Source organism: Somniosus microcephalus, chromosome 14, assembly GCF_052327205.1.
Source record: "Somniosus microcephalus isolate GS21.2 chromosome 14, FLI_Smic_1.0, whole genome shotgun sequence".
Classification (NCBI taxonomy): domain Eukaryota; kingdom Metazoa; phylum Chordata; class Chondrichthyes; order Squaliformes; family Somniosidae; genus Somniosus; species Somniosus microcephalus.
The window spans coordinates 92338419-92410507 of record NC_141000.1 but is presented as its reverse complement, the minus strand read 5'-3'; the positions used below and the strand labels follow the sequence as shown (position 1 = coordinate 92410507).

General features: G+C 44.7%; 1 protein-coding gene and 1 long non-coding RNA gene across 3 annotated transcripts; one reads left to right on the top strand and one right to left on the bottom strand.

Moving 5' to 3' along the window:
• The first annotated feature begins 20393 nt into the window (after nt 1-20393).
• On the top strand, nt 20394-28725 carry nfkbiz (nuclear factor of kappa light polypeptide gene enhancer in B-cells inhibitor, zeta). The gene is made up of 12 exons (XM_086006925.1): nt 20394-20871; nt 21490-21611; nt 21878-21911; nt 22009-22112; nt 22445-23157; nt 23953-24058; nt 24538-24684; nt 25402-25465; nt 25797-25972; nt 26144-26254; nt 26593-26760; nt 26966-28725. Exons 1-12 carry the CDS (start codon nt 20661-20663, stop codon nt 27017-27019), a joined length of 2010 nt encoding a protein of 669 aa, XP_085863051.1. The 5' UTR covers nt 20394-20660; the 3' UTR covers nt 27020-28725.
• Nucleotides 25629-70458, bottom strand: LOC147107698 (uncharacterized). Of its 2 annotated transcripts, XR_015080850.1 has the most exons (6): nt 70384-70458; nt 57902-58072; nt 53692-53796; nt 48413-48523; nt 32018-32128; nt 25629-26730 (listed from the first exon to the last, which is right to left on the bottom strand). It is a non-coding gene; the product is annotated as an uncharacterized LOC147107698 (long non-coding RNA). The 2 variants fall into 2 exon arrangements; XR_015080851.1 differs by lacking the exon at nt 32018-32128.
• Between the last annotated feature and the right edge of the window lie 1631 nt (nt 70459-72089).

Sequence of the window (72089 nt, the reverse complement as noted above, 5' to 3'; positions counted from 1 at the left end):
CCTGGTTAACCTCTCCTGCCCATATTCACAGGAACCCCCTCGAAATTCCCATCTCATGTGGCCTCTTTACTTCCATTGTCTTGATCACAGACAAGGCCATCTCTGACCATTTCCCTGTATCCCACATCCCACACTACTTCCTTCGAACCCCGCTTCCTTCTGCAACTCTACCGCAAGTCACTCCCAACTGTCTAGTATTTGGCCTTGCATTCACCATGATACTTCTTTAGCACTCGATCTGTTCAACCACTCCCTTCTCTCCACCACTTCCGTCGGCAGCAAGATTTTGTTCCCAGTAAAATCTCTACACTCTCCCATGCTAGTCACTCCCCCTGGTATGGCCATCATCTTCGCTCCCTCAAGTCTAAGGGGTGCAGACTTGAGCGTATCTGATGTATAACTGGTTGAGCCATTCATCACCGAATCTGGCTGGACCACATCAAGCATTATCAAATCTTGCCCAAACCATTTCAAATCTGCTGTCATCACCCCCCTCTTCAAAAGCCCTACCCTCGCCCTCCTCTGTCCTTGCAAACTACCACGCTATCTCCAACTTCCCTTTTCTCTCCAAAGTTCTTTATTGTGTTGTCCCCTCCAAACCTGTGCCCATCTTTCCCGTAACTCCATATTTGAATATCTCCAATCAGGTTGCCATCCCTGCCACAACACTGAAATGGCCCCAATCAAAGTATAAATGACATCCTCTGTGACTGTGACCAGGATGCACTATCCCTCCTCATTCATCTCAACTTATCTGCAGCCTTTGACACAGTTAACCACATCACTCTCTTCTAATGCCTCTCCTCCATTGTCCAGTCAAATCGGATTGCCCTCGCTTGGCAACATTCTAATCTATCCAATCTTAGCTAGAGCGTCTCCAGCAATGTCTTCTCTTCCTGTCCCTGGATCATTACCTGTGTAGTCCAAAAACACCTATCCTTGGACCCCTCCTCTTTATCTACATGTTGTCTCTTGGCAGCATCATTCAAAGACCTGGGGTCAGCTTCCACATATACGCTGACGACACCCAGCTATACGTCTCCACCAGCACCTCTCTCGACCTGTCCACTGTTTCTGTGTTGTCAGATTGTTTACCCAAAATCCAGTCCTGGATGAGCCATAATTTCCCCCCATTAAACATTGGGAAGACCAAAGCCATCGTCTTCAGCCTCTGCCACAAACTCCGTACCCTCGCCATCGATTCCTTCCCTCACCCCGGCCATTGCATCAGGTTGAACCAGACTGTTTGCAACCTCAGCGTCCTATTTGACCCCCAAGCTGGCTTCCAATCCCCCTCCATTAGAAAGACCACCTACTTCCATCTTTGTAACTTTGCTTGTATTCCCTTTTCCCTCAGCCCCATCTGCTGCTGAAATCTTCATTCATGCCTTTGTCACCTCCAGATTTGACTACTCCAGTGCTCTACAGGTCAGCCTCCCATTCTGCACCCTCCACAGACTTCAGCTCATCCAAAATTTTGCGGCCTGTATCCTATTCCTCACTTCCACCACTTCCTTCACTCCACCATTAGTGGCCGTGCCTTCAGCTGTCTAGCCCGTAAGCTCTGGAGTTCCTTCTTCTTCTTCTTAGGCAGTCCCTCAGAACCGAAGATGACTTGCTTCCACATTAAAAATGAGTTTGCAGGTGACTGATGAGTCCAATGCGGGACCTACAGTCTCCGTCACAGGTGGGGCAGACGGTAGTTTAAGGGGTGGGTGGGTGGGGTGCTTGGGTTGACGTGCGCTCCTTGCGTTGCCTGTGCTTGGCTTCCGCTTGCTCCCGGCGAAGAGACTCGAGGTGTTCGGCGCCTTCCCGGATGCTTCTCCTCCACTTTGTGCGGTCTTGGGCCAGGGATTCCCAGGTGTCAGTGGGGATGTTACACTTTTTCAAGGAGGCTTTGAGGGTGTACTTGAAGCGTTTCCTCTGCCCACCTGGGGCTCTCTTGCCGTGCCGGAGCTCCAAGTAGAGTGCTTGTTTTGGGAGTCTCGTATCGGGCATGCGGACAATGTGACCCATCCATCGGAGCTGATTGAGCGTGGTCAAAGCTTCGATGCTGGGGATGTTGGCCTAAGCAAGAACACTGACGTTGGTGCGCCTATCCTGCCAATGGATTTGCAGGATCTTGCGGAGGCAACGTTGCTGGTACCTCTCCAGTGCTTTGAGGTGCCTGCTGTACATGGTCCATGTCTCTGAGGCATACAGCAGGGCGGGTATCACTGCTGCTCTGTAGACCATGAGCTTAGTGCCGGGTTTGAGGTCCTGGTCTTCAAACATTCTCTTCCTCAGGCGACCGAAGGTTGCACTGGCACACTGAAGGCGGTGTTGGACTTCGTCGTTGACGTCTGCCCTTGTTGACAGTAGGCTCCCGAGGTATGGAAAGTGGTCCACGTTGTCCAAGGCCCTGTCATGGATTTTGATAATCGAGGGGCAGTACTGTGTGGTGGGGGCAGGTTGGTAGAGGACCTTTGTCTTACGGATGTTTAGTGTAAGGCCCTTGCTCTCATATGCTTTGGTGAAGGTGTTGACGAAGGTTTGGAGTTCGACCTCCGAGTGAGCGCAGCCGCAAGCATCTGCATTCTGTAATTCGACAACAGAGGATGGGACGACCTTGGATCTAGACTGAAGGCGACGGAGGTTGAACAGTTTCCCGTTTGTTCTGTAAATTTGCTCCACTCCAGTGGGGAGCTTACTGAGCGTGAGATGGAGCATTGCAGCAAGGAAGATCGAGAAGAGCGTTGGTGCGATGACACAGCCTTGCTTGACCCCGGTTCGTACGTGAATTGGGTCTGTGGTGGAACCGTTGGTCAGGATCACGGCTTGCATGTCGTCGTGAAGCAGGCGGAGGATAGTGACAAACTTTTGAGGGCAGCCGAATTTGAGGAGGACACTCCATAATCCCTCACGGTTGACAGTGTCGAAGGCCTTTGTGAGATCAAAGAGGGCCATGTACAGCGGTTGGTGCTGTTCCCTGCATTTCTCTTGTAATTGACGTGCGGTGAAGATCATGTCCATTGTGCCCCTTAGTGGGTGGAATCCGCATTGCGACTCTGGGAGGAGCTCCTTGGCCACTGGGAGAAGGCGATTGAGGAGAATTCTTGCGATGACTTTCCCTGTGGCAGACAGCAGGAAAACTCCTCTAATTACCACAATCGGTAATTGGAGTTCACTCCTTAGACATCTCCACTTGCCTCTCATCCTTTAAGAATCTCCTTAAAACTCACTTCTTTGACCAAGCTTTTAGTCACCCCATCTAATATTTCTAACTTTGGCTCACTGTCGTGTTTTGTCTGATTAATGCTTCTGCGAAGCAGCTTGGGCTGTTTTTCTACATTGCAGGTGCTAAATAAAAGTAAGTTGTTGTTGTTGAAATCACTCCTGCAATAGTGTAATGTATTGTAGGTTTTAAAGTGGCTTAAAGTTTTAAGAATGTGCTAACAATTACATTTGTCATGGTCAGTTGTTACTAGATATTGCTCAGGGTGATCCTCTTAGCTGTGCACCACTTTCAGTTATCTGTATCAGACTAATTTATAGGCTAAGGTCAGACTGTAAACAAAAGAAGTGAATAAAGTAGTAAAATTGCTACAGAAAGTATAAACACTTTGGAGAAATTCGGTTGGTTGCGCCTCCAATTAGCGCCTAAAGAAGCCAAGAAGTGGGGCGTTAGCCAATTTTCATCCGGGCGCAGTGAACCCAGTGCCTCGCCCCATATTGAGCATGCATTTAGCGCCGGCACTAAATCTTAGCGCCCGCTCACGGGCACAGGCAGATCATGACGTCATTTGAGTGTGCAACGCCTTTTGGGCGCCCCGGACCGGAAATTCAGTGGCGCCCCCCTCCGTAGCGCCTGGCGCTAATAAGGACAGCTTACCTCGAGCCTTCCCCAGTCGCTCTTGGGCTGGAGGGGCGTTATTTAAAGGGCACTGGTGTGGTTTAAAAGCGGCAGCCGTTTTGGCTCACAACTTCTTCGAGAGTTACAGAGAGCTGCTGGGCTGCACACTGCGAGCCATTTCACCACTGAACCAGCGCTGGCAGAGGAAATTCAGCCTTCTGACCATCACCTTGCTGTTGGTGAGCATTTCCAACGGCAAAACTTTCTTTGCGCACTTATTATGGGGGCTGCATTGGAGGGGAATGTCCTGCTGCTGAATCATCTGGAAAGGGCACAGAGATGCAGGGAGAGAGGGGCAGGCATGGCCAGACGGAGGAGGACCAACAGACGTCGCCACACCAGACCTTACGCTGCCAGGGTTTTCCAACAGCAGTTTTCCTACATGAACATGTCGGAGGAGTAGTGTATCAGAAGGCTGCGCTTTAGAAAGGAGGTGATGATTGAGCTGTGCCACCTGCTTCAGCCAGATTTGCAGCCTCCGATAAGGTGCAGGACATCTCTGTCGGCGACTGTGAGGATGACTGTTGCCCTAAACTTCTACGCAAGTGGCTCCTTTCAGGCCGCAATTGGGGACATAGCCAACATCTCGCAGTTTGCGGTGCATTGCTGCATCCGTCAAGTGACTGATGCCCTGTTTAAAAGGAGGCGGCAGTACATCTCCTTCCCAATGACCCCGGACAAGCAGCGGGAGCGCGCAGAGGGCTTCGCCAGGGTGCCATTGACTGCATGCACGTGGCTTTGCGGGCGCCTGTAGAGAATCCGGAGGAGTCCCGCAACTGCAAGGGGTTCCATTCCTTGAATGTCCAGCTGGTCTGTGACCACCGACAGCTGATCCTCGCAGTGAATGCGCAGTTCCCAGGCAGCAGCCACGACGCCTTCATCCTGCGCCAGACTTCTGATGCAGACCTTTTCGAGGCCCCGGTTCACCCAGGAGGCTGGCTTCTCGGGGACAAGGGCTATCCTCTGTGCCCGTGGCTGATGACCCGCCCCTTTAAGAGCTGGCCGGCGCCAGTGTGTCTCAGGGAAAGTGATTATTGACAGCACCTGCGCTGCGCCCCGCCGCCGCAAAATTGGGTTGCGCCGCCGGGTTAGCGCCTTAAGAGTATCGTGCAGCGCCTGATTTAGCGCCGCAATCACCTTCAGGGGCGCTGCAACCCAATATCGCGCCAGGACTAGCGCCCCAAACGGGGCTATACCCAATTTCTCCCCCTTTATATTTGAAGTAATGTTTAAAGGATATGGGGAAAGGGCAAATGAATGGGACTCGGTGAATTGATCTCTGACAGCCTGAGAACATAACATAAGAAATAGGAGCAGGAGTAGGCCATTCGTCCCCTCGAGCCAGCTCCGCCATTCAAATAAGATCATGGCTAATCTGATCTTGGCCTAAACTCCACTTTCCCACCCGCTCCCCATAACCCTTGACTCCCCTGTAGCTCAAATATCTGTCTATCTCCACCTTGAATATATTCAATGACACTGCCTCCGAATTCCAAAGATTCATCATCTCCATTTTAAATGGACGACCCCTTATTCTGAAACTAATCCCCCTAGTTCTAGATTCCCCCACGAGGGGAAACATCCTCTCGGCATCTACCCTGTCAAGCCCCCTCAGAATCTTGTATATTTCAATAAGATCACCTCTCATTCTTCTAAACTCCAGTGAGTATAGGCTCAACCTTTCTTCGTAAGACAACCCCTTCATCTCCGGAATCAACCTAGTGAACCTTCTCTGAACTGCCTCCAATGCAAGTATATCCCTCCTTAAATAAGGAGACCAAAACTGCACGCAGTACTCCGGATGTGGTCTCACCAGCGCCCTGTACAGTTGTAGCAAGGCTTCCCTACTTTTATACTCCATCCCCCTTGCAATAAGGGCCAACATTCATTTGCCTTCCAAATTACTTGCTGTACCTGCATGCTAACTTTTTGTGTTTCGTGTATGAGGACCCCCAGATCCCTCTGTACTGCAGCATTTTGTAGTCTCTCTCCATTTAAATAATTTGATTTTTTATTCTTCCTACCAAAGTGAATAACCTCACATTTTCCCACATTATACTCCATCTGCCACATTTTTGCCCACTCACTTAACCTATCTATATCCCTTTGCAGACTATTTGTTTACTCCTCACAACTTGCTTTCCCACCTATCTTTGTATCATCAGCAAATTTGGCTACAGTACACTCGGTCCCTTCATCCAAGTCATTAATATAGATTGTAAATAGTTGAGGCCCCAGCACTGATTCCTGTGGCACGCCACTAGTTACAGTTTGCCAACCTGAAAATGACCCATTTATCCTGACTCTCTGTTTTCTCTTAGTTAGCCAATCCTCTATCCATGCTAATATATTACCCCCAACCACATAGAAACATAGAAGATAGGAGCAGGAGTAGGCCATTCGGCCCTTCGAGCCTGCTCCGCCATTCAATGAGATCATGGCTGATCATCCAAATTCAGTACCCTGTCCCTGCCTTCTCCCCATATCCCTTGATCCCTTTAGCCTCAAGAAATATATCCAACTCTTTTTTGAATATATTTAATGAACTGGCCTCCACCGCCCTCTGTGGCAGAGAATTCCACAGGTTCACCACTCTCTGGGTAAAGAAGTTCCTCCTCATTTCAGTCCTAAGTGGCTTACCCCTGGTTCTGGACTCCCCGGCCATCCGAAACATCCTTCCTGCATCTAGTCTGTCCAGACCTGACAGAATTTTATAGGTTTCGATGAGATCCCCTCTCAATCTTCTAAACTCCAGTGAGTACAAGCCCAATCGACACAATCTCTCCTCATACGTCATTCCTGCCATCCCAGGTATCAGCCTGGTGAATCTTCGCTGCACTCCCTCCATGGCAAGAACATCCTTCCTCAGGTAAGGTGACCAAACCTGCACACAATACTCAAGGTGCAGTTTCACCAAGGCCCTGTACAACTGTAGCAAGACATCCTTGTTCCTGTACTCGAACCCTCTTGCTATGAAGGCCAGCATACCATTTGCCTTCTTAACCGCCTGCTGCACCTGCATGCTTACCTTCAGCGACTGGTGCACAATAACACCCAGGTCTCTTTGCACTTCCCCTTCTCCCAATCTATTGCCATTCAAATAATAATCTGCCTTCCTGTTTTTGCCACCAAAGTGGATAACCTCACATTTATCCACATTCTAGTGCATTTGCCATGTTTCTGCCCAATCACCCAACCTGTCCAAATCGTACTGGAGTTTTACGACATCCTCCTCACAGCTTACCCTCCCACCCAGCTTTGTGTTGTCTGCAAATTTGGAGATATTATATCCAATTCCCTCGTCCAGATCATTAATATATATTGTGAACAGCTGGGGTCCTAGGACCGATCCTTGCGGTACCCAACTAGTCACTGCCTGCCACTCGGAAAACGACCCGTTTATTCCAACTCTTTGCTTTCTGTCCGCCAACCAGTTCTCTATCCAAGTCAATACCTTGCCCCCAATCCCATGTGCCTTAATTTTGCACGCTAATCTCTTATGTGGGACCTTATCGAAAGCCTTCTGAAAGTCCAAATACACCACATCCACTGGTTCTCCCTTATCTATTTTACCAGTTACATCCTCAAAAAATTCCAGTAGGTTAGTCAAGCATGATTTACCTTTTGTAAATCCATGTTGACTTTGTCCGATCCTGTCACTGCTTTCCAAGTGCTCTGCTATTACATCTTTTATAATGGACTCCAGCATTTTCCCCACTTTTTGAATAGTGGGGTAACATTAGCTACCCTCCAATCCATGGGTACCGTTCCAGAGTCTATCGAGTTCTGGAAGACGACCAGCAATGCATCTACTGTCTCTAGGGCCACTTCCTTAAGTACCCTGGGATGTAGACCATCAGGCCCTGGGGATTTATCAGCCTTCAGTCCCATCAATTTTCCTAACATCATTTCCCTACAAGTACTGATTTCTTGCAGTTCCTCCCTTTCATCAGACCCTATGTTCCCCGACATCTCTGGTAGGTTATTTGTGTCCTCCTTTGTGAAGACAGAACCAAAGTATGTATTTAGTTGGTCTGCCATTTCCTGGTTTCCCATTTTAAATTCCCCTGATTCTGACTGTAAGGGACCTACGCTTGACTTCACCAATCTTTTTCTCTTCACATATCTATAAAAGCTTTTACAGTCAGTTTTTATGTTCCTTGCTAGCTTACTCTCATATTCTATTTTCCCTTTTGTAATTAATCCCTTGGTTCTCCTTTGTTGACTCCTAAACTGCTCCCAATCCACAGGATTATTGCTTTTTCTAGCCAATTTATATGTCCTCTCCTTGGATCTTATGCTATCCCTAATTTCCCTTGTTAGCCACGGTTGAGTCACCTTTTTTGTTTTATTTTTATGCCAAACTGGGATGAACAAATTCTGTAGCTCATCCATTCGGTCTTTGAATGTTTGCCATTGCCTATCCACTGTCAACCCTTTGAGTGCCATTCCCCAATCAATCCTACCCAACTCGCTCCTCAGACCATCGTAGTTTCCTTTATTTAAATTGAGGACCCTTGTCTCCGAGTCAACTACTTCATTCTCCATCTTAATGAAGAATTCGATCATATTATGATCGCTCCGACCAAAGGGGCCTCGTACAACAAGATTGCTAATTAATCCTTTCTCGTTAGATAATACCCAGTCTAAGATGGCTTGATCTCTGGTTGGTTCCTCGACATATTGGTCCAGGAAACCATCCCGTAAACACTCCAGGAATTCCTCCTCCACAGTATTGTTACTAATTTGGTTGGCCCAATCTATATGTAGATTAAAGTCACCCATGATGACTGCTGTGACCTTATTGCACGCTTCTTTAATTTCCCTTTTAATGCCATCCCCAACCTCCGACTTACTGTTTGGAGGTCTATATACCACTCCCACTAATGTTTTTTTCCCCTTTAGTATTTCTCAATTCTCAACATGAGCTCTTATCTTGTGTCGTAACCTTTTATGTGGCACCTTATCGAATGACTTCTGGAAATCCAAATACACTACATCTACTGGTTCCCCTTTATCCTCCCTGCTCGTTATATCCTCAAAGAACTGTAGTAAATTTGTCAAACACTATTTCCCTTTTATAAAACCATGTCATCTCTGTTTGATTGTATTATGATTTTCTAAATGTCCTGCTATTACTTCCTTAATAATGGATTCCAGCATTTTCCCAATGACAGATGTTAGGCTAACTGGCCTATAGATTCCTGCTTTCTGTCTCCCTCCTTTCTTGAATAGGAGCGTTACATTTGCAGTTTTCCAATCCGCTGGGACCTCTCCAGAATCCAAGGAATTTTGGTAGATTACAACCAATGCATCCATTATCTCTGCAATCACTTGTTTTTAAGACCCTAGGATGCAGGCTATCGGGTCCAGGGGACTTGTCAGCCTTTAGTCCCATTAGTTTGCCTAGTCCTTTTTCTCTAGTGATAGTCATTGTTTTAAGTTCCTCCCTCCCTATAGCCCCTTGATTATCAATTATTATTGGGATGCTTTTAGTGTCTTCTGCCGTGAAGACCAATACAAAATATTTGTTCAAAGTCTCTGCCATTTTCCTGTTTCCCATTATTAATTCCCCAGTCTCATCCTCCAAGGGACCAACATTTACTTTAGCTACTCTCTTCCTTTTTATATACCTGTAGAAGCTCTTACTGTCTGTTTTTATATTTTTTGCTATTTTACTCTCATGATCTATCTTCTCCCTCTTGATGATTTTTTTAGTCATCCTTTGCTGGTTTCTAAATATTTTCCAATCCTCTGGCCAACCACTAATCTTTGCAACATTGTATGCCTTTTCTTTCAATTTGATACCATCCTTAACTTCCTTAGTTAGCCACAGATGGTTCATTCTTCTCATAGAGTCTTTCTTTCTCACTGGAATAAACCTTTGCTGAGTGTTATGAAATATCTCCTTAAATGTCTGTTACTGCTTATCTACCATCTTACCCTTTAATCTATTTTCCCAGTCCACTTTTGCCAATTCTTTCTTCATACCTTTGTAATTGCCTTTATTTATGTTTAGGACACTAGTTTCAGACCCAAGTTTTTCACCCTCAGAATTTCAAATTCAATTTATCATGCTATGATCACTCTTCCCTAGAGGATCCTTTACAATGAAATCATTATTTAATCCTGTCTCATTACACATTACCAGATCTAAAATAGCCTGCTCCCTGGTTGGTTCCACAACGTATTGTTCTAAGAAACCATCCCGAATACACTCTATGAACTCATCCTCAAGTCTACCCTTGCCAATTTGATTTGTCCAATCTATATGCAGATTAAAATCACCCATGATTATTGCAGTACCATTCTTACAAGCCCCCATTATTTCTTGATTTATACTCTGTCCTACAGTGTAGCTACTGTTAGGGGGTCTACAGACTAATCCCACCAGTGACTTCTTACCCTTGCTATTTCTTATCTCCACACAAACTTATTCTACATCTTGATCTTCTGAGCCAATATAATTTCTCACTATTGCACTGATCTCATCCTTTATTAACAGAGCTACCCCACCTCCTTTTCCTTTCTGCCTATCCTTCCGAAATGTCAAATACCCCTGAATATTCAGTACCCAGCTTTGGTCACCTTGCAACCATGTCTCTATAATGGCTATCAGATCATACCCATTTATTTCTATTTGTGGCGTCAACTCATCTATCTTGTTACAAATGCTGCGTGCATTCAGACAGAGCCTTTAATTTTGTCTATTTACCATTTTTCTCTACTCTAACTCTCTTTGCTGGTGCACTCTTAAGTTTGTACGCTCTGTCTCTTCCTATCACACTCTGGTTATCATTGCTCCTATCGCTACCCTGCACTATTGCCTTCTCCTTTCTCTTTGACTTTCTAAATTCCCCTTCACCTGAACACCCCCCCCCCCCACCCACCCCACTATTTAGTTTAAAGCCCTACCTACAGCCCTAGTTATTCGATTCACCAGGACACTGGCCCCAGCATGGTTCAAGTGAAGCCCGTCCCAATGGAACAACTCCCTCTTTCCCCAGTATTGATGCTAGTGCCCCATGAATCAAAACCCATTTCTCCCACACCAATCTTTGAGCCACGCATTCAACTCTCTGATCTTATTGACCCTATGCCAATTTGCTCGTGGTTCAGGTAGTAATCCAGAGATTATTATCTTTTGTGGTTCAGCTTTTTAATTTGGATCCCAGCTCCTCAAACTCCCTCAGCAGAACTTCTTTCTTAGTCCTATCTATGTCATTGGTTCCTACATGATCCTCCCCCTCCCACTCCAAGTTCCTCTCCAGCCCCAATGAGATGTCCTTAACCCTGGTACCGAGCAGGCAACACAGCCTTTGGGACTCACGCTCTTGGCTGCAGAGAACAGTATCTATCCCCCTAACTATACTGTCCCCTACCACTACTACATTTCTTTTTACTCCCCCAACTTGAATGGCCTCCTGAACCACGGTGCTGTGGTCAGTTTGTCCATCCTCCTTGCAGTCCCTGCTCTCGTCCACACAGGCTGCACGAACCTCGTACCTGTTGGACATGTGCAAGGGCTGAGGCTCCTCCAATGCTACCTTCTGGATCCCCATACCTGCCTCACTCGTCGTCACACCCTTCTGTCCCTGACCATGGACCAAATTTGAACTATTTATCCTAAGGGGTGTGACTGCTCTCGGCTCTTTTTAAATCAGCCTCTCCCGCTCTCGGCTCTGTTTAAATCAGCCTCTCCCGCTCTCGGCTCTGTTTAAATCAGCCTCTCCCGCTCTCGGCTCTTAAATCAGCCTCTCCCGCTCTCGGCTCTTCTTAAATCAGCCTCTCCCGCTCTCGGCTCTTCTTAAATCAGCCTCTCCCGCTCTCGGCTCTGCTTAAATCAGCCTCTCCCGCTCTCGGCTCTGCTTAAATCAACCACTCCCGCTCTCGGCTCTTAAATCAGCCTCTCCCGCTCTCGGCTCTTAAATCAGCCTCTCCCGCTCTCGGCTCTTAAATCAGCCTCTCCCGCTCTCGGCTCTTCTTAAATCAGCCTCTCCCGCTCTCGGCTCTTTTTAAATCAGCCTCTCCCGCTCTCAGCTCTTAAATCAGCCTCTCCTGCTCTCGGCTCTTAAATCAGCCTCTCCCGCTCTCGGCTCTTAAATCAGCCTCTCCCGCTCCCGGCGCTCTGTTTAAATCAGCCTCTCCCGCTCTCGGCTCTTTTTAAATCAGCCTCTCCCGCTCCCGGCGCTCTGTTTAAATCAGCCTCTCCCGCTCCCGGCGCTCTGTTTAAATCAGCCTCTCCCGCTCTCGGCTCTTGTTAAATCAGCCTCTCCCGCTCTCGGCTCTTAAATCAGCCTCTCCCGCTCCCGGCGCTCTGTTTAAATCAGCCTCTCCCGCTCTCGGCTCTGTTTAAATCAGCCTCTCCCGCTCTCGGCTCTGTTTAAATCAGCCTCTCCCGCTCTCGGCTCTGTTTAAATCAGCCTCTCCCGCTCTCGGCTCTTTTAAAATCAGCCTCTCCCGCTCTCGGCTCTTTTAAAATCAGCCTCTCCCGCTCTCGGCTCTGTTTAAATCAGCCTCTCCCGCTCTCGGCTCTGTTTAAATCAGCCTCTCCCGCTCTCGGCTCTGTTTAAATCAGCCTCTCCCGCTCTCGGCTCTGTTTAAATCAGCCTCTCCCGCTCTCGGCTCTGTTTAAATCAGCCTCTCCCGCTCTCGGCTCTGTTTAATTCAGTCTCCCCCGCTCTCGGCTCTTAAATCAGCCTCTCCCGCTCTCGGCTCTTCTTAAATCAGCCTCTCCCGCTCTCGGCTCTTCTTAAATCAGCCTCTCCCGCTCTCGGCTCTGTTTAATTCAGTCTCCCCCGCTCTCGGCTCTGTTTAATTCAGTCTCCCCCGCTCTCGGCTCTGTTTAAATCAGCCTCTCCCGCTCTCGGCTCTTTTAAAATCAGCTGCTCCCGCATTCCTCCTCACTGCTTTCCTGTGACGTCACACTTTGATGCTTTTCTTTTTCCCTTCACAAGTCTGTTCGCACTCTGGGTGCAAAGAGCTGAATAAACTCCTGTGCATTATTACATGTACAATAAATATAGGGATTTATTGGGTTTTTGAAACATCTTGTCTGGATTTAATCAGGTAAATTAAAACACCCACTTAAGATCAACAGCATTTATATAGCACCTTCAATGTACAAATGATCCCAAGCTGACCGATATGTTGGTCAGAGAGGTGGACCTCTCCTTCTTTAAGACCCTCCTTAAAACCTACTTTGTTGACCAAGGTTTTGGCCACCTCTCCTGATGTCGTTGTCTTTGTCTTGGTGTCAATTCTTTTTGTCTGATTACACTCCTGTGAAGCATCTTTGGAATGTTTTACTATGTTAAAAGTGTTATATAAATGTATGTTGTTGTTTTAAGAGAGACCTTAAAGGAGCAGAGAGAGTTGGATTGGCAGAGTAGCGTAGGATGGTAATCTCTGAATCCCAAAGAGAGGGATCTAGGCAGCTGAATAATCCATAAAGCATCACAACCCTGTGATCTGATTTGCCTACCAGTATGTAACTAGATAGTGTTTCTTAGGAAAAAAAGGAAAGATTAAACTATATAAAATATCTCTCAAAAATAAACAATGTTACGAATAGAAAACCACACAAGCCACTGTGATCATACAGTAGGCCCTATGTGGAGCCTTCAGACATTCCAATTTTAAAACCAAGTCAACATTCTATTAATTAATTGTTGTATACCTTTTTAACAAAAAATACATTAGTTGGCTGATTATTTTAATAAAGCTGTAATTGTGTTTGTATAACAGATAGTGATGCAGCAATAGTTTCTACAAACAAACATCATAGGGAAAGATTTGCTTGCGATATCCATGAAAGGTGTGTGGTGTGAGAACATTTCTGCGGGATTAAAGGGAAGAAAAACAATAGGATCAGGCTGAGTTGTGACACTCCTCACTGCCAGAAGGCCTGTCGGTATTCAGTGGCTGACTCACACATGAAGCACTGACCCTGAATTTCCTCAATATCTATTACGTCATTCACCAGCTAAGGGAGTTACATACAAGTTTCTTGGAGTAAGTTAATTTAAATATTTTTATTTAGGTAGATGAAGGTAGTGCAGTAGATGTATATATGCATTTAATAGATAGCACATAACAGACTTATTCAGAAAATAGAAGCACATGGTGTTCGATCCGTGTGTTAATGGAGACACGGAATGCAGGAGTTGATTCAACAAGTGTTTACTGAACAAAGTCTGGAGGTGAACTGAACGACACAAGACGCTACACAGGCTTATATACCCGAGTGGTCACTACTGGTACTACAGTATACAGGGGCTTCAAAAACATAGTTCCTCTTAAAGGTACATACACTACACATAGTATTAAAGGGACGGTGGTAACTACTTTTCCATTGCTTTTCTTGTTATTTATGAATGACCTGGACTTGGGTACAGGGAGTACAGTTTCAAAGTTTGCAGTTGATACAAAACTTGGAAACATAGTAATTAGTGAGCATGATAGTAGCAGGATTCAGGAGGTCATAGACTGGTGAAATGGGCAAACACATGGCAGATGTAATTTAATGCGAATAATTGTGAAGTGATGCACTTTGGGAGAAAAAACATGGAGAGGCAGTATAATCTAAATGGTATTATTTTGAGGGGGGTGCAAGAGCAGAGGGACCTGGGGGTGTATTCTCACAAATCTTTGAAGGTAGCAGAGCAAGTTGATAAGGCAGTTAAGAAAGCGTATGGGATACTGTACTTGGCTTTTTAAATAGGTGCATTGAATACAAAAACCTTTACAAATCACTGGTTAGGCCTCAGCTGGAGTATTGTGTACAATTCTGGGCACCATACTTTAGGAAGGATGTCAAGGCCTTGGAGAGGGTACAGAGGGTTTTTTTAAGGATGATACCAAGGATGAGGGACTTCAGTTATGTGGAGAGATTGGAGAAGCTGGGATTGTTCTCTTTACAGCAGAGAAGGTTAAGGGAAGACCTAATAGAGGTATTCAAAACCATGAAGGGTTTTGATAAAGCAATTAGGGAGAATGAGGAGGGACAATACAGGCTAAATGGTACAATTTTAAAGTGGGTTCAAGAAACACCTGGGGATGTTTGTGCTCAAATTTCTGAAGGTGGCCGGACAGGTTAACAAAGCAGTTAATAAAGCATATGGGATCCTGGGCTTTATAAATAGAGCCACAGAGTACAAAAGTCGGAGTTATGCTAAACCTTTATAAAACACGAGTTGGCCCCGGCTGGAGTATTGTGTCCAATTCTGAACACCACACTTTAGGAAGGACATGAAGGCTTTGGAGAGGGTAGAGAAGAGATTTACTACAATGGTTCTGGTGATGAGGGATTACAGTTACGTGGATAGACTGGAGAAGCTGGGGTTGTTCTCCTTAGAGCAGAGAAGGCTAAGAGGAGATTTGATAGAGGTGTTTAAAATCATGAAGGGTTTATTTAGAGTAAATAAAGAGAAACTGATTCCAATCACTGAAGGGTCGATAACCAGAGGGCACAGATTTAAGGTGATTGGAAAAAGAACCAGAGGAACATGAGGAAAAACATGTTTACGCAACGAGTGATTAGGATTTGGAATGCACGGCCTGATAGGGTGGTGGAAACAGATTCAATAGTAGCTTTAAAAAGGGAATTGGATAAATACTTGAAGGAGAAATAAAGGCAGGGACACGGGGAAAGAGCGGGGGAGTGGGACTAACTGGGTTGCTGTAAGAAAGAGCCAGCGCAGACTCGATGGGCTGAATGACATCCTCTGTGCTGTACTATTCTATGATTCAATGAAACTGTTTCCTCTGGCAAGTGGGTCAGTAATCAGTAGTCATAGATTTTAAATAAATGTCCAAAGAACTAGAGGAGAAATAAGGAGAATTTTTTTCACAGAGGGTTTTGTTAAGATCTGGAACGCACTACCTGAAAGGGTGGTGGAATCAGATTCCATAGGAACTTACAAAAGGCAATTGGACATGTATTTGAAGAGAACTAATTTGCAGGTTAGGGGGAAAAAGCTGGGGTGTGGGACTAAATTGGACTAAATTTCAAAGAGCCGGCACAGGCACGACGGGCCGAATGGCCCCTTTTGTGCTGTAAGATTCTATGATCTTGTACGAAATCTGTTTCTTTATATCTGTCCATGTTAACTCTATTGGTTGTGGCTTTTTTATACATGGTTTTTGTAGTACTTCTCTTTGCTGATCTACATTGTCTAGATTAAACAGTTTATTTATTGATTATCTTTATCGTGGAGAATGTTGTTAAATATGCAAAGGTTTCACTACCTGTGTGAGCTTTCAATTACCCTTGAACCTAGCCATTTCGCAAAAATGGAGATAAAACAAATAAGCAGCTGGTACATTTATAACAATGAATGACAAGGGGTATATTGCAATATTCGTGGGCGGTTGTGAATTGACTGCATTACACTGTCATGCAAAACAGCAAGACCTACTGGCCTGCATCCAATAGGATACAGCTCTGATTTTCACCCTTGTGCCATGGTTATTTGATCTTTTTGCTTTCTGGTAAGCCATAGAATTGAACTTGCCTTTTTGGCTGCTGCCAAGGCTGTGGAGGTTTATTGGAGTAGGATTCAGGAATGGTTCACTGGGCAAAAGGAGAAAATATGAACGGAACCAGCAGTTAAAAAAATTACTTTCTTTTAATCAACTGTTCCACAAACAAACCCAGCTAATTTTTTGCCTGGTTTGAAATGTTACAGCCACAAGCCACATTTTAAATACTTTTAATAAATCATAATCCACTAATAAAACGGTGAGTAATTTAACAAGGAATAAAATCATTATAAATCTCCTAGCAGGTAGCCAAAATAATTTCCTGTAGTTTTACTTGAAAAATAGTAAATTGAACTGGTGATGTATCCTTTACATCCATAAATTATGCCGGTGCCAGTCACCAAAGGCCCATCAGCGCCTTTATTTAATCTAAGTGGGAGAGGTGATAAAAGTGGCATTATTGCAGAAGATTCGTGGTTGGCATTAATATTAATGGGGTAGGACTATGATTAACTTCTCACTGTTTTGCATGAGTAACGGCAGAACAACACAGAAGTCCCAAGAAATTTTGGTGTAGCGTAAGTAATAGAAAACTTAGACATAGAACATAGAAAAACAGGAGCAGGTGTAGGCCATTCGGCCCTTCGAGCATGCTCCGCCATTCAATACGATCATGGCTGATCCTCTATCTCAATACCATATTCCTGCTCTCTCCCCATACCCCTTGATGCCTTATGCATCTAGAAATCTATCTATCTCCTTCTTAAATATATTCAGTGACTTGGCCTCCACAGCCTTCTGTGGTAGAGAATTCCACAGGTTCACCACCCTCTGAGTGAAGAAATTTCTCCTCATCTCAGTCCTAAATGTCCTACCCCGTATCCTGAGACTGTGACCCCTCGTTCTAGACCCCCAAGCTAGGAGAAACATCCTCCCTGCATCCAGTCTGTCTAGCCCTGTCAGAATTATATACGTTTCAATGAGATCCCCTCTCATTCTTCTAAACTCTAGTGAATACAGGCCTAGTCGACCCAATCTCTCCTCATACGACAGTCCTGCCATCCCAGGAATCAGTCTGGTGAACCTTCGCTGCACTCCCTCTATGGCAAGTATATCCTTTCTGAAGTAAGGAGACCAAAACTGGACACACTACTCCAGGTGTGGTCTCATCAAGGCCCTGTATAACTGTAGTAAGACATCCTTGTTCCTGTACTCAAATCCTCTTGCAATGAAGGTCAACATACCATTTGCCTTCTTAACTGCTTGCTGCACCTGCATGTTTGCTTTCAGGACACCCAGGTCCCTTTGTACATCAGCATTTCCCAATCTAGCACCATTTAAATAATACTCTGCCTTTCTGTTTTTCCTACCGAAGTGGATAACTTCACATTTATCCACATTATACTGCATCTGCCATGTATTTGCCCACTCACTCAACTTGTCTAAATCGCCTTGAAGCCTCTTTGCAACCTCCTCACAACTCACAATCCCACCTAGTTTTGTGTCGTCAGCAAACTTGGAAATATTACATTTGGTTCCCTCATCCAAATCATTGATATATATTGTGAATAGCTGGGGCCCAAGCACTGATCCCTGCGATAACCCACTAGTCACTGCCTGCCACCCCAAAAAAGACCCATTTATTCCTACTCTCTGTTTCCTGTCTGTTAACCAATTTTCAATCCATTCCAGTATATTACCCCCAATCCCATGTGCTTTAATTTTGCACACTAACCTCTTATGTGGGAATTTATCAAAGGCCTTCTGAAAGTCCAAATACACCACATCCACTGGTTCTCCCTTATCTATTCTACCAGTTACATCCTCAAAAAACTCCAGTAGGTTTGTCAAACACGAATTCCCTTTCATAAATCCATGTTGACTTTGTCTAATCCCATTGATATTTTCTAAGTGTCCTGTTATCACATCCTTTATAATAGACTCTAGCATTTTCCCTACTGCTGATGTTAGGCTAACCGGTCTGTAGTTCCCTGTTTTCTCTCTCCCTCCTCTTTTAAATAGTGGGGTTACATTTGTCACCCTCCAATCTGCAGGAACTGTTCCACAATCTATAGAATTTTGGAAGATGATAACCAATGCATCCACTATTTCCATGGCTACCTCTTTTAGTTCTCTAGGATGCAGATTATCAGGCCCTGGGGATTTATCGGCTTTCAGTCCAATTAATTTCTCCAACACTTTTTTTACTAATACAAATTTCCTTTAATTCCTCCTTCTCACTAGACCCTTGGTTCCCTAGCATTTCTGGGAAGTTATTTGTGTCCTCTTCCGTGAAGACAGAACTAAAATATTTGTTTAATTGCTCTGTCATTTCCTTGTTCCCCATTATAAATTCTCCCATTTCTGACTGTAAGGGACCTACATTTGTCTTCACTAATCTTTTTCTTTTTACATAATAGCATAATCTACAAATAGCGTAATTTCCTCTCTTTTTTGTATGTAAAATGGGACCTACAACGTAGATTCGTCATTACAGTGGCGCAAGTCTCCAGGAAATTCTGGACAATTTTATGTAACATCAGGAATTTGTTTTAAATAAACAACAACTTGCATTTATACAGTGCCTTTAATGTAGGAAAAAGTCCCAAGGCACTTCACTGGAGAAGAGAGATTTGGCGATCCGGAAAGGTGTAGGGTGGGAATTCCAAAGTTTAGGGCCTAGACAGTTGAAGGCACGGTTGCCAATGGTGGGTCAAAGAATCCAGAGTTGTAGGAATGCAGACTTCTTGGAAGGTTGTTAAGGCTGGAAGAGGTTATAGTGATAGATGGACGAGGCCATGGAGAGATTTGAACCCGAGGACGAGAATTTTAAAATTGAGGTGCTGGTGGTCAAATATAGGTCAGCGAGCACAAGGGTGATAGGTGAGAGGGATTTGTTGCGGGTTAGAACGTGGGCTGCAGAGTTTTGGATGAGCTTAAGTTTATGGAGGGTGGAAGATGGGAGGCCAGCCAGGGGAGCATTGGAATAGTCAAGTCTGGAGGTAACCCAAGCATGGATGAGGGTTTCAGCAGCAGATGGGCGGAGACAGGGGCAGAGACGGGCGATGTGGCATAGTGGTTAGCACTATTGCCTCACAGCGCCAGGGACCCGGGTTCAAATCCGGCCTCGGGTGACTGTCTGTGTGGAGTTTGCACATTCTCCCCGTGTTTGCGTGGGTTTCCTCCGGGTGCTCTGGTTTCCTCCCACAGTCCAAAGATGTGCGGGTTAGGTTGATTGGCCATGATAAAAATTGGCCCTTAGTGTTAGGGGGGATTAAATACGTGGGGTTACGGGGATAGGGCTTGGGTGGGATGGCTGTCGGTGTAGGGACCGGGTGCTAGGGTTTGGATGATCAGCCATGATCTCATTGAATGGCGGAGCAGGCTCGAAGGGCCGAATGGCCTACTCCTGCTCCTATCTTCTGTTTCTATGTTACGGAGGTGAAATAGGCGGCCTTTGTGATGGAGAGGATGTAGGGTCAGAAGCTCAGGGTTAATTAGGACACCAAAGTTGCAAACAGTCTGGTTCAGCCTGAGACAGTGACCAGGGAAGGTGTTGGAATCTGTGGAGAGGGAACGGAGTTTGTGAAATGAAAGAAGCCATTGTTAGAATAACTTGCAACATGAAAAATTTGGATTCTTTAGGTTTACTCAATGATTAGGTGAAGATGAGAAGAAAAAAGGTACATGCTGGAAATCAGAAATAAGAACATACTGTAAAATGCTGCAAATACACAGGAAGTCAGCATCCAGAAAGAAATGTTTGGGGTGTGTAATCTATGAGATTAGGGGTGTTTTGTAATTCCTAATTTGGAGTTTAAACTTTTAAAAAAGCATATTGTTTAAATTAACGATCGAGGTAGAACGAAATACACATTTTTGTTCTGCCTAAATGTACATTTCAACCTTTCATTAGGGCCTAGAATAATACAAAAAGTTGAACAGCTCCTCCCTCTTCATCATTTCCAGTAATCTGGGGTTTTTTTTGTACTGTTACCGGAATCCCAGCCCCTTTTTGTTTTGACCCGCCCCGATGGATGGGGACGAATAGGACGCGGCAGTGACATAAAAAATCACCCTGCCGCCCGGAAGGGATTCTCTAAAGAAAAAGGTTGGGCCAAACTCGGTGCCTCAGCAGTTGGCTGACGTGTCTCCCGTGAGCAGAGCGGCGCGCAGCTTTCACATTAACCATCTGACCTGGTCCCAACCTTCTCCCCCTCACCCACCCACCCACCTACCCACCTGCCTGTTGGCTTACCGCACGCAGCCGGCCTTTTTCTGAAAGATGATTCTGGACAGAGGGAGTGAGAACATCAGCGATGGCGGCGACCAGGAGAGCTGTCTGATGGCGAGCCCCATCAACCTGGGCTACTTTTACCAGAGCTCGCCCGCGGCCAGCGAGCCGTGCTCTCCGCCCGCCCCCGGCTCGCCGCAGTCGGACTCGGACTCGCTGTGCGGAGCCTCCGACGCGGACTGCGGGAGCGCACTGTACACAGGTACACACACACCCCGCCACCTTCCTCTTCTGCTTTGCCTTACTCTTTATTTTAAAAAAATCTTTATTTCCGCCTTTCCCGTGTCCACTTTTTTTTAAATAACAACCTAACTTTTTCTTAAACTTCCACTTTTTCCCCCCTTCTATTATAAACTTTTCCCCTTGTTTAATGAGTGTGTTTTTCCCCTCTTCTGGTTATTTCGATGCAGCGTTAGCGGGATTTTTCTTTATCTTCAGTTTTAATCAGTATATGCCGTCGTGATACGTTTTTTCGAAGGGGGCGTACTTGTTCCTCTGACTGCATGTTTCTCATGATAGTAAGATTTAAAAACCGAGACGAACCAAACCCTATCGTAGTATATATTTTTTAACCCAGGGCCGTTCAAAATCAGAGTCCGAAATTGGGAGTCTTGAGGACAGTGAGTTTTAAGTGTAAAATGATCATTCCGTGTGTTTTCCCTGTTGGCCAGTAGTTTCGGGTGGGCGCAACTTGCGCTTTCGTTCCCTCACCTGTTTCTAAAGATTGGGTGAGTAATCTGCGGCGGGTGGATTTTCCGCTGCTTTTCTTCCGCGTGTTGGCGCTATGTTGCAGTTATTCACTTCTCTTCCTTCCCAACAGCCTACTCTGGCGCAAGGTCTCCGAAGCGACCCTTCCAAGGAGTTCGAGTGAAGAATCCCGTCAAGGAGCTTCTTAACCATTTCAGGAACACCCGCGTAGACACCAACCTGGAAAATTACCTGGTAACTGACTCCATCCGATTTTGTTCAGTTTTTTAAAAAAATGCAGTAGATGGAAAAAAAAATTTAAACTGCTTATCTTGATATCCTGTTTAAAACTTAAAAGGGTTTGTGTTATGGTCAAATTTACTTTTAACTTTTTAAAAATCTAATCTACAGTAATCTTTGACTAAACTCGTCAAACAGATTATTTAGACCAAATGCAGAAGCATTGTGGAAATTAATCTATATTGTGTGTAAAACAGAACTTTTCTTCTCCTTCAATTTAGCCCCAGTCAAATTCATCAGAAGAACCGTTTTCTCGTAAGTAAATTCCATGCCGATTTGTAATGATATTTATTGGGCCAAAATGCTCCATTATCCACTGTACAGTATTAATAATCTGTTTTGATCTTGGCAGAAATAAGAAATCTCCTGGGTGGGGGAAAAAGATCAGCTTTGGAGAACCTGACTGATGCACCACCTTATAAACAATCACCGGCACTTGCATCGTCTTATCTGCTGGTAAACATATCCAATATTCTTTCTTTTCAAAATGTAGTTTTAATTTAATTAGCTCTGGATTGTTTCTGTGCTGTTGTAGACTTTAGGTTGCAGATGACACTAATTGATTGGATGCCCTCCGGAATCTGATGGGGACTAACAGTGGCATTGTCATTTTATCGAAAGACAATGAAAACAATAGTGAAACCTATTTTAGAGGAATTTCAGACTTGTCACTTTCTGCTAGATCAGTAGTCAGACCTGGTGTGACCGTCAACTGTGCCAACAGAAAACCATTTAAATATCTTTGTTATTTGACTGATGTCCATATCTCTCTTTTCCAATTTCAATAGACTCCACCCCAGACTCCAAACTCTGTCGAGAATTCAGATGGAGCCCATAAAATTGAACCAAGGAATGATGTAAATCCAGATGTTCTTCAGGACATAATAAAAATGTTGCAGAATGACACCCATCAGATCTCTCTGAATACAGTCCAGGTCAGCTGGGCCAGTGTTGCCAAGAATGACCAAGTTTTTCAGGGAGAAAGAAAATTGCACAACAACAGTTGTATGCAGGACCAACAGCACAGCCAGCTGTCCCCTGGACAGCCCCAGAACTGTCAGCAATTCCAAGTCCATAGTCCACCACAAGTCACTGGGCAACATAAGGGGTTTCAGCCGTTTCAAGATGTAGACCATTCGCCAACTGTCCAGCAGGTTCTGCCCAATGGACAGCTCCAAGATTTTCAGCAGGTGTCTGGTAATTTTCCGCAGTTTACATTTGACTTTCCAGTGCACCCAACTCCTCCTCTGTCTGAAGGGTTCCCGATTCCTCAAGTTGGTATCCAACCTATGAGCATTCAACCATCATCTGAATTTTATATGCCAGGTTGCAGCTCTCTGCAATCCAACACTCAGGAAGAGATATCCCAGCCTGCCTCTATGTACTATTCATCACAATCTCAAGGAAAGTCTTTCTTTCAATGGCAACTTGAACAAGAGGAGAAGAAGTTGTCCCACCTTACTCAAGAGCAACTCCTTTCTAAAGACTCTGATGGTGACACGTAAGTATTACTAAATCTTTGTTTTCATTCAAGACTGGATATACCAAAACATAGTTTATGTCCTTTTCCCACCCTGAAGGCTTGTTGCACCATCATGTTCCATAGCTGGAGGTCTGTTCCTGAGCCCCTTCTAATGCTGATTTCTAGCTGGCCCCTAGAAGGTGTGCGAGAATAGTTCTGGATGACTGACCCTACAACTTTCCCATCTCTCCCAGGAAGTAATGTTTAGTCTTTGCAAAAAGCCTCCCAGCAGCATCACTGTTGGGATTGGGATATTGCCTATGGAAATTGTAGATATGAAACTGCAGCCTTTACTTTGTGGTGCACTGTGTTGGAGTTCCAATGCACAGAGCCATCCTAATACTGTCTCTAGTGTACACTGAAAATTCCCTCTTCAATGTTAAATAGTGCATTGATACCGATCCCTATTTATATCCAGAGTTTTCACCAGTTTAAGGTTCCAATCTGGTTGTGTTCTGAGAAATACTACCAGCAATTGTTCACCCCAATAGTAATTTATTGAGAATAGGTGTCCTGGTTGGTGCTACTTTATTGAGCATCTTCTAGAGGATATGCACACTATTTTACAATTGGGTTACCAAGTTTCTGCCTCAAGTAGCAGCCCTACAGTAGAAATGTAGATTAGGCTAAAATGCTCCAGAACATATGGCTTCATTTTTGAAAATCAAGGATTGAGTATAGTGGCTGGGATTTTTTCAGCAAAGGGACTAAATGATTATAGTGTAAACATCTTTATTTTGTAACCTTAAAGTATGTTACATTTATATTTTCTAGTCTACTACACATTGCTGTTGCACAGGGCAGACGGGCTCTTGCATACATCCTTGGGAAGAAAATGGCTGCTGTTAACATGGTGGATGTTAAAGAACGCAATGGCCAGGTGAGGATTGACACATCAAGCATTTACTTGACATTGTCAGGAATTTGAGTTTTTTTTGGCAACTATGATGTAAGCAGAAGGTCCTTGACAATTTTTAGATTTTAAATCTTGTTTTTCCTCTGTGCATGGATGGTATTGTGAGTTGAAACCGTATGATTTTAGATCAAATTGTTAATGTTAACACTTTTGAACTAAGGGGCAGATCTTTCATTAAAGCCTTATTTGCATTGCAGGCAATGATCACTTAACGTGCACTGTCTTGCTAATGTTTAACTTAAATTGACTTGTTTTTCAGTAACTGTCTAATTTGCATTTACAAAATGGCTGATAAGTTGTTTACTTATTATGCTGGTTGCTTATCAAAAAAGCCCTGTTATCAGTTAGCCATTTGCCTTTCTTTATTTTTGTCATCAATTTCCTGGTACAGGTTGATCATTTGTCAAACATTACTGTAACTTTTTTTTCTTTCTTTTGTATAGAGTGCTTTGCAGGTAGCTGTTGCTGCCAACCAGCACCTGATTGTTCAGGATCTAGTCTGCCTTGGAGCACAGGTGAACACTTCGGATCGCTGGGGCAGAACACCGCTGCACGTGATTGCAGAAAAAGGCCATGTTCAAGTGCTTGTGGTAGGTATTTTTGCTTGTTGAGAAACTTTTTTTTTGGTTCTTGGCATTCTATAGCAGTCTCAATCTCAGGTGGTCATTGTGACCTGTTTCACAAATGACCAATTTCACCATAATTTCCCAAACACCAAACAAAGTAACATCCATGGACAGATGTGCACCTTTTGTAGATATCACATTGCAAATATCAAATACAGTTTTAAGATGTGTACCATTATAGCCTAAAGGCTGCCCTAGTCTGAAAGATTCTTGCATGATTTTGGGATCCCTATTGGAACTTATAGGATGAAGTAGTCTAGAAGACAATTTTAAATGAATTTACTTGCATCTTCACGTCACCATTCACTATGGAAAGCCAGCATGGCCCTCAAGTCCACTTACTAAACTTTACTTGGGGCAGTAAAGCAGCATTTTTTTAATGTACCTTCCTTAAACCCACCTCTCTGATCAAGCTTTTTGCCACACCTCCTATCTTTCCTTTGGCCCAGTGTCTCATTTTCTTAAAAATTACATCTCCTGAAGCATTTTCTACATTTAAGGTGTCGTATAAATGCAAGTCATGTCATAGTTTTTTAAATCCTTTTTATAAATCTATTCACTAAACCAATGACATTTCATTTCAGTTGCAATATTAAAATAAATTAACTAGTTTACCTAATCTGCCATTTTTATTTTAATTGCCTGTCATTTATTTACATATCCTTTTATGTTTCTGTGCAGGCCATTGAAAAGGGGATGGCACTAAATTGTCAGCATCTCAATCTTGAAGTTACAAACTTTGATGGTAAGAGCAATGTTATCTCTTAGTAATGACAAAGGATATTCTGATAATACCATGTCCAAATTACTTATGAAAGGAAGTGATTATGGACAAAAGTGCACCTTTTAGTAGATACCACTTTTTTACATTTGGATTATGCCTATAATAATTTTGAACAAACCAGTCAGGAATTTCTCAAACTTTATTCAGTAAAAGAAAAGGCAGTGCAAAATGGGGGTCTTGTAAATTTATGTGCATCAAAAAATTTTCATTACATTTTAATGTAAACTTGTTTACATTCACTGCTAGCTGTAAATAACTATTCATAATGTTGAACTTTTCCTTCCATGTTTAGGCATGACTGCTCTACATTGTGCTGTTCTGGCCCAGAACCGTGTGCTGCATGAACTACAGAATAAAATTCATCAGCAGTCTCTATCTGTCGAGATGCAGGAACTGGCCGTGAAAAACAAGAGTTTGTTGGATACAGTTAAAACCTTTTTGCAGATGGGAGCGTGTATTGAAACTCGGGTGAGTTCAGATCTGGTGCAGGTAGTGATCAAGCCATATGGGAGAGCAAACACCATTAAAATGGTTTTGGGTGTTTTAATTTAATTGCAAATACTGCATTATTGTTTTTCACTGAAAACAAATCTGAGTTGACCGTTGGCATGCGCTAATTGATATTTCAATTTTCCCTAGGACCGGAAGAGTGGTCGTACACCTCTGCACTTGGCTGCTGAAGAAGCAAATGTTGAACTTCTGCGATACTTTCTTGAGCAACCAAACAGTCTCAGTGTTGTAAATGCTAAGGTAAGATGTAACCCAGACAATCGTCAACCATTCATTTGATGAAAGGGATTTGTTGCAATGAGCAAAGTATTTGACACCTTTTTAAGGGTCATTTAAAATTGGCTTTGCCAAGATTCTTGGTAATCCTGCAAGCCTTGTAACTTCTGAGTGTTGTTATTATCTTGATGTGAAAATACAAATAAAATTCACAAATCAACCAAATAAGCTTTTGAAGGAAAGAGTGTGCAGGTGTGTGACCCTGCCTAGGTTATAGTTATGGTGGCTGATCGGGAGAATGTTCGAGGAAATTCCGTGTTGATATTTTTGTTGTTGATCAAGAGCTGTTGTTCATCTTGCAGGCGTACAATGGTAACACTGCTCTTCACATCGCAGCTGGCATGCAAGACCGGGTAAGTCAGGTCGATGCTGTCCGGCTTCTGATGAGAAAGGGAGCTGATCCTAGTGCCAGAAACCTGGAGAATGAACAACCTGTGCATCTGGTGCCAGATGGTGAAAGAGGAGAAGAGGTGAGTGAGACAAACTAGTCAATCCATTTATCAAAAAAGTATCCAGAGTTTTGACAATGGATGCAACCTAGAAATTATTTTATAGAAGAGATATCAATGGAAAAGAATAAAAGCAGCTTCCTTTATAAAATAAGATTGAATGAAGCAAAAATAATATTTAAACCCATTTCTTTAATAATCACTGACTATCACTTCTTATTTGCAGGTCAAACGCATTTTGAAGGGGAGAGCTGTCCAGTCAAGAGTGCCTCTCTTCTGACTTCCTGTTTTGGGAAATTTGCCTGTCACCCTCACTGTCAGTTAGGCAGTCCTATTAGATTTGTATAGAGATATTTGCTAGTTACTGGCAAATGTGTGTTGTTTCTTTGAAAGAAACTTTCATTGTTGACTACTGTGTAGTATAGTAAAAATAATGGTAGTATTAACCTGTCTTGTTTTAAACTGTGCACATTATCCATTTTGTGAAGTAAAAACGTAAGGGCTTCAGCTGACTTAAGATGCATTCTTTTTAAAATGTATTTCAAAGGATCGGTGCAACAAAGTGTAGCTATGATCAGGCGCATATATCTACTTGTATATCTAAATATCATAGACACTTTTTTTTCCTGAACTATGTGCATGCCATTTAGGCATAACGTTCAAATCTACTTGAAAACTGTTCTGTATAATTTTAACTTTCGGCTTTGCTGCTGTAGGAAGGCTGTGAAAGCTCAGATGTTCAAATGCAATAGGTTAGAATGATCTCATTCCAATTCCTTTTTGCAAATGAAAATCCGAAAGGATTTATTACACAAACCTGTATGTTCTATAGGTTTGTGAATCTTTGGGATGTTTTGGAAGGAAATGTCCAGATGAAACAATAGATAGGATTTGAAATACAATGCATAAGATTTGAAATGAGTTACTTTCAGTTTTTCAACACTGACACATAGATATTTTCTTTAATCCACATGAAGCGCTTTCTCCAGTCTACTCACAAACAGGCACATATGTTTTTAACTATTAAAGCAGTGAAAGCACATTACTGCTGTAAATGATTGTGGAATTCTTCTACTTGCCAAGTGAATATACTTTGATTTAGTGATGTATGCATTCCTTTAACACGAGGGCGTTGCTTATTCTCGTACCAGATTTATTCACCAGAGTATTTGTATTGGGCATCCTGAGATTGGTGGATGTACCAATTGAAGTAGAAAGGGTCAATTAAACAGTAAAACAGTAAATAGAAAGGTGAGTGGGGGTTGCATAAGGTGCATTTGTGGAGGGGGGGGGGGGAAGTAAACAAAGTGATAATGCCAAGAGCAGGTACCTGATGGGAACAGGTTAGATGGAAATAGGATGTAAGGAAAAGGTTGGAGAAAGTCAACTTGCAGATTAGGGAATTTTGGTTGAAGGGAAAATAATTTTACAAGAAGCTGGATTTATAATGCATGCTGCATTCATGTTTTGAAACCGTGATAGGAAATGGAATAGATTGAATGAAAATACAAATTGGTAGAAGTGCTAATGCCTGATTTGTAAGTTAACTGGAGGTGTAAATATTATGTTATTGGGTATCTGTTTATTTCTACAGGTATATAATTGTAGTTCTCACCAGCAAGGAAGATTTTATGTTCTCAAATATTTTTGTGTATTTTATGCTGGATTTAAGAAAAAAATCCTTCGTGCTTCACTATAATTGTCAAAAGTGATCATTCTATGCATATAATTGTTTTCAATATTTGATTTTAAGAGTATAACAGTTAATTTTTTTAAATCTAGATTTATGTTCATACTGAAATTTAGTTGCACTTACTACATATTTAGTAACTTTTTAATCAAGTTAAATGTAAAAGTATATGAACTATACAGCGTTAAAGTGCTAATAAATCAACTATTTTAAAGGTAGTTTTTTCAATCGTATTTAATAAAGTATGTCTTGTAGACAGATTTTCACTGTTATTTGAGGATAACATTACATTAAATATTTGATGCATTAACTGTCTGGTGTTCAGTATGTATCTTTAGAGTTTCAATATTCTCTGGTCTAACAGTGGTTCCCACACTAGTAAGATGGGGAGAGGGATCTACAAGAAATGAAACTAGCCTAAATATAAACAAAACAGGAAAGGCGAGAGTCAGAGTCATAACAGCACAGGAGGAGGCCATTCGGCCCATTGAGTCTGCCGGCTTTCGAGAGCAATCCATTCAGTCCCATTCCCCTGCTCTATCCCCGTAGCCCTGCAAGTTTATTTCCCTCAGTGCCTATCCAGTGTCCCCTTGAAAACATTGAGTGTGTCCACTTCCACCACTTCCGTCGGCAGTGAGTTCCAGGTCCTCACCACTCGCTGTGTTTATATAAAAAAAAAAAAAAGTTTTTTCCTCACACATTTCTCTTTTCCCCCCCCCCCCCCCTCCCCCCTTATCTCTTGCCCAAAACCTTAAACCTGTGTCCCCTAGTCCTTGTACCATCAACTAGTGGGAACAGCCTTTCCCTGTCTAGCCTATCCAAACCCATCATAATCTTGCACACATCTATCAAATCATCCCTCAAACTCCTTTGCTCTAATGAAAACCAGCTTCTCCGACCTATCCTTGTAGCTAAGATCCCCCATCCCCGGAACCATTCTGGTAAATCTCCTCTGCACCCCCTCAAGTGCCTTCACATCCTTCCTAAAGTGTGACCAGAACTGGACGCAATACTCCAGTTGTGGCTGAACCAGCACTTTATAAAAGTTCAGCATAACTTCTCTACCTTTTATACTCTACCTTTTATTTATGAAACCCAAGATCCCATATGCTTTGCTAACCACTCTCAATATGTCCCACCACCTTCAGGGACCTACGCACATTAACTCCTAGGTCTCTTTGTCTCTACACACTCTTTAAAACGGTGCCATTAAGTGTATATTGCCTCTCCCCTGTTTCTCTGCCAAAATGCATCACCTCACACTTCTCTGTATTAAATTCCATCTGCCACTTGTCTGCCCATTCTGCTAGCCTTTCTATGTCCTGTTGCAGTCGATTGTTGTCATCATCACTGTTTGCCACACCCCCAAGTTTGGTGTCATTGGCAAATTTAGAAATTCTGCACTGTATTCAATATCCAGGTCATATATATATAAAAAAGCATTGGTCCCAGCACTGACCCTTGGAGCACACCACTGTCTACCATCCTCTAGTCTGAAAAACAGCCATTTTCCACAACTTGTTGTTTTCTGCCCTTAAGCCCAAGCTGCCACTGACCCACCTGTTCCATGTGCCTCACTTTAACCAGCCTACTATATGGTACTTTATCAAACCCCTTCTGAAAATCCATGTAGACAACATTCATTGCATTCCCTTCATCAATCCTCCCGGTTACTTCATCAAAAAATTCAATTAGTCAAACACGGTCTGCCTTTTACAAATCCGTGTTGGCTCTCCAAGTGCCTGTTAAATTTTTCCTTGATTATTGTTTCTAAACTTTACCCACCACTGATAAGCTAACCAGCCTGTAGTTACTAGAATTGTCCTTATACCCTTGAACAATGGTGCCATATTTGCCACTTTCCAATCCTTGGGCACCTCCCCCGCCTCTAGGGAAGATTGGAAAATTATGGCAAGCTCTTCCGCTATCTCCTCCCCAATTCCCTTAGCAACCTGGGATGCAAGCCATCTGGACCAGGCGACTTATCCACTCTAAGCATACTCATCCTTTCTAGTACATCCTGTCTATCAATTTTCACCCCTTCCATTGCTTCTACCTTTTCCACCTCTACTGATAATTTGGCAGCATCCACCTCCTTAAACACCGATGCAAAATACTCTTGAGTATTCCAGCCTTGCCCTGCGCCTCTAAGCATATATCACCACCTTTGTCACTAATAGGCCCCACCCCGCCTCTTACTACCCGCTTACTGTTTACATGCCAGTAGAATATTTTGGGTTCCCTTTTATGTTAACTGCCATTCTACTCTTCTAGTCTCTCTTTGCCAATCTTAGGAAAGAATAAAGTAAGGGAGGACATTGATGGTCAGGGAATAAATAGTTATAGAAAAGGAGTGTAAAAATTGGTTAAAAATAAAGTGAAAGGAACTGCTATTAAAAATGAGAAACTGTCCACCGCAATACACACGGGGAGAAATTCAGTTGGCTGCGCCACCCGTTAGCGCCTTAAGAGGGCGATAAGTGGGCCGCAAGCCATTGCCCACGCCTCCCGCTAAATTCCGCGGGACGCTAGTGGCGCTAGCCGTTAGCGCTGCGCCGCTACCGATGACGTCATCGGTGTGCGCAGCACCCCGCTGATGCCCTGGCCGCGATATTTGGAAGCGCCCCCTGATTTACCGCCGGACACTCTGTGCGACCGGTTCAGGGGGGCCTACCTGCAGCGGGAGAGGTGGGGGGCGGCCATTTTTTTTGTTGGCTGCCTGCCTGTGCTCCCGTCCCCGGCACCACCGCCCCCCTCCGCGGAGCGCCGGCTGCATTCCAAGAGCCCGGCACTTTTCTTCGGTGCCGGGCTGTTTTGCCAGCACTTGCGATCCTCGGGGGCCCAGCTGGGCCCCAGATCGCGCTGCACAAGGCCCCTCCCCTTTAAGAAGGGGAGGAAGGCCTGCAATACCGCAGCGCGACGTGCCGCAGCGTGCGGCGTTGCGCCACGATATTCAGTCGCTGCACCCCAAGAGGGATGCGGGGCGCCTCCAGTAGCGCCGTGCTTCCCTTTGGGGTGCTACCACTGAATTTCCGGCGGGCGGCCGCGAATGCTTCTGGGGCGCTACTTTTAGTGCCCTGGCGAGCCTGGCGCCCCAAACGGGGCTATAGTCAATTTCTCCCCCACAGTGTCCGTAACAAAACAGAGGAGCTGGAGGTAATCATAGGTTGCCAGGAACCAGACATAGTAAGGATTACTGAGACATGGGGCGTGATCTTACTAGCCCTGGGGAGGTGGGACTGCTGGGAAAATGGCAGAATTTGGGGGGCGGGTGCCCAACCTGCCTCCGTGCCATCTTGCCAGGAGGCAGGTAGCCGTCCCGCGCCAGGTCCCGTCTCCTTGGAGGCGGGAAGGGATTACAGCCACTTAACTGCCTGTTAACAGGCAGAAAATAGGATTATCACCATTTTGCCCACACAAGTGCGGGCTTCCTGAAAGCTCTGAACCCCGCCAGGCTCACCGAGGCGAGTAGTGGGTCTGCGGGGGTCGGAGGGGTGCAAAAGTGTGCTGTGAAGGTAAGTGATGAGTGCAAGTGTGGAGAGGTGAGTATCTGAGGTAAGTGTAAAGTGTTAGAAAAAGTGTACTTACCTTTGTTTCTTCCTGCAGGCTTCAGTCGGTGGGTATGCGGAGACTCTCGCACCTCCACGGTAGAGATGATAGATGGCCGTTGCATTCTCCAATGTAACAACAATCTCATTTCTGCAAAAGAAAGAGGTTGGATGAGGTCTTGACCTCATCAAACTACAGCAAATGTCACAACTGTCAAACGATGACAATTCATCTGTCAAAAATTTTTGACAAATGAAACGTCATACGTTGACATTCTCTGCAACCGGCTTTCCCTTAATTGGCCTGCTAAGCCCGCTGGGCGAACTTAAGGTCAATCAAGGGAAAATAGTGTGGGTTGGCCAGAAGTTGATGGAGGTGGGACTAAAACCCGACAAGTGGGAGTCCCGCCTCCAAAAGCTCCCCATTGGCAAAATCACCCCCATTGCTACAGAAAATTAGGATTGGGAATTTAAACATTGCAGGGTATAACATATTTAGAAAAGATAGAGAGGGGGAATAAAGGGGAGATGGAGCAGCTGTACTTATTAGGGATAACATAATGGCAGTCGAAAAAAGTGATGCAGCTATCAGCAAAACAGAAATAGCATCCATGTGGATAGAGATATTAAGATAATAAAGGATCAAGCACACTGATAGGTGTAGTCTACAGACCACCCAATAGTGGAAGGGTGGTGGAGGAAGAAATACGCAAACAAATTAGGGAAATGAGTAAAAAACAATAATAATCATGGGGGATTTCAACTACCCAGTTATTAATTGGACAGAAGAGGTAAGTAAAGGGGATAAAGGAATGGAGTTCCTACAATGTGTACAGGACTCCTAACCCAATATGTAAAAAGCCCAACAAGGGAGGATTTGCTATTGGATCTAGTAATGGGGAAAGAACCAGAGCAGATAATAGAAGTAAAAGTAGGGGAACATCTAGGCAATAGTGACCAGGGTATTGGATTGGAGAAAAGCTGATTTTGAGGGGCTGAGAATAGAACTTGGGAAAACAAAATGGACAACAATATTAGCAAACAATGACTTAGAACAGCAATGGGAAACATTTAAAACGGTATTCAACAGCGTTCAGGAAAATATATTCTGCTAAAAAAAAACAAATTAAACACTTAATGAGACATCATGGATGAATAAAGTCCATGAGGGTAAGACATCATGTTGAATAAAGTCATGAGGGTAAGGAAAGAGGCATACATTAAGTACATGGACATCAGAGGAGAGTATGGCAAAAAATTAGGAAGGCAAAGAGGAACTATGAAATTAAATTATCAAGGAACATAAAACAAAATAGTAAAATATTTTACTGGCAAATAAATAAAAAAAGGAAGGTTGTGATGGGAATAGGGCCACTAAGGGATGGACAGGATAATACCACAGGCAGGGAAAGAGAGATGGCAGAAATATTAAATAATTACTTTGCTTCCGTATTTACTAGGGAGATGGAACAGGTGGACATGACATTGGATGATGAGATTAGTAATGAAATAACTATTTAAAATAAGTGCTATATTAAATAAACTAATCAAACTCAAAGAGGAGAAAAACCCTGGTCCGAATGAATTACATCTGTGCATTTTAAAATAATCTAGGGAAGAGATAGCAGGCATTACTACACATTTAATAATTCGTTAGAAAAAGGTGTAGTGCCAGAGGACTGGCAGAGAGCTAACATAATAATACCTATGTTTAAGAAGAGAGGTAGAACATGTCCATGGAACTATAGACTAGTCAGCTTAACATTGGTGGTAGGAAAAATAATGGAATCCCTACTAAAGGAGAAAATAAAACATCTAGAAACCAAAAATATAATGAATAGTATGGATTTCAAAAGGGAAAGTCTTGCTTGACCGACCTCTTTGAATGTTTTGAAGAGGTAACAGAGAGTAGACAAGGGTAATGCAGTAGATGTAATTTATCTAGATTTTCAAAAGGCCTTCGATAAGGTACCACATAATAGACTAATGAATAAAGTCAGAGAATATGGAGTTGGGACAGGTAGCAAAATGGATAGCTAGCTAGCTGGCTTCAAGACAGAAAGCAGAGAGTAGGGGTAAAGGGTAGCTATTTACAGTAGCAGAAGGTGGGAAGTGGTGTTCCACAAGGATCAGTGCTGGGACCACTGTTGTTCACAATTTACATTAACGACTTAAACTTTGGAATCCAAAACACAATTTCTAAATTTGTGGATGAGACCAAATTTGGGGGGATCGTCAATACTGAGGAGGACTGCAACAAATTACAAAAGGACATTAATAAACTTGCAGAATGGGCATATAATTGGCAAATGAATTTCAACACAGATAAATGTGAGGTATTACATTTTGGTAGGAAGAATAGGGAGGTCACTTATCACTTGGAGGGTGCAAGTCTTGGTGGGGGTGCGAGTCTTGGTGGGGTAGAAGAGCAAGGGGATCTCTGAGTACAAATAAACAATCACTAAAAGTAGCGACACAGGTTAACGAGGCCAAAGAAAAAGCAAATCAAGCTAGGGTTTATTTCTAGAGGGATAGAATTGAAAAGTTGTGATGTTATGCTAAACTTGTATCATCTAACCTTGGTTAGATCACACTTGGAGTACTGCATACAATTCTAGTTGCCATATAAAAAGGATATGGGGTGCTGGAGAGGGTGCAGAGAAGATTTACAAGGAGGATACCAGAAATGCGAGGGTATACATATCAGGAAAAGATGAATAGGCTGAGTCTCTTTTTCTCTTTGAAAAAAGGCTGAGGGGTGACCTAATAGAGGTCTTTAAAATTATGAAAGGTTTTGATAGAGTTGATACAGAAATTATTTCCACTTGTGGGGAAGAGCATAACTAGATATCAATATATGATAGTCACCAAGAAATCTAAGAGGGAATTCAGAATAAACTTCTTTACCCAGAGACTGGTGCGAATGGGGAACTTGCTACCACAGGGAGTAGTTGAGGCAAATAGTATAGATTCATTTAAGGGGAGGCTAGATAAGCATATCAGGGAGAAGGGAATAGAGGGTTATGCTGATAGAGTTAGATGAGGAAAGACAGGAGGAGACTCGAGTGAAGCATAAATGCCGGCATGGACTGGTTGGGCCGAATGGCCTGTTTCTGTGCTGTATATCCTATGTAATAAGTGGACTTTCTGATTTGTGGGCTGAAGCTGTGGGGGGAATTTTAACATGGGTGGGGGGGTTAAATGGGCAAAAATTCCAAGTATGTCGTAAAGTCAACTCCAACCCCCTGACTTCCGGGTTTTACTGAGGTGGGAATTTCAGCGGCAGCAGCGGGGCTATAAAAGTCCCAGAGACCAGGTAAGGCCTCACAGCGTCGGCGGGAATTCAGCGGCAGCAGCGGGGCTATAAAAGTCCTAGAGACCAGGTAAGGCCTCACAGCGTCGGCAGGAATTTCAGCGGCAGCAGCGGGGCTATAAAAGTCCCAGAGACCAGGTAAGGCCTCACAGCGTCGGCGGGAATTTCAGCAGCAGCAGCGGGGTTATAAAAGTCCCAGAGACCAGGCAAGGCCTCACAGCGTCAGCGGGAATCTCGAGCGGCAAAGCGGGGCTATAAAAGGTTTCAGAGACCAGGTAAGGCCTCAGGCTATAAAAGTCCCAGAGACCAAGTAAGGCCTCACAGCGTCGGTGGGAATTCAGCGGCAGCAGCGGGGCTATAAAAGTCCCAGAGACCAGGTAAGGCCTCACAGCGTCAGCGGGAATCTCGAGCGGCAAAGCAGGGCTATAAAAGGCCCCAGAGACCAGGTAAGGCCTCACAGCGTCGGCAGGAAATCAGCGGCAGCAGCGGGGCTATAAAAGTCCCAGAGACCAGGTAAGGCGTACCAGTCTCCGAACTCGGAGGGAAGGAGAGAGGTAAAAAGTAATCCAAGTGTGACGTCACCAGAAAGCGGGTAAGTGATTGGTTGGTAAGTATTTCTCTTTTTTAAGCTTAAATCTCTTTGGTTTATAGTTTCTAAGGTGCGATATTCATCATCTAGAATCGGGGCAGAGGGTATTTAAAAATAATATCAAATTTAATTAATTACATAGAATGGGAGGTCAGGTGATGTGTTGCTGCTGCAATATGTGGGAGCTGGTGAACACCATTGATGCTCACGGCGATCACATTTGCAGTAAGTGTTGGCTGCTCGAGGAATTCCGGCTCCGTGTTGAAGAGCTGGAGTCCGAGCTTCAAACACTGAGACACATCAGGGAGGGGGAGAGTTACACAGAGTCCAGGTATCACGAGGTAGTCACACCAATTAGATTAATTAATTCAGATGTAGTCTGTGGCCAGGGTCAGGATGGTGTGACTAGAAGTGAGGCAGGTATGGGGATCCAGGAGGTAGTGTTGAAGGAGCCGCAGCCCTTGCTCTTGTCCAACAGGTTTGAGGCTCTTACTCCCTGTGAGGATGGGAACAGGGACTGCGGGGAGGATGAGCAACCTGGCCACAGCACCGTGGAGTGGGGGGCCATTCAAGTGGGGGGAGTTAAAAGAAATGTTGTAGTGGTAGGGGATAGTATCGTTAGGGGGATAGATAGAGTTCTTTGCAGCCGAGAGCGAGAGTCCCGAAGGCTGTGTTGCCTGCCCGGTGCCAGGGTTAAGGACATCTCCTCTGGGCTGGAGAGAAACTTGGAGTGGGGGGGGGGGGAGGATCCAGTTGTCGTGGTCCATGTTGGTACCAACGACATAGATAGGACAAGGAAGGAGGTTCTGCTGAGGGAGTTTGAGCAGCTAGGGGCCAAATTAAAAAGCAGAACCACAAGGGTAATAATCTCTGGATTACTACCTGAGCCACATGCAAATTTGGCTAGGGTAAATAAAATTAGAGAGTTAAATGCGTGGCTCAGAGACTGGTGTGGGAGAAATGGGTTTTGCTTCCTGGGACACTGGCATCAGTACTGGGACAGGAGAGAGCTGTTCCATTGGGATGGACTTCACTTGGCCAGTGCTGGGACTAGAATCCTGGCGAATCGAATAACTAGGGCTGTAGAGAGGGCTTTAAATTAATTAGTGGGGGGGAGGTTTTAAGAGAGCGAAAAATAAAAATGACAGTGGAGAAGGCAATAAAGCAAGGTAGCAGTGGGGGAATTAAAAACCAGAGCGTGTCAGGAAGGGACAGAATGTATAATGATAAAGGTAAAGTAGTAAAAGGGGTAAAAGCAGGAATAAATTGTCAGAAAACATATTTGAAAGTTCTTTATCTGAATGCACGCAGCATTCGTAACAAAATTGACGAGTTGACGGTGCAAATAACTACACATGGGTATGATCTGGTGGCCATTACGGAAACATGGCTGCAAGATAATCATGACTGGGAACTAAACATACAAGGGTATTTGACAATTAGGAAGGACAGACAGGAAGGAAAGGGAGGTGGGGTTGCTATGTTAATCAAGGATGGAATCACTGCAATAGAAATGATATTGGGTCAAAGGATCAGGATAGTGAAACAGTTTGGGTGGAGATAAGGAATAATAAGGGGAAAAAGTCACTAGTGGGCGTAGTCTATAGGCCTCCTAACAGTTGCAACTCTGTTGGTCGGAGTATAAATCAGGAAATAGTTGGGGCTTGTAATAAGGGAACAGCTATAATCATGGGGGATTTTAACTTTCATATTGACTGGACTAATCAAATTGGGCATGGCAGCATTGAGGAAGAGTTCATAGAGTGTATTAGGGATGGGTTCCTTGAGCAGTATGTAACTGAACCAACCAGGGGGCAGGCAATCTTAGATCTGGTCCTGTGTAATGAGACAGGATTAATAAAAAATGTCCCAGTAAAGGATCCCCTTGGAATGAGTGACCATAATATGGTTGAATTCCAAATTCAGTTTGAGGGTGAGAGTTGGATCTCAAACCAGCGTACTAAGCTTAAATAAAGGAGACTATGAAGGTATGAGAGTAGAATTGACTAAAGTGGACTGGGAAAACAGATTAAAGTGTAAGACGGTACAAGAGCAGTGGTCTACATTCAAGGAGATATTTCACATCTTTCAAGATAAATATATTCCACTGAGGAAAAAGGGGAGTAAAAGAAAAGACAGCCATCCGTGGCTTAGTAAAGTAATAAAGGATAGTATTCAACTGAAAACAAGGGCATATAAATTAGCCAAATCTAGTGGGAGGATAGAAGATTGGGAAGCATTTAAAAGCCAGCAAACAATAACTAAAAGATTAATTAAGAAAGGGAAGATAGATTATGAAAGTAAACTAGCAAAAAATATAAAAACAGATAGCAAGAGTTTCTACAGCTATATAAAAAGAAAAAGGGTGGCTAAAGTGAGCGTTGGTCCCTTAGAGGATGGGACCGGGAAACTAGTGGTGGGGAACATGGAGATGGCAAAGACGCTGAACAAATATTTTGTATCAGTCTTTACAGTAGAGGACACTAAAAATATCCCAACAGTGGACAAACAGGGGGCAATTGGGGGGGAGGAGCTAAACACGATTAAAATCATGAAAGAGATGGTACTCAGTAAAATAATGGGCCTTGAGGCGGATAAATCCCCCGGACCTGATGGCCTACATCCTAGGGTCTTGAGAGAAGTGGCGGTAGGGATTGTGGATGCATTGGTGATCATTTTCCAGAACTCCCTGGACTTAGGAAAGGTCCCGGCAGATTGGAAAACTGCTAATGTAACACCCTTATTTAAGAAGGGAAGTAGACAAAAAGCTGGAAACTATAGACCAGTTAGTCTAACATCTGTGATTGGCAAAATGTTGGAGTCCATTATTAAGGAAACAGTATCAGAGCATTTGGATAAACATAATTTAATAGGAGAGTCAGCATGGTTTTACGAAGGGGAAGTCATGTTTGACAAATTTGCTCGAATTCTTTGAGGATGTAACATACAGGGTGGATAAAGGGGAACCAGTGGATGTAGTGTACTTGGACTTCCAAAAGGCATTTGACAAGGTTCCACACAAAAGATTACTGATCAAGATAAAAAATCACGGGATTGGGGGTAATATACTGGCATGTGTGGAAGATTGGCTATCTAACAGAAAACAAAGAGTTGGGATAAATGGTTCGTTCTCGGGCTGGCAATCAGTAACTAGTGGTGTCCCACAGGGATCAGTGCTGGGACCCCAACTCTTTACAATCTATATTAACGATTTGGAGGAAGGGACCGAGTGCAACATATCCAAGTTTGCCGACGATACAAAGATGGGAGGGAAAGCAGTGAGTGAGGAGGACATAAAAAACCTGCAAAAGGACATAGACAGGCTAAGTGAGTGGGCTGAGATTTGGCAGATGCAATATAATGTTGGAAAGTGTGAGGTTATGCACTTTGGCAGAAAAAATCAAAGAGCAAGTTATTATCTAAATGGAGAGAAACTGCAAAGTGCTACAGTACAAAGGGATCTGGGGGTCCTGGTACATGAAACACAAAAAGTTAGTATGCAGGTGCAGCAGGTGATCAGGAAGGCCAATGGAATCTTGGCTTTTATTGCAAGGGGGATGGAGTATAAAAACAGGGAAGTCTTGCTGCAGTTATACAGGGTATTGGTGAGGCCACACCTGGAATACTGCGTGCAGTTTTGGTTTCCATATTTAAGAAAAGATATACTTGCTCTCGAGGCGGTTCAGAGAAAGTTCACTCGGTTGATTCCAGAGATGAGGGGGTTGACGTATGAGGAAAGGTTGAATAGGTTGGGACTCTACTCATTGGAGTTGAGAAGAATGAGAGGCGATCTTATCGAAACATATAAGATTGTGAGGGGGCATGATCGGGTGGATGCGGTGAGGATGTTTCCACTGATGGGTGAGACTAGAACTAGGGGGCATAATCTTAGAATAAGGGGCTGCCCTTTCAAAACTGAGATGAGGAGAAACTTCTTCACTCAGAGGGTAGTAAATCTATGGAATTTGCTACCCCAGAGAGCTGTGGAAGCTGCAACATTAAATAAATTTAAATTGGAGATAGACATTGTCCTAGCAGATAAGGGAATTAGGGGTTACGGGGAGAGGGCAGGGAAGCGGACGTGAGTAGATTCAGATCAGCCATGATCCTATTGAATGGCGGAGCAGGCCCGAGAGGCCGTATGGCCTACTCCTGCTCCTATTTCTTATGTTCTTATGGGACAAGGGACGGGTGGCCAACCCACTCCCAGGAGGCGGGTTTGCATTTAAAATATGTTAAATGATGCTGGAAGCCTCGGATTTAACCTGCTTGGCCTCGGGGTAGCCCGGCGGCTGCAGCAAGGCGAGGATTGCCTCGGGGAGCACTCCTTGTGGGTCAGGGGGAGCAGGAGTGCTTCCTCCCAACCCCACCTTTGGGATCGGACCTATCTGGTCCTCCTCCGGAGTGCTCCCCGCTTGACTGGAAGCCAAGCCTGTCAATCAAGCTGACTTTCGGACGGGGGACCTATCGGGACCAATCTCCACAGTGTGCGGGGAAACCAGACTTCCGAATTTCCCGCTCGCTAATGGAGCCACCTGCTCCCAGCATGTTGGGAAGTAATTCCCCCCCACCCCCCGCCCCCCATTGTCCTTTCTCTCTGCTGTGACAGAGGTGCACACCTGAGGAGCTAACAATGGTCCCACTTACAATGCGTTTACCCGATTTAAGAGTCTTGTGTTAACTACCAAATTCTCTTTGAAATGACAGATATCACTACATATATCAGATTTAAAGACTAAAGTAACTGCTATCATTATTTAGGAACAGGAGTATGCCATTAGTCCCTCAAGGTTATACCACCATTCTATTATATCATAGATGATGGGTACCTCAACTCCATTTACCCACCTTTGGCCCATATCCTTTGATACCCTTACCTAACCAAAATCTATCACTCATTGAAAGTTTCAATTGACCCAGCATCCACAGCCGTTTTAGTGGAAGAACGAGTTCAAGATTGCTACTAACCTTTGTGTGAAGAATGCGTCCTGATTTCACTCCTGAATGGTCTGCTTATAATTTTAAGGTTATTCCCCCTTTCCAAGAGGAAAGCTTCTCTGTATCTACCTTATCGGAATACTTTTATCATTGGATAAAATGAATCCTCAATCTTCTCTACTCAAGGGAATACAAGCCACATTCATGCATTTTTGAATTTCTTAAATGGATGGTTTGAAGTGGATTCTGTTTGTTTAATCATCTTGGTTGTACTGGAATGGGATAGCTGTTAACAAACTGACAGAACCATTTGATCTTGTGATTGACTGAGGTCAGCAAAAAATTGACCAAAGAATCTCCTGCTATCTTTAAGACAACAATCTGGAAAAATCTTGTAGTTAGACTAATTAAGAGTCAATAAAATTTTGGACAACACTTAAATAAATGCTTTAACAACAATTGGAGTTTAATCTGAAGCATTTGTACATGTAAGTGTAACCTTTCTATTTTAACATCTTTACTTCTTGTATAACTGTAATAAAATATATATACTTTGGACTGAAGGTCCCTCTAGTCGTTGAGTACCAAGGACTGAATCTAATATAAATTACTTAGTGACTCCATCCAACAGCGCCTCCAAACAAGACCAGGTAGCCACAATTCACTATTGTTCAGCTTACCTTTCTGTCATGGCCACACTCAAAATACTCTGATTCTGATGTGCAGCGCTACTATATCAATTTGTGCAGCTATGCCAATCAGTTCCAATCAATAGTTTCAAAGCAATTTCGATCTCAAGTGTAAACAGAATAAAAGCAATCCAGAACAGGATGGCTGTGCCATTTCCCATTTATGCTGCCCATTTGTTCTGATGCTGCCTGTATAGTACAGCTCACATTACATTTCATCTTGCTTTGTTTCTGGCCATTCAATGTTTTCACTGCAAGGTCTCTACCTACAGTAAATATTCAACTTTCATACACAGAATACATTCAACAGTCACATTTCTGCACTTCCTGTGCTTAAATATGTCATGACATATGTGTATTAATGTCGGTTGTGTCGGGAAGCTGGGAAATATAACTAGTGAGAAATTTAATATTACAAGGAAGCATAGGAACTTAATGCTGCTTAAAAAGATGGATCTCGTTTGCGTCTGGGTATAACAAGGTAAGTTTTACTGCCAGTTTAAAAGTGGCATTGGAAACTGAACAATGATTACATTGTTAGTATTAACATTTTGTAATAATGATTTCATACTGGAATTGTATTGCATGGAAAGTAATGTCAATGGTTACCAAGCAATAATCACAGTGAGCGTTTCAGAATACCACAAGAAACCACAAGAGCAGACTTTGAGTGGTTTGTTACAGTCATCTGACCCCAGAGATAAGACTACTCTTTTACAATTGCTTTGTGGACTCATATTACTATGGAGTTTGTGGGAATGATTTTCTTTGCCACGGTCAGTTTTATGCTCTCCGTTTGGTTAATTCACAGAGAAGAATTAACGATTTTGAGAAATTACTGCAGGTTTGAATGCTGATCAGTTACTCCAAGGTGATTACAGAGGGATAATGCAGTCAGCATACAAGTCCAAATGGGATAGTAGACACAAAAATTATGACTTGAAACATATGCTACTTTTGGTACAATAGTGGAAATATAATAAACTTTGGACAACTTCGGTGTAGCTTGGTAGATTTTGGTTTGGGGTCATTTAGTGGTTAAATGATTAAACCTTTGTGTACTTTTGAAACACTGTTAAAGTAAATTTTAGCAAAGTCATAGGCCGCAAAATTAGGTGCCTTAGCGCTGGCAGTTAAGGCAGATTTGAAGAAAAAAATGGTGGTCGCCTCGCTTCCAGTCATTTCCAGCGCGGTCCGCGTTGTTCACCATCTTGGTGAGGGAGATAGCGCAGGCGGGATGTGCGGGCACCGGCAGTATGCAGAGTAGGCAGATCGTGACTGACACTGACCTGCCATTTTGGGCGTTGCCATCTCCTAAACATGCAAAGCAGAATGTGCGTTCAGCTGCACGAGGGATGCCCCACCTGCGCTACATAAACCAAATTTATTAAATAAACGATAAGTCAATGTGTAAAAATATAACGATACAAATATTTGCAGTAGAACTTCTATCATATTTATCTCCTTGAAGAAAATAACAAAAGGTCACAAATCTAAATACTAATCTGAATCTCTAAAAACAGTAGTTATAGACTCCTCCTTCTTGTCTGTGAGAGCTTACTAAAATTAACCTGCCACTCAATGATGATCTCAATTTGTTTGAGTCTATCACTGTTGTCAGTTCATTCCTCTTTATAGCTCTCAAACTCATGTGTTAAACTGCCTCTCAAGCCTGTTACCCAGAAGCATAGAACAAAAATCTTCTCAACATAGGTAGCAAAATAGGCTTTAGGCTGCACATGCCTTTTTAAACTCGCAGATATCGCGCCTGATTTAAAAGGATAGCTACCAGATCAAAACTACTTCATTATGTCACAGAGGATTCACATGCATGCAGTGCCCACTTTGACAATGCAGTGCTGGGGTTGCCCATACAGGAAGTGTGGGTAAAGACTGTCCTATATGGGACAGGAGAGCACCCTCACAAAAAGGATTCACAGAGCACCCGTGATAGGAAATAGCAGATGGGACCAATGCTGTCTGTGTGAGCAGATCCAGATGAGAGAGAAGATGGCAGACCAAGAGAAAGCTGTCAAGATAAGCTACCGAATAGCTTTCTATGCCATGTAGCTGCCCATGTATGCATGCACAGGGTGTTCATAACATGTAAATCATTTACTACTGCCCCATCTAAAGCATTCAATCAAATATATCCTGTGTAATGCTGCCAAAGGACAAACAGCCCTTTGAATGTATGCCATGCACGCCAGCAGCTTAGAGCATACTGAAACTTTATAGAGCTTCAGAAAGCAAAGCCTTATAGGACAAGCTAGCTGCATGATGCATGTTTATTTATTGTCATATACAGGATGGATTGCAGGGTGGGCAGATGTCTGTTACTGTATATGCTTCCTAAACTTGCAATATCTCAAGATAAGTTCTCTGCATGCAGGACTGGATAGCACATAATCAAATGGAACAGACCCAAACTGGAGGAGGGCCCAGAAATTACAAGCCCTTGACTCCCCTTGAGAAAGCCTGTGATTTTGTTTTTCAAAATCAGAAGTTTTGCAACTGAAACCCTTCAGGTGTCCAAAGTTTGTCTCCATAATGGTAGCCTGCAGCCACTGGCTAGGAGTCAGCCAGAGGCAGTTCTGTTTACATATGGTTGAAGTGTTATTTTCGCACCAAGTTACAAGTGCAGCCAAACTCATTAAAGAGTGGCAGTTATTCTATCATTAATAAGTGCAGATGTAGATCAGAGAGCTCACTGCCAGCTTAAAGAATCCCATATTAATTTTTTAATCAATTTTTATAATTTAATTTTAACGTGGCTTCAACCTTTCTGAAGGGTTGGGGAGTTAACCCAGTTGCAGTGAAGTACAGTGGGAGATTGTGCAAGCACATGTTGACCTTTAAACAATCACATTTGCAGGGTGGGGTGGGGCTGACTGTTACTTTATCTTAAAGAATAATTTACAGAATTCCCTTTAACATGCTGCCTTGTGATGAGGCAAGAGTAGATTGCTTCTGGAGGCTAATAAAATCACTGACTGGTTTAAGTTCCAAGTTATACATGTGAGAATGTTTTGAGGGCGCAAAGTTTCATTTATCCCAAGAAAAGAATCAACTAGTGTTTGCTATTTCATTTTAATTATAACTATTAGGCTGCATTGAGCACTTGGGGACTGTTCGGTTATCTTTGTACTAAATCTGATAATGGCACAATTAGAATTATGGGAACCTAGGTGTACCCAGTAGAGAAAGAGTGCCTAATAATGTGTGTATTTAGTGCGAGTGGTACAACACATTGTGCCATTGTGTACTGGTTCACGTCTGCATGCCATCAAGGGAGTACAAGCCAGGTGCTTCCCCACAGACATGGAATGAGAATCACAGAGTGCCACCACTGGATGCTTGTCTGTACCCAGAATGAGCGGTGGCAGAAAATCACCTGACTGCTGTCGTAGTTGGGAAATGATGTGTGGCAAACTAAAGAGCGGAAGAGCAGAAAATGCAGACGAACTTCACAAAGATAAGTACAGATGAAGATGAAATTAAAGAACCTGCATTTATATAGCGCCTTTCACATTCTCAGGATGTCCCAAAGCGCTTCACAGCAAATGAGGTACTTTGAAGTGAAGGCACTGCTGTAGGGGTATATGACAGCCAATTTGCATACAGTAAGGTCCCACAAACAGCAATAAGATAAAAGACCAGATAATCTGTTTTAGTGATATTAATTGAGGGATAGATGCTGGCGGCCATTTGGCCTATTTAGCTCATTCTTCCATAGAAACCTACAATTCCCTGCAGCACACCATCTAACTAGAGCTTTTGCCTCCACTACCCTGGAAGATCACTCCAGATATTACTCAGTCTGTGTGTAAAGACGTGCTTCCTGACATCAGTTCTGTTATTTGTTTGTACCTAAGGTTCCTTCTCATTAACCTCCTTTCAAGGCTGAGCTGGTGTGAGCCCTGCTGAGACCCCAGGAAAGACCCCAGACCTTGCCAGAAGTATGGTAATTGATCCTTGAGGGGAATCAATTACCTTATGCTGCCAAAGTTATGGCTCCCATTAGAGCTGAAGATCTTTCAATGCTGATTTAAGAACATAAGAAGTAGGAGCAGGAGTAGGCCATAAGGCCCCTCGAGCCTGCTCCGCCATTCAATAAGATCATGGCTGATCATCGACCTCAACTCCACTTTCCTGCCCAATCTCCATATCCCTTGATTCCCCTAGAGTCCAAAATTCGATCTATCTCAGCCTTGAATATACTCAAAGACTCAGCATTCACAGCCCCCTGGGCCAGAGAATTCCAAAGATTCACAACCCACTGAGTGAAGAAATTGCTCCTCATCTCAGTCTTAAATGGCCTACCCCTTATCCTGAGACTATGCCCCCTAGTTCTAGACACTCCAGCCAGGGGAAACAACCTCTCAGCATCTACCCTGTCAATCCCCTTCAGAATCTTGTATGTTTCAGTGCGATCACCTCTCATTTTTCTAAACTCCAGAGAGTATAGGCCCATTCTACACAATCTCTCATCAGAGGACAGCCCTCTCGTCCCTGGAATTAATCTAGGGAACCTTCGTTGCACCGTCTCCAAGGCAAGTATATCCTTCCTTAGGTAAGGAGACCAGAACTGTGCACAGTACTCCAGGTGTGGTCTCACCAAGGCCCTGTACAGTTGTAGCAAAACTTCCTTACTCTTATACTCCATCCCCCTTGCAATAAAGGCCAACATGCCATTTGCTTTCCTTATTGCTTGCTGTACCTGCGTGCTAGCTTTCTGTGTTTCTTGCACGAGGACACCCAAATCTCTCTGAACACCAACATTTGAAAGTTTCTCACCATTTAAAAAATATTCTGTTTTTCTATTCTTCCTACCAAAGTGAATAACCTCACATTTCTCCACATTATAGTCAAACTGCCACCTTACTGCCCACTCACTTAGTCTATCTATACCCCTTTGCAGACTCTTTGGGTGCGATCTTGCCAGCCCTGGGGAGGCGGGTATGGAGGCAGGACTGCCGGGAAAATGGCAGAATTTGGAGGGCGGGTGCCCAATCCGCCTCTGTGCCATCTTGCCAGGAGGCGGGTAGCCGCCCCGTGCTGGGTCCCATCTCCTTGGAGGCAGGAAGGGATTACAGCCATTTAACAAGTAAAATTGATGGGACTGAAGGCCGATAAATCCCCAGGGCCTGATAATCTACATCCCAGGGTACTTAAGGAAGTGGCCCTAGAAATAGTAGATGCATTGCTGGTCATCTTCCAGAACTCAATAGACTCTGGAACAGTACCCATGGATTGGAGGGTAGCTAATGTTACCCCACTATTCAAAAAAGGTGGCAGAGAAAAAGCGGGGAATTATAGACCGGTAAGCCTGACATCGGTAGTGGGGAAAATGCTAGACTCCATTATAAAATATGTAATAGCAGAGCACTTGGAAAGCAGTGACAGGGTTGGACAAAGTCAACATGGATTTACAAAAGGTAAATCATGCTTGACTAATCTACTGGAATTTTTTGAGGATGCAACTGGTAAAATAGATAAGGGAGAACCAGTGGATGTGGTGTATTTGGACTTTCAGAAGGCTTTCGATAAGGTCCCGCATAAGAGATTAGCGTGCAAAATTAAGGCACATGGGATTGGGGGCAAGGTATTGACTTGGATAGAGAACTGGTTGGCGGACAGAAAGCAAAGAGTTGGAATAAACGGGTTATTTTCTGAGTGGCAGGCAGTGACTAGTGGGGTACCGCAAGGATTGGTCCTAGGACCCCAGCTGTTCACAATATATATTAATGATCTGGACGAGGGAATTGGATGTAATATCTCCAAATGTGCAGACAACACAAAGCTGGGTGGGAGGGTATGCTGTGAGGAGGATGTCATGAAACTCCAGTACGATTTGGACACTTTAGGTGATTGGGCAGAAACATGGCAAATGCACTATAATGTGGATAAATGTGAGGTTATCCACTTTGGTGGCAAAAACAGGAAGGCAGATTATTATTTGAATGGCAATAGATTGGGAGAAGGGGAAGTGCAAAGAGACCTGGGTGTTCTTGTGCACCAGTCGCTGAAGGTAAGCATGCAGGTGCAGCAGGCGGTTAAGAAGGCAAATGGTATGTTGGCCTTCGTAGCAAGAGGGTTCGAGTACAGGAACAAGGATGTCTTGCTACAGCTGTACAGGGCCTTGGTGAGACCGCACCTTGAGTATTGTGTGCAGTTTTGGTCGCCTTATCTGAGGAAGGACGTTCTTGCCATGGAAGGAATGCAGCGAAAATTCACAGGCTGATACCTGGGATGGCAGGAATGACGTATGAGGAGAGATTGTGTCGATTGGGCTTATACTCACTGGAGTTTAGAAGATTGAGAGGGGATCTCATCGAAACCTATAAAATTCTGTCAGGCCTGGACAGACTAGATGCTGGAAGGATGTTCCCGATGGTCGGGGAGTCCAGAACCAGGGGTCATAGTCTAAGGATAAGGGGTAGGATATTTAGGACTGAAATGAGGAGGAATTTCTTCACCCAGAGAGTGGTGAACCTGTGGAATTCTCTGCCACAGAGGGCAGTGGAGGCCAGTTCATTGAATATATTCAAGAAAGAGTTGGATATATTTCTTATGGCTAAAGGGATCAAGGGATATGGGGAGAAGGCAGGGACAGGGTACTGAATTTGGATGATCAGCCATGATCTCATTGAATGGCGGAGCAGGCTCGAAGGGCCGAATGGCCTACTCCTGCTCCTATCTTCTATGTTTCTATAGGCTTATTACCATTTTGCCCACACAAGTGCGGGCTTCCCGAAGGCTCCAAACCCTGCCAGGGTCACCGAGGCGAGTAGTGGGTCTGCGGGGGTTGGAGGGGTCCAAAAGTGTGCTGTGGAGGTGAGTGATGGGTACACGTGTGGAGAGGTGAGTATCTGAGGTAAGTGTAAAGTGTTAGAAAAAGTTTACCTTTGTTTCTTCCTGCAGGCTTCAATCGGTGGGCATGCGGAGAGTCTCGCACCTCCGCGGTAGAGATGACAGATGGCCGTTGCATTCTCCAATGCAGCAACCATCTCATTTCTGCAAAAGAAAGAGGTTTGATGAGGTCTTGAATTCAAGACTGTTGTGTCTGTGTATAATAAGACACAGACTGCAGGAGAAACAGTACAACAGGTGTTTACTGAATGAGGGTTACTCTAGAACTAACTGTACAGATCACTACTCAGGTGTGGGACCCTTCATCAGAACTGGAAAAAGCTGGAGATGTAACAGATATTAAGCAGGTGCGGAGACAGGGGGGCGGGGGGTGTGGGTAGTCTGCCGGACTCAACATTGAGTTCAACAATTTCAGATAATTATCCTTGCCGCCATTTTTCATGCAGTATGATTTTTGCCATTCCCATTTGCAACATTTTATCTTTCCTGCCTCTTACAAAAGTACAGGATGTTCTTTCTATTTCTTCCTCCCCTCCTAACTGCCCCCCCCCCTGTCTCTGCACCTGCTTAATATCTGTTACATCTCCAGCTTTTTCCAGTTCTGATGAAGGGTCCCAGACCTGAAACGTTAACTCTGTTTCTCTCTCCACGGATGCTGCCTGGCCTGCTGAGTGTTTCCAGCATTTTCTGTTGTTATTCCACGTCCTAGTAGTGGTGGTCCTCCATCTGACAATACATATAGGTCCATTTTTGATGTTTCCTTGCCGTTATATATAACGTTCACCCTTATTTTTCCTTTGGGGTAGACTTTTTGCCCCGTGTACGTCTTCAAGACAATCTTTGTATCTCTCAAGGGTATATGTGAGAATAGCCGCTTGTAGTCCCTTCGGTTTATGACTGTTAGGGCTGATCCTGTGTCCAATTCCATTTTCACTTAGACTCCTGCTATCTTGAGCGTGACCCAGATAGTTTGGTGATCCTCCATTTTGATCACATTATGTAGTTTCAGACAACCCAGCTCCTTGCTTCCGGAGTCTGTATCACTTTTCTGTTCGTCTGAACTACTCTCCGTCACCTTATGTACCTTCTTGTACTTCTCCTGTGGAGATTTCTTGCTGCTGGTTTTCTTTCCCAACCTGCAGACTCTTGCTATGTGTCCTACTTTTCCACACTGTCTGCACACTTTGTCCTTGAACCAGCAATCATTATTGTCATGTGTTGTTCTGCCGCAGCGATAGCACTTCACTGTTCCGTATGACACTTCATTTGTGCCATATTCTTGAGGTCTCCGTTGTATCTCTGCAGCGCCCCGTGCTGTTGCTTCGTGTGATACTGCAATGCTGAAAGCCTTGTCCAGCGTAAGATCCTTTTCTGATAGAAGCCGTTTCTGGGTTCCTTCACTTTGAAGCCCACACACAAACTTGTCCCTTAAAGTATCTGCTAGTCCCGTTCCAAACTGGCAGTGTTTCGATAGCTTGCGCAGTTCCGTTAAATACTCAGCATTACTTTCATCTTTATGCTGGTTCCTTTTGTGAAACTTAAATCTTTCTGCTATCAGCAGCGGTGTGGGGTTTAAGTGGTCCTGTAGGATTGACACTATGTTTTCAAAATCCTTTTCTACTGGCTTCTCTGGGGTTACTAGGTTTCGTAGTAAGCCATACGTTTTTGCACCCATTAAATTCAACAATACCAGCGCTTTCTTGTCATCTGGCACTTCATTCGCCTTGCAGTATACTTCTATGCGTTCGACATATGTCGTCCAATCTTCGACTTCATTGTCGAACGCTGTGGTACTGCCACTCTTCGACATTTTTGGGTGTGGTTAGACTGGCTTAAAATGGCATCTCCCGCGCTTTCCTTTCTTCCCCGCTGCGGCTTAAAATGGCATCTCCCACGCTTTCCTTTCTTCCCCGCTGCGACTTAAAATGGTGTCTCCCGCGCTGCTGCCAACGCCGCTCTCGGCGGTCCTCGTGGCAAATGGCGACACCCTGTGGGTTTCGTGCGCTGCTCCTGCGCTGCTGCCAATGCCGCTTTCTGCGGTCCTCGTGGCAATGGCAGTGCCTCGCGTTTTCCTACGTGCCTCTCTCCCCCGTTGACGCTGCTTGGCCCTTGAACACCGGCTGCGCTCTGTGCGTTTTCCTGCACGCCTCTCTCCCCCGTTGACGCTGCTTGGCCCTTGAACACCGGCTGCGCTCTGCTCTCTCTCGTCTCTCTCCCCGTTGACGCTGCTCGGTCCTGAACACCGGCTGCGCCCTGTGCGCTCTGCCCTCTCTCTCTCCCCCGTCGACGCTGCTCGGCCTTTTTCTGTGCCGCTCGGTCGGCTCTAGCCACCGCTGTCCGGGAAGGGTCTGCGCAGTACCTGTTGCCAGCCCGTTTCGCTGGACCACCGTGACTGGAAAACCAAGCCTGGCTCTCGACAGCCTCCTCTGTGATGCTCAAATCTCCGCTGGATGACTGGGCGGTTGCCCGTGGTCGACGCCCGTGCTTCTGGACTCGACCTCCTTACACTGTTCTCCAGGAGCGAATCCCTGGGAGGTGATGCAGAGTTGCAGGTAGGTTCGAATCTGCTCGTTGCCAATGTTGTGTCTGTGTATAATAAGACACAGACTGCAGGAGTAACGGTACAACAGGTGTTTACTGAATGAGGGTTACTCTAGAACTAACTGTACAGATCACTACTCAGGGTTTATATAAAGGTGTGGTCACTGTCGGTACTACAGTATACAGGAGCTGTAAAAAGTAGTTCTCTCCCTTAAAGGTACATACATTACAAAGATCTCAACAAACTACAGAGAATGGCACTGTTTGACAGCTTCACAGAGCTGTCAAACGATAACAATTTTTTCTGTCAAAACCAGCTTTCCCGTAATTGGCCTGCTAAGCCCGCTGGGTGGGCTTAACAAGGTCAATGAAGGGAAAATAGTGTGGGTTGGTCAGAAGTTGATGGAGGCGGGACTGAAACCCGACAAGTAGGAGTCCCGACTCCAAAAGCTCCCCATTGGCAAAATCACCCCCTCTGTGTTCTCACAGCTTACTGTCACTTGGATACATTACACTCGGTCCCTTCAACTAGGTCATTAATATAGATTGTAAGTAGCTGAGAACTCAGCAATGATTCTTGTGGCACCCCACCAGTTACAGCCTGCCAACCTGAAAAAGATCCGTTTATCCCTACTCTCTGTTTTCTTTTCAGCCTGTGAAGGGCCTCAGAGGTGAACTTAGTGGAGTAGTTTCCAGCAGGTGAACTGGGACAGGTGCCTCTGATGTACCCTTACAAGCGCCGGCCACCTGCTTTGAAAATGATGAGGACCTGTAATTTGGGACGGGATTGGCGTCCTTCCAGTTGGGTGTTTGTAAATTCCCTCTTTCTCACTTGCGTTAGCGGAGTGGGCCCTTTGAGAATTTTGGACCCACAATTTTTAAACAAATTCTGTTGAGCACTTAGTGAGGCAACCTCTCTTTTCTATTTTCAGAAGGTAACAGATCTGCTGTGTTCTTCTACAGTTACTTGCAATGACTGCCATTATATTATGGCCTATTTGAATGAGTGCTATCAGAAGATTTGCAACATGCAATAAAATCACTCGTTGTCAGATCCAAATCTACTGTACTTGTGTAAATAGTTGGGTAGATTTTCTTGTTCCATCTCTGTACATAATATTTACATATTGCTTCCTGGCACCAAGTTGATGACCAATCAGCTGAAAACATTTATGGTCTGCAGTTACTTGACACCACAGGTTGCATGTTTGTCAACTTTAAGGATTTTCTATTGATAGGAATAAGAGATTTGAATTTTGAATAGAATAGAAAGGTATACATCTGAACTGCTTAAAAAACAAAGTTTGTGAACACAAAGGTTAGGAACAGGCTGAGCCAAATATCAAATCTGAAACAGAAACAGAAAACACCCGAAACTCAAAACTGATCAGGCAACAGTCGGCCTTTCGGGCTGGGCCTTTCTATTAGAATTGAAAAATAAAAGATAAACAAGCACTTTAATAGAATCAGAAACAAGGGGAAATTGGGAAACAAAGTCTGAGAAGAAGCATTGGTGCAGTGACCTGTAACCTGCTTAAAAGAAAAAGAAAAGATTGTTAGATGACTGAGATGATCTTTACATCAGGCAATGCTTTCATCCCTGGGCCTTGCCCCTCCGGGAGAAATGCCAGGCTGCACTGAACAGGAAATTGGTTTGACATCAAGGTGCAGATTCTAATCTTGGTGTAAAGTTAACGAAAAATAATTTTACTTAAACTGTTGTGGTTTATAATGACTGTTTAACAAATTATTTTTAACTTTACACACATAGACAAATATACCCCTACATACTGTGCTAAAGTATTGAGTATATTGCATATCAGTACATACAGTAAAAGGCCACCTCAATTAATGTCAACATTAATCATTTTTAACTAGGGCTAAAGTTGTTTATCAAGATAAAGAGCAACATTAGTCAAATTAAACAATAAAGTAGCCATATTTTGCATATAGCAGACAGCAGGCCTAATAAATCAGTTAAAATAACTGTAAACACACAAATTCTGTACTCAGATCCACATGCAGTACCTTTTCTACTCTACAATCAAACATTTACTGTTTAGTGACCCCCTCAAGCCAGGCCAGCTCCCCTTTTTGGTATCTCATGACTACACGTATTAACAATTCTACTTTTAGTAGTACCTGTGCAGCTGGAAAGACAGACAAATAGACTGAGCTCACTGATGTGGGAGTGGGGGGAAGAGAGAAGAGGTTTGCATTTGCAGTTACACACTGTGGCCTGTCAATCAAAATCTATGAGGACGGACTTCATTTACAGAACCTTAACAATGGTGTCTAAAGTTGTGGTTCTGGCTTGACTCTCTGAACCCTGTGTGGAAGGGGATGTAACATCTTACCTGTTACCTCCATTAAGTATCTGTGTGCTACTGTAATATGTCTCCAGTCCATGACATGTAGAAATTTACAAGACTAGTGGAGACCACTATGGCCCATCTGACCAGTTCCAAGATTTGAAAAATATTGTACACTACTCCAGCTCTTATACTGCTCAATCAATTTTTCTGCCAAATATCTATCTGGTTTCTTCTTGTATTTGGTAAAGTCGATGCTAGCATTGCATTTCAAAGAAACTTGTACCTACTTCAGCATTTCCCTTTTTTTGTTAGATGTGAAGTTGGGGCAGTCTGTAATGTGAGCCTCTTGTTTTGGGTACACATTTTGAGTGGGAGAGTATTGGGAATCAAACAGAGAGAAAGCATTACCCAACAGGAAAGGAGAGACAAAAAACCGGGATAACAAGTCACCCAGACCTTTTCCTGCGTGCATCCCATTACTTGGCTTAGGAGGGGTGGCAATGACAGGGTTACAGTAACAGGTCCTGCATTCTCGGGAACAGTATGTGGTGCGGTAAGAACCTTAAAAAAAGAGAAAAAGTAAAGTAAAAGTAAATGGGAAAATATGAAGCAGAGGCAACAACCTCACTATGCACATAGAATCACATCACACAGCACAGAAGGGACCCATTCAACCCGTCGTGCCTGTGCAGACTCATCGAAAGAGCTATGCAATTAGTCCAACTCCCCTGCTCTTTCCCTAAAGCCCTGCAATTTTTTCCTGTTCAAGTATACATCCAATTCCCTTTTCAAAGTTACCAGTGAATCTACTTCTACCACCCTTTCAGGCAGTGCGTTCCAGATCATAACAACTCGCTGCGTAAACATTGGTATAGACATATTGATATAGGCATTATGCTTTTCTGCCGCCACCTGGATTCTATAAAGCAGAAAAAAGTTTTGGTCTTGCCTGCCAAATGTGATGACAGATCCCCAAATGCTGACCGCTCTGTCTGTGAGTGAAACTGCAAATCTCCATGTGTTGCAATGAAACACTCCTCAAGGTGCATTACGTAGCAGCAAAATGAAGAAGTAAAAGCAGCATTGGTCGACATTTAAAACAGTGCACTTCTCATCTTTTGTTTTCGTAGGGCTCAATCTCAATGACATGTCACGGTAATTTCCTGTCTATTTTTAGCAGCCGAATCCAGCTGTTCCTGCAACACTTCTCTGTTTATTCATAGCAAAATAGCGAAATAGCGAATGGCTATTTTAAAACTAAAATAGTAAGAGGCAAAAGCAGAACAAAGTGACATTGCTTGTTTAACCAAGCTGGCTCTTCAACTGAAATATCCAAGTATCAGTGCAAGTTTCTATCGGTACTGATGCAATATGAATACAGAAGAAAACATATCTCACATTTTATTAAAATTTAATGAATCATACACGTGCTTCCCAACATTTGTCACTTTCAGATTGCCCGTCACTGCCGTGATGCCTTTGTCATTTGGGTACCGATGGAATCTAAAGTTGCCCCATTGTTAAGGAGGTCTTTTGGCTCATTGCAAGGACAGATATTTGCAGAGATGTACTATATAGAGGTCATTTTTATCATCAAGGGAAATCAAGACCTGCTGTTACAAAGAATCTTATGATGTCTGCATAACTAGAATCCTGAAGGGGTCTGTAGAATGTTTGTAGAGGTTCAACTCATTGGGGTGAAATTCCTCATGGGCGTAATGCAAAACAGGCAATAGCGAATCAGCAGCCCATTTTATATTCAGTTCGATTTTCTTTTCCACAAAGTCATTTTCACCCCCATCATGTCTGGCTTACACAAGCTTTGAGATTACTGTCAATACCATTTCATGATTGGCTTTGAGTTTGATGTAGTTCAGCTATGAACTAAACACAACAAAACAAAATCGGGCTGATCAATGTATTAAAAAAATAACCACGCATGCTCTAAATCAATGATACACAACTTCAGAGGCTTCAGGAGGAAGATTTCAACTACTGGCTCAAAAAAATCAAAGGTGGAAGCATCTATACATTGTAAACATAAGTCTTTTTCAATCTCGTTTAAGGTATTTTTGGGACACTTTCCAAGGAGCAATGCATGTCTTTCACAAGTCACTAAACACTTTGAATTGTTATTGATTGTGAGTGCTTGCCTGTTTCAAGTCTGGACAATAAAGACTTAGATTTTCCTGCATTGAAGAACGATGGTACGGGAATGTGAGAAGGGCACTGGTCTGACTGTGAAAGTTCTTGGGGGAAAAATTGGGCTGGTTTGCGCCTCTCGTTAGCGCCCCCTAGCGCTTGGGCGTGGCGCTGCTAACGCCTCCCGTGAAATTCAGTGGGAGGTTAGCGGCGGCGGTAGCCGGTAGCGCCCTGTGCCGCTGTGCCACCGGCGAGGACGTCATCGCTGTGTGCAGTGCCCCGCTTGCGCCCTGGCTGCAAACTTCCCATGTGCCCCCTGACCTATTGCCAGACGAAATGTCCGACAGGGTCAGGGAGCGTTTTTGCAGTGGTGGCGATGCTACTTAAAGGGCAGGTGTCGGGTGGCCATTTTTATTTTGGCCGACTGCCAGCACCTGCCCCCTTTCACTTTTGTATGCGGGGTGCCAGCCGCGATCGCACAGACCGGCACTCCTGTTGAGTGCCGGGCTGTTTTCACGGCACCCTGCTCCCCGGTGATCCAGCAGGGCCCCGGTGCGTGCAGCGCTAGGCCCCTCCCCTTTAATCAGGGGTGGAGGCCTGCAATGGCGTGGCCCCATGTAGCACCGTGAAATTCAGTAGTAGTGCCCCAAGCAGGAGGTGGAGCACTTCCCAGTAGTGCCCCACCTCCTGCTTGAGGCGCTACTTCTGAATTTATGGCAGAGTGGCGCTAACTTTCCGGGGTGCTAAAATTAGCGCCCTGGTGACGTTAACGCCCCAAAATGGGCACCACCCAATTTTCCCCCCCTTATCTTTAATTGCAGTGGGCAGGGCACAGGAGTGGGTCAGGGAAGGGGGATTCTTGTTCTCTGGTAGGGATAAAGGTATCTGTTGCACAGGAGAGGGACCGACAAATTTCTTCAGAAGCTGCCAAGGGAGCTTATGGTTGTTTCCCCTCATCTGCCTCCAAATAAACCAATCTTCAAAAGAAGAGGGGAGCACAGTACTGAACATGGCCTGCATCGCTAAGGGTAAAGGACTAGCAGAATTTTACAACAAGTAAAAAAGCAGCAAAATCATTTTTTATTAACAATAATCAAAAATCAAGGTCTTTCTTGGCAATACCAGCCTGTCCCTTAAGGCAGGTGGTAGTAGAATGGATGTGTGGGGTAGGGGGGTGAGGGAAAAGGATTCTTCTCTTCACTAGGGAATTCTGTTGGGTGGGACTTCTACCTACCCCTCTGTATCTGTCCCTGCCTTGACCCCTTCTCCTGGGTCTGGGCTCATTACGTATACATGGTGGGCTCCGGTTGGGGTGTCAAAAGGAAACCCACCAGTGCAAAGCAGAAGAATCCCGGGGGTATTGCAGCGAAAACATGCCATTGTCACCTCCAGACTTGATGACACCAATTCTCTCCTGGCCGGCCTCCCATCTTTCACCCTCTATAAACATTGGCTTATCCAAAACACTGCTGCCTCTATCCTCTCCAGCATCACATTTCACTTGCCCATTACTCCTGTCCTCACTGACCTGCTGGTCCCCAGTCCCCTAACACCTCCAATTTAAAATTCTCATCTTTCTGTTTAAATCCCTCCATGGCTTCAACCCATTTCCCTCCAGCTCTACAGCACCATCCCTCCAAACTGTTCCTTCCTCTAATTCTGGCTTCTTGTGGATACCCCATTCATTTATCCTACCATTGGCGACTGTGCCTTCAGATGCCTTGGCCCCATGATCTGGCATTCCCTCCCTAAATCACTCGACCTCCCTAAACTTTTTAAAAAATTCGTTCATGGGATGGAAGCATCGCTGTCAAGGCCAGCATTTATTACCCATCCCTAATTGCCTTTGAGAAGGTGGTGGTGAGCCGCCTTCTTGAACCGCTGCAGTCCGTGTGGTGAAGGTGCTCCCACAGTGCTGTTAGGGAGGGAGTTCCAGGATTTTGACCCAGCGACAATGAAGGATCGGTGATATATTTCCAAGTCAGGATGGTGTGTGACTTGGAGGGGACGGTGTTCCCATGCGCCTGCTGCTCAGTGTAAGATTTGCAAAATTTCTGCATTTCCCCGAAGATTGTTATTAATAACAGGGACCCTGCGTGGACATTTTAAATCAAAAAGGGTACCCAAGATGGCATCCGTGCCTCATGGCAGAAAGCCTGTGAGATTTTAAAACTGGACTCTGCAACGCAGACAGCTTGTGGATCGAAACCAAAGCTGCAGTGTCTGTGAAAAAGGACTTTTGTATTTTGAAACCAGACAGGACTTTGAATTATGTATTAGACTGAATTGGAGACAAATCTAAATTCAGTTAGGCCTATAGTTAAGGCCATCAAGCAGTTCACATACATAATCGGAAACAGATTAAGAGAGCCATCGAGGCTGGACAGGCCCATCAAGAAACATTTATGACAAAACAAGTCAATTATCGAGCCGGTAGATGCGATTACCGGCAATCTAAAAAGAGTCAGTATAGATTGCTACCATTGTTTAAACTAGCCCGCCAAGATTAAGACAAAGAACTAACCTGATTCTGGCGCGCAGATAAGGGTTTTCGAAAAGAGTATAATTGAAGACCCCGGGTAGCAATCGGGGGCTGCTTCTCTCTTCTCTGCTAGACTCTTCTGCCCCCTCGCCCTCGTGGCTGTTAGATCCGTGTATCTTGATGTTGTATTTCCTTCAAGAATGAGACAAGAGACTGCAGGGAATAATCAACAGGTGTTTACTGGATGAGGGTTACTCTAAAACTAACTGTGCAGATCCCTACTCAGGGTTTATATACAGGTGTGGTCACTGCCGGTACTACAGTATACAGGAGCTGTAAAAAGTAGTTCTCCCCTTAAAGGTACATACACTACAATTCCTCCCCTTTTAGATTAACAGTACCATAACATTCATTTAACAATTAAATATCAACTAATTACAATTAACACTTTTAACATGGAACATTAACTGAAAATAGTCTATTTATAAATTCAGTCTTTGGGGAGGCTTCCTGATCCTTTCTGGATAGCGCCTTTCCTGAGTGTCTTGCTCTTGGTGCGAAGGCGATTCTGGCCCCCTGTCGTCGGTTGGTTCATCAGCTTCCGATGCTACTGTTTCTGGGGTAGATGCTACCGGTATGTCGGGTTCATCACCAGGTACGTATGGGCGAGACATGGGGTTGACTCGTTCCGGTGACTCTAGGATCTGGTCAACATGGCATCTCACAATGTTCTCCCCAACATCCACTGTGTACATTAGTGGCCCCTGCCGTGTGCATATCGTTCCTGGTTGCCATTTCTCTGTTCGGTAGTCGTGGGCCAAGACTGGTTGCCCTACATTGAAGCTCCTTGTCGGCTTCTCATTGATGTGCTGGAATTGCTTATTCTCAACATCTCTTTGTATATTTGGTCTGAGCAAATCCATACGAGACCTCAACCTTCGGTTAAAGAACATCATGGCCGGGGTCTGGTTGGTGACTGCATGTGTCGCATTTCTGTAGGCTAACAGGAAATTGTCCACCTTGTGCTGCAGTGGAATGTCGTCATCGCACATGGCCCTTACTGCTTTCTTAAAGGTTTGTACAAACCTCTCTGCCAATCCATTTGTGGCTGGATGATACGGGGCGGATGTGTAATGCTTTACCCCATTCCTCTTCATAAATCTTCAAAACTCCTTGGACACAAACTGTGGTCCATTATCAGTGCAAATCTGCTCTGGCAAGCGGTTCCTGGCAAATATGGTCTGTAGGACTGCAATAGTTTTCTCCGTGGTGGTGGAGGACATTTTGATCACCTCAGGCCATTTCGAGTGCGCATCCACGGCTATTAAAAACATTGAGTCCATGAATGGACCAGCAAAATCAATATGCACTCGTTGCCATGGAGATGAGGGCCACTCCCATGGGTGTAGAGGGGCATGTGGTGGTGCATTTTGGACCTTCTGGCATCCTGAGCAGCTCTTTGTCAGGTCCTCGATTTGCTGATCGATCCCCGGCCACCACACATAAGCCCTAGCAAGGCTTTTCATTTTCACCCCTCCCAGATGGCCTTCGTGAAGCTCATTGAGCACTCTCTCCCTTAACTTGGGTGGAATTATCACTCGGGATCCACACATCAAGGTCCCCTGGCATACTGACAGCTGTTCTCTTCTGGATGAGAATGCTGGCAACAGTGAGTCGCCATGTGTTGGCCATCCCTTCACCGTCAAGCCATATACCCGAGACAGTGTCGGGTCATTTCGGGTCTCCTTCTCTATCTCAGCGTTAGTTACAGGCAAGCGTTCAATTATAGTCGAATGAAATATTTCGACAGGGTCCACTGCTGGTGCTTCCTCCGCAGTAGGCAGTGGCAGGCGTGATAGTCCATCAGCGTTTCCATGCTGTTTCGTGCCCTTATACTTGATTTCATATTGGGAAATATGGAGATGGCTAAAACACTGAATGAATATTTTGTATCAGTCTTTACAGTAGAGGACACTAAGAATATCCCAACACTGGACAAACAGGGGGCTATAGGGGGGGAGGAGCTAAACACGATCAAAATCACTAAGGAAGTGGTACTCGGTAAAATAATGGGACTCAAGACGAATAAATCACCTGGACCGGATGGCTTACATCCTAGGGTCTTGAGGGAAGTGACGGTAGGGATTGTGGATGCATTGGTAATAATTTTCCAAAACTCCCTGGACTCGGCAAAGGTCCCGGCAGACTGGAAAACTGCTAATGTAACACCCTTATTTAAAAAGGGCAGTAGACAGAAGGCTGGAAACTATAGACCGGTTAGCCTAACATCTGTGGTAGGTAAAATTTTGGAGTCCATTATTAAGGAGACAGTAACAGGACATTTGGATAATCATAATTTAATAGGACAAAGTCAGCATGGTTTTATGAAGGGGAAGTCATGTTTGACAAATTTGCTGGAGTTCTTTGAGGAAGTAACATATAGGGTGGATAAAGGGGAACCAGTGGACGTAGTGTATTTAGACTTTCAAAAGGCATTTGACAAGGTGCCACACAAAAGACTATTGCTTAAGATAAAAAATCACGGGATTGGGGGTAATATTCTGGCATGGATAGACTTCAGTTTTACTAGGGCTCCTTGATGCCACACTCGGTCAAGTGCTTCCTTGATATCAAGGGCATTCACTCTCACCTCACCTCTGAAATTCAGCTCTTTGGTCCATGTTTGGATCAAGGCTGTAATGAGGCCTGGAGCCGAGTGGTCCTGGCGGAACCCAGAGTGGGCATCGGTGAGCAGGTTATTGGTGAGTAGGTGCTGCTTGATAGCACTGTTGATGATACCTTCCAGCACTTTGCTGATGATTGAGAGTAGACTGATGGGGCGATAATTGGCCGGGTTGGATTTGTCCTGCTTTTTGTGGACAGGTCATACCTGGGCAGTTTTCCACATTGTCAGATAGATGCCAGTGTTAGAGCTGTACTGGAACACCTTGGCTAGAGGCATGGCTAGTTCTGGAGCTCAAGACTTCAGCACGACAGCCGGGATGTTGTCGGGGCCCACAGCCTTTGCTGTATCCAGTGCGCTCAGCCGTTTCTTGATATCACGTGGAGTGAATCGAATTGGCTGCTGAGTGCCGGCAAAATTCTAACCAGAGGGTCAGAAGCTCAGCTCGGGTCAAATTGGACACAGAGACTGTGAACAGTTTCATGCAGCCTGAGACAACGATCAGGGAGGGGAACGGAATGGGTGACAAATATATGGAGCTCGTGGCGGGGGCAGAAGATAGTGGCTTTGGTCTTCCTAGTGTTTTGTTGGAGGAAATTGTGGCTCATCCAAAACTGGGATGTGGGTAACTAGTCCGACAACAGAAAGGTAGTGGAGGGGTTGAGAGAGATGGCGGAGAGGGAGAGCTGGGTCATTAGCGAAAATGTGGAACTTGACCCCCATGTCCGTGGATGAGGAAAATAAAGAAGTCAAGGATAGATCCTTGGGGGATTCCAGAGGTAACAGTGCAGGGTAGGGAAGAGAAGTCATTGCTGGAAATGATGTAGCCAAGTTCGGATAGGTAAGAGTGGAACAAGAGAGCAATCCCACTGAGTGGGACAATGATGAGAAGTTTTGGAGGAGGATGGTGTGGTCATGTCGGCTGAGTAGATTAAGTAGGTGATTGAAAAAAGGTGGACTAAAAGCATATGAGTTCAAAACGGGCACATGGGATTAGGACTATTGCCCGTGCGGAGAATAAACATCAACATGGATTGGCTGGGCCAAATTGCCTGTTTCTGTGTTGTAATTTCTTGCAGTTCTGTGTAATTCACAGAGTAACTCGTGCCTCCATATTGTGATTGTGGTCTTTTCTCCAGCACAAAAAATGATCCTGCCCTGCAGCCTCTCTGTAACAAATGTTCACAAATATATGCCGGGCCTCACATGTGAAACAAGACGTTTAACTTTGTAGCTCAGTCATTTTGCAAAAATATTTCACACTTCAGAGCAGGATTACTGTATATTTTGTCATTCATAGCGGCTAAGTGGTTCATTAGCTTCTTTGAAATGTGTTAAAGGATCATAATTGGATGTGCATCGTGATTGGCTGTTTTTTCTGTTGGCATCATCAAAACTGCATTCAAATAAATTGCACATTTCAAGTCTAGGCATCTGTATTACTTTGTTAGAAGGCTGTGAGCAGTAATAAAAAAAAGTGGAAATATAGCCTTTACTGAAAATAATTTGCCCTGCATTCCCTCTGAGCCATACACCATTCCTTGGCCAAAATGATGGGCAGATGGCTTGCTATCATACCTCTGCCAGTGCCTATCTGTATGGAGATGAGTCACAGCAGCCTGGCATCTCTTACCCTTGCTGTCAGGAAGAGGTTGGCCTTGATTTGGTATGGCCAAGGTCTGGAGCCCTGATGGAAATCATTGGCATAAAGTGTATCATATCATTTTATGGTGCAACATATTTACATATCAAAAGTGCACCACTGCGCTGCTACTTCAGTTTCTATTTTCTTCGGTCATCAGTTGTTGATATTGCATATGATTCTGGCCCCGATTTTAACTCTGAGTGGGTTTGGGAGGGTGGGTGGCGAGGTGAGTTGGAAATGAGGCCGGAGCTCTTTTAACTTCCGGGCCTCATTAACCTGGCACCGGTTGGAAAACTGGTTGGAAAATCACATGGCCCAGAGGCCACCCGCCGACACAAGAGATAGACTTCCAGAGGGCATCTCATGGGGGTTGTGTTTGGAAGGTTGTGAGGGGCTGGCAGGGAGGGGAAGTCCAGGGTAGGGGAGGCCTAAACTTCACTAATGAATTCGACATCATTTAATTCTTTGTCAACTAAAATATTTTAAACTAATTAGCTTACTAATCAATAAAACTCCAAATCCAATGAAACAGCATCTCGTGCAGTGTACTGGGGAACCCCTGTGAACCTTTGGTTATTTTTAAAAGGCACCTTTGAGATGACTTCAACATCTATATGAGTCAAGTGACATGGGGGGATCCCCTGTAACTTAATGCATAAGGAAACCCCAAAGTCATATTACTGCATGAATTGTTACCTGTAAATATAATTAATCAACTGTAATAAACCATGAGCCACATTGGTGAAGATACTTCTTTTCGAGTTCATTATTCAGAGTATTGACATATCTCAGTTTGCTGTTGGGATTGCCAAATGGTGTTTTTCTATGAGACAAGCAGCCTTTGATGTATATATTTGAACTTCTGTTTGTGTCAGGCTTCCCAGAACAGATATACTTCCTTTGTATTGTGACCGTTTCATTTTTTCATACGTTTTGACACCAAACATGAGCCACTTCTGCACCAAATGCGATTTTCTGGCAGGTTTTTTAGACAGGCCTGAAGCACTCACAGTGAAAATGAGCCATAGCTTAATTTTAATATCATAATATAATTAAATGGCACCTTGTTCCATCTTCCTTATTGTAAAGTCTGTGGGTTGTTTAGTTTATTAATACACAGACTACCAGAGTAACTTAAAACAGGACTTTACTATTCGAAGGTCAGGGCAAATCTGCCCAATAAATCCTGACACAGCACTTATATACCGGTGTGGTCACCGTCGGTATTACAGTATACAGAAGCCAACAAAGTAGTGCAACACCTAAAGTAGTTCTCTTAAAGGTGGACGGTTACATACAATAGTTCTCTTAAAGGTAGACGGGTACATACACTACAATCCTCCCTTTTTAGCTTACAACATATTAATTCCCCATTAAACATACATTATAACATATATACAACTTTATGCAAGACAGTTCACAGATTCAGTCTCTCTGGAGGTTTCCGGACTCTGTCCGGATAACGCCTCGGTGGTGTCGTAACTCCCGGCGGGGTAGTAGGTGCTTCTGGCAAGGTCGATTCGGCTTGAAGGACAGTGTCAGGTTCATCTGATTCCAGTATTACCAGATCGGAGGTAGGTGTTCTGGGTATCTCTGTCTCAACATTAACCGTGTAAGGTGGTGGAGTAGGTTGGCCATTTGTGGCTGACCCTATGATCTGGTCAACATGGCGCCTTATTATACTGTCCCCAATGTCCACCGTATACATCAACGGCCCTAGCCTTTTTCCAATAGTTCCAGGCTGCCATTTCTCGGTACGGTAGTCCCAGGCCAAAACTTGTTGACCTATCTGAAAAGATCTAGTTGGCCTTTCATTCATGCCCTGGAATTGCCGGTTCTCTACGTCCCTTCTGACGTTTGGCTTAAGCAAATCCAGCCGGCATCTTAGTCGTCTATTAAAAAACATCATGGTGGGAGTTTGATTTGTGACCGCATGTGTTGCATTCCTGTACGCCAACAAGAAGCTATCCACCTTATGTTGTAAGTTAGTGGCTTCATTACCCATGGCCTTTATGGCCTTCTTGAAGGTCTGGACAAACCTTTCAGCCAATCCATTGGAGGCGGGATGGTATGGGGCTGACGTGTAGTGCTTAACCCCATTGCTCTTTAAGAATTTCTTGAATTCTTCGGACACAAATTGCGGTCCATTATCAGAACAGATCTGTTCCGGCAGCCCATTCCTGGCAAACATGGTCCTTAACACTGTGATGGTTTTTTTCCGTGGTGGTGGTGAACATCTTTATTACCTCCGGCCACTTGGAGTGTGCATCCACCGCTATTAGAAACATTGAGTCCATAAATGGACCAGCAAAGTCGATGTGTACCCTTTGCCAAGGAGATGAGGGCCACTCCCATGGATGCAGAGGAGCCTGTGGTGGCGCGTTTTGGACCTTCTGGCATCCTAGACAGCTCTTAGTGATTTCTTCGATGTCCCCATCAATGCCTGGCCACCACACAAACGCTCTTGCTAGGCCCTTCATTTTCACTCCACCCAGATGTCCCTCGTGCAGCTCCTTTAACACCTTCTGTTGAAGTTTGGGTGGAATCACCACTCTAGATCCACACATCAGGGTTCCTCGACACACTGACAGCTGTTCTTTTCTCTGCGAAAATGCTGGCAGCGTTGGTTCGCCCTGTGCTGGCCATCCCTCCACCGTTAAATCATAGACTCGTGAGAGAGTCGGGTCATTTCTTGTTTCGTTTTCGATCATCGAATTTGTTACTGGTAGACATTCCACTATGGATGAGTGGAACATCTCTACCGGGTCCACTGTAGTAGCTTCTTCTACTATCGGCAATGGCAAGCACGATAACCCATCAGCATTTCCATGCTGTTTGGACCTTTTGTATTCGATGTCATATTGGTGTGCCCCAAGTAACACGGACCACCTCTGTAACCTTTGCGCTGTCATGGTGGAAACGGCCTTGTTAGGGTTGAATATGGACACCAACGGCTGGTGGTCTGTCAGTAATGTGAACTTCTTGCCCTGCAGGTAATGATTGAATTTCTTTACGCCCCACACAAGGCTGAGGGCCTCCCTATCTATTTGAGCATAATTTCGCTCCGCGGAGGTCAATGATTGGGACGCGAATGCCACTGGCCTTTCCGAGCCATTTGGTAACTTGTGTGAAAGTACTGCTCCAATTCCATAGGGGGAAGCATCACAAGCTAGACGAAGAGGTAACGTTGGGTTGAAATGAGCCAACACTTCTTCAGAGGTAATCAACGCCTTGCTTCTGCGAAAGGCCTTTTTACATTCCTCACTCCACTTCCATGGTACTTCTTTCCGCAACAGAGCATTCAGCGGATGCAGCACCGTGGATAGATTCGGCAGAAACTTGTGATAATAATTAATCAACCCCAAGAATGATCTTAACTGTGATACGTTTTCCGGAGCGGGGGCCTTCACGACAGCTTCTATCTTGTCAGGTGACTTGTGCAGCCCCTCTCGGTCAATGACATGACCGCAGTACGAGATCCGTTTTTGGAAGAACTCACATTTCTTGCGATTAACTCGAAGGCCATATTCCTTCAACCTAGTGAGCACCAGTTTCAAATTTGTGAGGTGTTCTTCCTCGTCTTGTCCCGTAATCAGGATATCGTCTAAGTAACACTGCGTGCTTGGAATTCCTTGTAATACCTGCTCCATGGCCCTCTGCCAAATTGCTGGAGCCGAAGCTACCCCAAAAACCAGTCTATTATAACGATACAAGCCTCTGTGTGTGTTGATGGTGAGGTACTGACGCGACTCTTCCTCGACTTCCATTTGTAAGTATGCCTGTGCCAGGTCTATCTTGGTGAAGTGTTTCCCTCCAGCCAACGAAGCAAAGATGTCTTCAATCCGCGGAAGCGGGTATTGTGCCGTGTGAAGCACCGGATTCACTGTGATCTTGAAGCCTCCGCAGATGCGGACCTTCCCCGGTCCCCCTGGCTTGTTACTTGGTGAAGACTTCATGACGGGAACAATGGGCGTGGCCCACTCACTCCAGTCCACTTTTGACAGTACCCCTGATCGTTCAAGTTCTTCCAGTTCTGCCTCCACAGCAGGTCGTATCGCGTAAGGTACCGACCGATCTGGCTTTGAAAAATTTTGGGCTTGCATGTTCTGCAATCTTAACCTTTGCTTTAATTCCTCGCATTGTTCCCAGTCCTTGCTGGAATACCTCTTTAGCTTCGTCCAATATTCTGGACAACCGTTCAGGTTTGACATCTTCCTTTCCGGAATCTACCGTCATGGTGTTTAGTGAATGCCAGTCTATCTTTATTTTCCTGATCCACTCCCATCCCAGAAGTGGTGGACCTCCCTCAGGCAACACATACAGGTCCATCCTTTGGTGATCTTTGTCCTTGTATCTCACCTTGACTTCTATCTTTCCGATGGGGTATACTTTGTGCCCCGTGTATGTCTGCAATACTAGTTCCGTATCCCGTAGGGGAATATGCTTGAATAACTTTTTATAATCATGCTTATTCATGACCGTCAACGCCGATCCGGTGTCCACTTCCATTTTCACTTGGACTTTTGCAATCTGTAGTGTGATCCAGATAGCTTGTCGGTCAGCTTCTTTACTCACATTATGACTCCTCAGACTACCCAGTGCCTTGCTGTTGGAGTCTGAGTCTGAATTCTGTTCATCTGGACTCTTCCTAGTCACCTCATGTACCTTCCTGTACCTTTTTTGTGGTGACTCATTATTGTTGGTCTTCTTTCCTGACCGGCATACCTTAGCTATGTGACCGAGCTTGCCACATTTCCTACATTCCTGGTTTTTAAACCAGCATTGGTTCTGGTCGTGTGTTGTCTTCCCACAACGATAGCATTTCGTTGTACCCGAAGTAATTTGCTGCACACTGAGTGCCGCTGCCTTTAGCTGCATTTCCGCCGTTCCCTTCGCTGCGGCTTCGTGCGATGCTGCAATAAGGACAGCCCTGTCAAGTGTAAGGTCGTTCTCTTCGAGTAGTCGCTTTTGCGTTCCTTCCTTTGACAACCCGCACACGAACTTGTCTCGCAATGCCTCTGTCAGATTCCCTCCAAACTGGCAGTGTTTCGCTAGTCTACGCAGTTCGACCAAGTATTCTGCGTTGCTTTCGTCTTTCCTTTGCGTTCTCGCATAGAATTTGAATCGTTCCGCCAACATCAACGGTGTGGGGTTCAAGTGATCCTTCAGAACAGTCACAATATCATCGAAAGTCTGATCCACCGGTTTAGCTGGTGCTAGTAGATGCTTCAAGAGCCCGTATGTCTTCGCGCCCATCGAGTTTAGCAAGGTTATAGCTTTGTCATCTTCTTCTATTTTATTGGCCTCACCATAGATCTCAATGCGTTCCACATACGTGGCCCAGTCTTCTACCTCGGAATTAAAATCGTTGATGTTACCACGCTTAGGCATCTTCCTCTCTTCCTGATAACACCACGGATTATTTCTTTAAATTTTCTTTTTTTTTCTTTTCTTCAAGATGGCGGTTCCCGCGCTTATCTTCTCTCCCCGCCCACTTCAATGGCGGTTCCCCGCTTCTGTCTTCTTCTCCGCCTAATGGCGGCTTCCCGCATTTCTTCCCCTGGCGGGAGGGGTACACTTTCCCCACGGGCGACGGCCGCTGGCTTTCAGGTTCACAGCCTGCGCGTCGGCTTCAGTGCTTTCCCTTTTCTCGGCAGGGCAACCGGCGCTGGGTACACCCCGTTGACGGCGAACAGTTTCAGCCGCTGGGCTGGCTCTCGCTCAGTTCCCCTTGCTCGGGCTCTGTCTCTCTCCCGCTCGCTCGGCTCTACCGGCGCTGAGTACACCCCGTTGACGGCGAACAGTTTCAGCCGCTGGACTGGCTCTCGCTCAGTCTCCCTTGGTCGGCTCTGCCTCTCCCGCTCGCTCGGCTCCCAATCACGCCTCCCAGCCCTCTCGCAGTCCGGTGCTTCCCTCCCCGGCTGCGGCTGAGTTTTTATATCTTCCCGCGCCTACGCTCCCGGTCGCAGCGCTTCGTGGCTTCGGTCGCTGCCCGGCCTTTTTCGCCGGTCGCGGTCTAGCTGTCTCACGACGCTGTTGCGTCCCCCAGCCTGTCTGTACCGTGGCTTCCTTGCTCAACGCTGCCCCAGTCTCAGCGCCTCTGGACCCGACTTCTGTCCGGCTCCTTTCCCCCTCGACCGTGGTCGAGTGCACCGCCCTTATCCTCCGGTTATTCTTTTTACTTTCCCTTACTCACAGTCACCGTGGCCGCCTTGCTTCTCGTGCTGATCGGCTCACTCCTCACCGTGGCAGAAGGGACAGTCAGTGCCTGTTGCTGATGGAAGTCTTTGTCTCTGAATTCTTCCTCCTTTCCAGCTCTGCAGACTCGAGTTTTCTCCCAGCAGAATGACGAGGGCGGTTGCCTCTTCTCGACGCTCGTTAACTGCTTCGGAAGTATTGTTGCCGCAGGGTACGATCGGACTCGTCGCCACTGTAAAGTCTGTGGGTTGTTTAGTTAATTAATACACAGACTACCAGAGTAACTTAAAACAGGACTTTACTATTCGAAGGTCAGGGCGAATCTGCCCAATAAATCCTGACACAGCACTTATATACCGGTGTGGTCACCGTCGGTATTACAGTATACAGAAGCCAACAAAGTAGTGCAACACCTAAAGTAGTTCTCTTAAAGGTGGACGGTTACATACAATAGTTCTCTTAAAGGTAGACGGGTACATACACTACACTTATACTTAGACTGGGATAGATCTGGGAGCTCATTTCTCCCATTTGGAATGGGTCTAAGGGTGACTTCATGATTGACGGAGTTCTTCAAAGCCCAAGGATGTTTTTTTTTGGTCTATGTAGTACTGTACGGTTTTTTAAGTGCAGGGCTGTAATACTAATTGCTGTCTGTGTTTTAAGAAAAAAAACTTTTTTTGAGAATCTTAGTTCCTCCTAAAAGTATATTTTGTGGAACCTAAACTAGCCGATGCTAATGCACCAGGAAGTCAAATGTAACTGAAGGATTTGTATGACTTTAGCTGAACAGAGAGCTAAAAAATAGGGAACACAATAAAAAGGAGCTCTTACAATACTTACTTTCATAGAATAGAATAGAATCATAGAATCCTTACAGCACAGTAGGAGACCATTCGGCACATCAAGCCCATGCCGGCTCACTCCCGTTTCATGGGAAGTCAGGGAGCAACAAGGCATATAAATGAAGAGTGACCTCCTTGTTGGCAAATTAAGTTCAGCTTAGTGACGGGTTTAGCTTTAAAGCAATCCAAATACAATGGGGTAGATTTTCATCTTCACTGCCTGGGTAGTAATCTGGCGGAGTGGATCCCCCACCCGCCTGATTTATATTCCATTACTTTCCAGGTACTGAAGATGAAAATCTACCCCACTGTATTTTATGGTTGAAGTGATACAAGGTGAAAGAAGGCATGCATGCCAGGGAGATCAGCAGTGCCTAACTGTCTATATTCACCATAATGAAAGGACTGCTCCCATGAGCGGGATAAATGAAGAGCAGTGCTCACTCTTGTAGTGATGTCACTGAAGCGTTTCATGCACTGTATCCAGGTCCTGGGGTTGGCATTCCTGGAGCTGACGACTGCTGCACTCTTTCTCCATGCATGGTGGAGAACGTATTTTTCAACCGACCTCACGTTGCTGAGGAACAGGAATTGCTTCCTTGCCCTCACCACTTCCACAAGCACCTGCAGGGAGGCTTCGGAGAACTTTCTGCTACTCGTTTGTCCGAGGATTTTTTCTCACTCACCTTGGAAACGAAAGAAGCCACAAGGGAAAGCAACCTCCCTTTAAGATGTCCATTCCCGCTTTAAATGGGTCTCTCGCTGTCCTGATGGAAATTGCTCCACCCAGAAGTGGGCGGGTTTCCAGTTCGGTCAGCCAATTCAGTGGGAATTCGCCGGTGAGATTATAACGAGGCCTGGGAGTTAAAATATTCCCAGTCTATTGTAGCTGCAGCGAGTGTGCTCTAAACAAAAATCAAGGAGGAAACTTTAAGCCAACCCGCCTGATGGTAAACAGACGCAGTCAGATTGGCCACCCATTTTATACGCCGTCTGATTTTACTTTCTAAGGTAAAGTTGGTGAGGTGTAGAACAGGCAGGCAATTGGATTCCATCAGTTTCCACCAGGCGGCTTAAAATTATGGCCCCCGCCCGAGTTAAAATTGGGACCTTGGTTCCTGCCTTTGGATTTAATGGGCTGGATTTTCCCTACCTCGGCGGGTCTGTGGTGGGTGACGTCAGTGGCGAATCCTGACCCCGCTGCTGGCTCCAGCCCGCTGTCCTAAATGATTTTGCCCCTGATTGGGCTTGTTAAACCCGCCCAGTGCATTTGCTGACCAATGAAGAAAGCAGGTCTGATGATGTAATTTGATGACGCGTTATTAGCCCGTTTCCTTAAAGCGACCATGCACAAATTTACTTTGACAGTTTTGCTGTCAGTGTTCTACAGCATTGAGGTGCTGCAAACACTGACAAGCACTGCACAGAGGTGCACGGCTGCTCCCAGGCTATCCCATGACTCCCTCCATCTGCTTATGGAGGGAGTCACAGTATGCAGGGAGGTTCTCTTCCCTTCCAATGGGCAGAAGAGACCTCCCCAGGAGATCAACGCAGCCTGGCTACACATTGCGCAGGAGGGCACAAGCAGGGATGTCATCAGGAGGACCAGGCTGCAGTGGCGCAAACTTTTCAATGATCTCAGTAGATCACGAAACATTACTGCAAAGCCATACTCAACCTCATCCTGCTATGCCACTCATCACATCCCCATCACTCTGCCTTCCCTACCCTACTCCTGCACATCCTTACTCACACCAACTTACCTTGCACCTCTACCCATCCATCCCACGCTATCTACATTATCACTTCCTCATCTCACTAGCCACCCCTCACACTCACCTTCATCCTCATCCAATCATACCAACTGACAACACACAAGGGTAGGCACTTGTGTGTGTTAGCCAATGTTCATGTGAAGTTTCTGTTAATGTGCTGTCAAACATTGAAATCTTTATTTTCAACACTTTGTGTGAACCTTTGGAAGTGGCTTAGTGAGTTGTAGTGAATGGTGATACATAATGGTACCCTCCGCAATGGTGATGAGTGTGAAAGGAATGGCTTGAGCATTGTAGGGATGCTTTATGGTGTTGGTGTGGGGTGGTGCCAACCTGGCGCATCATGTGGCAGCCAGGGTGTACAGCATCAAGTGAAGTAAATATGGCCATGGTGAGGCCATCCCTGGCCTCCCGGGCAGCAATGTGGTCGGGTGCTGATACCCTCTGTCCTGTGCAGCATCAGCTGATTTATTTTAAAATTCGTTTATGGGTTGTGGGCGTCGCTGGCAAGGCCAGCATTTATTGCCCATCCCTATGCGAAGAAGGTTGGTGTTGTTGTTGGTACTGCTGGTGCGCCTGCTGCTGCTGGTGTTGGGGCTCATCGTGGTGGGATTCTGAGGACCAAAGTGAGATAGTTTCAAGGGCACCGATGCTGATGTAATAGGTGGCAGTTGAACGTGAGATGACAGAAGTGATCTGTCAATGGTGAGAGAGGTTGTTCCAATGAAGTGACACTGGATAGAGAGTTTACTCCAAACACTTGCAACCTGCATAAAGCTCATCTGTCTTCCAAATATAAGCAACAGCTTCTGAGCTTGGAAAGTGAACAGATGTGAGATGGGAGCTTTTATAGCACAGGTTTGTAGCTGCCAAGTAATGAGATGATTCCATGGTCATACAACTCCCGACCTGCTTACCTGACATGATCCCCGAGCAGTATGGACCCTGTGGGTGACCTCGTAAAATGTAAAGGTGAGCTCAAAATACTTCTTACTGGGCTGTTAACAAGATCATAATGACCTGAATTGCCTTCCCTGCCACTACGTGTCGGGTCTGTTCAGCGTAGACAGGCCCGACATTGGGA

What these genes read in the sequence shown, in the direction of transcription:
- nfkbiz (XM_086006925.1), top strand. Translation starts at nt 20,661, where the DNA reads ATGATTCTGGACAGAGGGAGTGAGAACATCAGCGATGGCGGCGACCAG. An exon ending in CCAACCTGGAAAATTACCTG is followed by an intron (nt 21,612 to 21,877) that starts GTAACTGACTCC and finishes CCTTCAATTTAG; the next exon opens with CCCCAGTCAAATTCATCAGA. An exon ending in GAGCGTGTATTGAAACTCGG is followed by an intron (nt 25,973 to 26,143) that starts GTGAGTTCAGAT and finishes AATTTTCCCTAG; the next exon opens with GACCGGAAGAGTGGTCGTAC.